Source organism: Aplidium turbinatum, chromosome 4 (assembly GCF_918807975.1).
Source record: "Aplidium turbinatum chromosome 4, kaAplTurb1.1, whole genome shotgun sequence".
Taxonomy (NCBI): Eukaryota; Metazoa; Chordata; class Ascidiacea; order Aplousobranchia; family Polyclinidae; genus Aplidium; species Aplidium turbinatum.
The window spans coordinates 12,006,127-12,078,215 of record NC_137475.1 but is presented as its reverse complement, the minus strand read 5'-3'; the positions used below and the strand labels follow the sequence as shown (position 1 = coordinate 12,078,215).

Genomic DNA, 72,089 nt, shown 5'->3' with positions numbered 1-72,089 from the left:
GTATAAGGCGTGCTTTTAGAAAAAATGGCGCTCCAAAGCCTAGCGGATCAAATTTTTGTCCAAGCTGACTGAGCATACTTCGGCGCGTGTGTTTAGCTAAGGGCTTTAAGGAACATGCGATACGCATCTCGTCAGACTCGGTTTGCCACACACAACCCAATGTCTTCGCTGATGGCAAAGTCATATTTTCAGTCTGAAAGTCAATGTCACGAATCAAAGGTGAAAGCATCTCATTATCCAAATTTGACAAGACAATCATAGCCTCCTTGTTAGCACTCCACTTACCAAGTTTAAACCCACGACTATCAAACAAAGCAATTGATTCATGAGTGATTTGCTGAGCTTCCTCTAAGCTATCAGCCGAAAATATAAAATCATCCATGTACATATTATTTGCAATATTGCAGAGAGTCAATTCACCAGCACTGCTGGGATTCTGCTCGATCATTTTCTTTATAGCCAAGCAAGCGATATATGGGCTACTCTTTATTCCCCAAGGGTGTACACAAAAACGAAATGGTACCATCCTACCATTTTCAAGGTCATCATCTTCAAACCACAATATACGAAACAAATCCCTTTGCGACTCAGGTAACTTTATTTGAAAGAAGCATTTAGTCACATCGGCCATGAGACCAAATCCACCAAGCCGAAATCTAGCCAAGACATCTACCAGAGGGTTTAACAAGTCAGGACCCGAAAACATTACATCATTAACACAAGTTCCTCGAAATTCAGACTTGCCATCGTAAACAATGCGCTTTTTTAATTGTGACGTAACAAAGTATAGTAAATACCATTCAAATCCCTTGACATTTCCTGCTTCACCAGTACGCTCAATATAGCCATTTGATTTAAGATCTTTCATGGTGTCAGTAAGGAAATCATGAAGTTCAGGTTGTTTTAAAGCCTTCTTCCTTAAAGCAGCAACTCTATCTGACGCCAACACAAAATTGTTAGGTAGATCAATATCTTCCTTCAACGGAACAGGTATCTCAAATCGACCATCTTTCAACTCAATATTCGGTTCAACAAGTTCTCTAGCCAACTTATCATTGCGAGACAATTCACAGAATTCATTTTGCAACGTCAAATCCTGAATGACTTTATTCAGGTCTGCTATTTCCATATCACGAGACTCAATTTTACGCTGAAAGCCAGAGATGACATCCGACTCTGAAGACGTCTGCACTCTGCACACTTTAGCAACGCTTTCATCTAAGAGTGACTTACCACCACAAGCCAACCAACCGAGAGGAGTGAGCAAAGCATGTGGTTCACTACGATTTTCACCAACACGCTCTTTTTTTGCACACATCAAATAAGCGTTGTCGTTGCCAATCAGTACATCTACAGTACTACAATCATTCAAATGAAACATATTCACGTCATGAAAATGACGGAAATCATTTAAATCTTGTTTATGCGGTAAAGTTTTAACATCGTCAGCCCAAGCTGGGTTAACCACCGAAGTTATATCACAAAACAGTTCATCTGTCTCTAACGACTGGATGTTGAGTTTGACAAGGTCAGCACAAGTAGCTTTCTGACCAGCCAGGGTATCCATTTTAAACGACGCTTTATCGTACGGTTTAAGATCAAGTTCACACACCAAATCACTCGAAACAAATGTCAACTGCGAACCAGGATCATGCTGACAATACACCAACTTCGATTTGCCAGTCATTGGATTCAAAACACGAGCAGCAGTAACGCGGTTAAAGGCTGCTTTAACATTTCCAATCTTAACATTACGCACAGGAACTCTGGCACGAGCATCATCTTTCCCAACAGAATCCAGAGAATCACGTGACGTCACATAAAAATCATGCAGAAGAAAATAGTGTTTCCTATCGTTGTTAGGCCCACACTTACGACAATTATTTGCATGAACGCAATCCCTAACCATATGTTGGCACAAACAATTCAAGCATTTGCCAGCTTTCACAATGACATCTCTCCGATCTTTAGGTGTCAAGCGCAAAAATTCTTTACAATTAGACAAAAAATGATATTCAACTTGACCACGTGACGAACAACAAATGCATGCCGGTAGGTTTTTACGTCTGGCTTCACCACCGCGCGGTGCGCCAACAACAGCCGAGTACTGCGAACTCCCTGACATCACATCATCATGGGGTTTTACGGACGTCTGCCTAACCGGACATGAAGGCAATTTTCCTTTGCCAAACTTTTTAAATTGCTGCGACTCACCAGAATCGCCCATTAGCATAATGCTAAAATCAGTCGACTTACGCGTTTCCTCCCGTACTACAAATTCAAACAAACTCTGAAAAGTAGGCTCATCAGTGCCACCATACTGATCACCTAAAAAGTCAAGATAACGCTGCTTAGCGTCAAACGGGAGTCGCTTAGCCAAATCCAAAACAAAACGTCCTTCCAATTTATCACGCTGACCATAAGCTTGCGCGTAAAGCAAACACTGCGACAATTCATCTTTAAACTCTTTCAGATCACTGGAAGAGGTCGAAGTCAATTTGCTACCATAGCGATACTTTCTAATTTCTGGTTCTGCGAAAAGACCTCCACGAACCCCAAAACGCTGGGACAAGCGAGCTAACGACATTTCTATCCTGTCTTCCTCTGACAAGCCAGGGGTGTCAGAAACCAACTTAGCAATCGTTTGCGCAGCTGTTCTAACACAAGCTGCTTGTAACAAAGTCAAACAAGTCCCCTTAAAGGGCGAAGCTGCCATTAAGGCCGTAACACGATTTTTAAAGAAGATAAATGGCATATTATTACCATCGTAACCAATCAAGGCCGCCTTATCGAAGAACGTCCTACTATTTTGGTATTCAAAAAAGCAATCCTGCTGTTGAGAACTCGATTTAGCGGGAGAAGACAAGCTATATCCCTTAAGGGGCTGAGTGGGCTCAGTCACGTGCACAGCCCGATCACGATCCTCACACACGTTAAAATCAGGAGACGCGATACGCCTCTCACAACCACCCAAATTACGTGTAGCTGGGCGATCAAAACCTAGCGGCGCAGAAAACTGTGAAGGGGGCAAAGCATTACTACTAATGGTGGCCCCGTGACCTGTACGCTCTGGGGGAGGAGTTCGGTTGTAATTCGCAGACCTTGGCTCTACAGCATTCGGAAGACCCTTAGCCGCGGCCCCGAGACCTCCTGAAACAGCTGGAAAACGTGTGGATTGCCCTGGTCCACTCACAGGTTGAACGGGCGTTTGGAAAAGGTTATGTAAATTAAACTGCGATTGATGTTCATTTCTGGAATGCCTAGAAGAGCCCTTCTTAGAGCTACGCCGAGAGCCCACCTCTGATCGATATTCAGCTAAAACTACCTCTTTACGTTGTTCAGCCCTCAACTGAGCGTCTTTGAGTGCGAACTCAGCAGCTCTCGCTTCGGCTCTCGCGGCGGCCTCAGCTGCTCTCGCTTCGGCCTCAGCTCTCGCGGCAGCCTCAGCTCGAATGGCCTCAGCAGCTCTCGCTTTGGCCTCAGCTCTCGCGGCAGCCTCAGCTCGAATGGCCTCAGCTCTCGCGGCAGCCTCAGCAGCTCTCGCTTTGGCCTCAGCTTGTATCTGGAGCTCCTCTCGTCTTAGCTGCAGGTTAATTTGTGCCACTATCCGAGACGAAGTCCTAGACATCCTAGTGCTTACATTTGAGGCGCTATCCTCAAGATGTATGTCAGCATCCAACATATCTGAGAACTCACTTTCTTTTTGTTCAAAGTTATTTTTTAACGAGTTAAATTCGGGATCTACCCTATCACGAAGTTCTGCCAAGATTGCAGAGTTAAAGATTTTAGTCAAAAGAGCATGGAAATGCCGTAATTCCTCTTCTAAAGTAGATAACTTAGATCTAAAAATTAACAGTTCCTGCTTATCACTCAAAGAACCTAGGGCTACAGAAAGTTTCCCAATTTGAGTCAAAATATCCCGTCTAAGATGCCGGGCCTCTCGAACTGACTTAGCCTCATCGTTACTGGGTCCCTCCCCAGAATGGCCTGCCCGACCGCAAAGAACAACGGCGGTCGAGTCCTTGTCGCCACCGAGTGTAGACATATTAAATGTTGGGGCTAAATTAACAATTAAAAAATTTAAGTTACACAAACACACAAAATTATTAGGCTACAGTAGTTATAAAAAACTTAACTGCAAAGATCGTAAAAATACAAAAAAGAATTTAAATGCACGATACCGTAGCTGTACGGGTATGAAGTCCTAAAGTCCACAAACTTGCTTGGATTCTTCCACTTGAATCTACAAGCACAGATGGATTGTCTTTTAATCTTCTTTCTTGCCAATGAATGTCAAAGTTATTTTTCTTCTGTACCAAACTGAGAAGAATTGTCTTTACTTTTCTTTGCTTCTGTAAGAGTGTAGACTACCAACCAACAAATCTTCTTTTATTATTTCTTGTACTTCTAAGTAGTTCTTCTGCACTAGCTGACAACAAACACGTCGTTTATTTTTATGCCTTCAAGTGCTTCTTGGCCTACCAGCTAACAAATCGTTTTTTATTTTTCTTGCTTTAATTTCTTCTTGACCTACCAACTGACAAGAACTCGTCTTTTATTTTTTTTGCTTTGATTTCTTCTTGACCTACCAACTGACAAGAACTCGTCTTTTATTTTTTATGGTCACAGCGGTAAACCATAATCTCTTCGTGGGAAAATTGTAACATAAAGTTCCCGGATCCGTTTGTCTGCAGGTAGTGACCGAAAAAGAAACACTCCTCGAAACGTCTATTCTTAAAGTGTATTCCTGTAAAATTAGCCCGCGGCTATCGAAATCGAGATGCAACGCCTTGCACCTCTAAAAACTGTCACTACGATACAGATTACTTGGATAAAAGACGGAGAATTTGTCCAGCTAGCAAGCACCAAATAAACCAGTTAAATGTGCGACCGACTTCCAACAAACAACTTCGAGAATGAATCAGAAAAATTTGTGATAACTCAAAGGCACGAGAGCAGTTCGTGTGACGCAATATTTCATATTTAAACAGGTTTCAACAGGTTTGACACAGGTCTTACGAACGATGGCGCAATTTTGGCTCATGTTTTAGGAATTTCCATAACGTAATATTCAGTAGACTTGAACGGTTTTTATATGACGTTTGACCAGGCGAACAACCGTCTGGAACAGTGGCTTAATGTTAGTAGTTGCCACTAACTACTTTGTACAGTACGAGTTCTAAAAAAATGTCTCTATCTAGTAAGTAAACTTCAATTTTAAAGTGATCTTGATCTTATTGTTCTTCAAGATCAAGATCACACAAAAAAGTGATCTTAGATCAAGATCAAGATCACCAAAAAAAAGTGATCTTCAAGATCAAGATCACTCCCATCTCTGGGTCCAGGAGGTATTTACATCGTCATCTGAAACATTAGTCTTGAATCCATCTCGACTGCTCATGACCATCTGGAACGAATCCTCATAGATGAAGATGTGATGCAGCAACCGAAGCATGGGAAACGGAGAAGTCCTCTAATGCAATGTTCAAGTCAATTATGAACTATGTTCATCGTGTGGAAACGATCTTATTCTATGTCGAGACATCCCGGATTGCAGATCTCAATCTCCATTTGCAAGCTGGTGAGGAACTGAATAAGCCCTAGATCGGACAAAGTACATGCACCTTTGGCCATGGTATATTGCAGATATGCATGACCTGAAGATCAACCAACCAGAGACTTGGTGTGAACTTCAAGAAGGCAATGTGTCTGTTACCAAGGGTGAGATCCCATTTGTGTCCATTGGAGCAGATCGTGCATGCGAGCAGTTCAACAAGATGATGAAAGTCCACTCTGGACTAATTGGCATTTCTAACAAAACGAATGCCCAGCAACGGTTTCTCCTGGCTACACCAAAGATTTCGCGACTCTCAGAAAAGTTCAAACTGCAGTTTGGATACACTTCTTCCAAAAAAAAAGTCACCCTGAAGTACAAGCCAAAAAAAAGTCACCCTGACCAGCCATTGTCAGGAAAGAGCATGAAGCTGTTGACAAGATAAAAGCTACCATATGTCCATACTACTGAGTCACGGAAATCCATTCACAGGTGAAGGTAATGAGTTGTATAACTTCATCACACACGCATGTGTTCCACAAAAAATGTCAAACAGATCTTGACCGTCGATGACCAGGGACAACAGCTCTACAAAGATTATGTTGCAGAACGCATTAATGGTCGTCGTCGTCGTCGTCGTCTGAGCTTCTGGGGCCGAGGGTCTATCATTTTACCACTCCAGATTCACGATGTTCCCGGACTACACTGGAAGGCTGCTAGAGAGCAGCCAGTCTTTAGTTTCATCATCCATGACGCGCAGACCTTCCACTCCGTTAGGTGGCTTGAAGATGGTACAGTCATTGATGATGTGGTCTGCGGTCTGTTCCTCGGCACCACATTCACAGGAGGAGGAAGAAGCCATTCCCCATTGGTGCATGGTTGAGCGGAAAAGCCCGACGCCCGTACGGAGACGGTTGAGGCGCACCCATGCCTGTCTCTGTAGTGTCAGGCCGATGGGGCGTGTGTCGGCGTCGGGGATGAATGAATGGAGTCTGGTGGTGCTTGACCTCCATTCAGAATGCCATTTATGGTCCGCCCATGCATTAATGGTGATGTCAGCTTATGGGCACCAGTTAAGAAGCAGAACAACTCCATGTACATGTCAAGAAACAAGAAGCAAACAGTCAAGGTTCATGACCAGTCGGTCGATCTGAAAAAAAAAACAAAAAATCTCTACGGGCTCTTCATGGTCCTATCCAGATCAAGCCGGGACATTGACCAGAAGAACGCTATCGGTAACTATGAGTTCACCCTCACGCCGAGAGCACTATTCGCTCCAGATGGATCAGTTCTACCATGCATTGATAAATCAAAGCTCATCCATTGCCTTAGCATCTGGTTGAAACTGATGGAACAAAGCATGATGCGCATGAACCAGCATCGGGTGGACAGAGAGTTGACACTGCTAATACAGAACTGTTACCATCGACATCGCACATGAGTTACAAAATTGCCATTGTCAATAGCATGGTGGTCGTCCAGAAGATGACAAAGAATACGGGGCCATCACAACAGTCAAAGATCAACACTTCAATGACAAGCTCATGACGTTGACAGTAGAGTTTGACGAGATTATTTTGGTGTTCGAGAGGTACAACTCTGACTCTTTGAAACAATAAAACTATAGCAAGACGACGAAAAGACAAAGATCCCGTCTACTACCAAATCATGGATAACACCAGAATCAAGCACATACCACTGAGTAGGTTCCTGTCCCATAACCAAGCGAAAGCAGATTTGACACAGTGTCTTGCTGAAGAAGTAATCGGATACAACAACCATTCTCCAAAGCTGGTGATAACTTCAGCGTCAGGCCACACCAGAAGCAATCGGAACATCACGTTTGAAGTGAACAATCACAAAGAAAGAAGCTGACACCTTGATGATCTGCTTCACAGCATCAGCATTACAGCAGAGTCCTGGTGCGCAGTTAGTCTTCTTCAGTCTGGACACAGATGTTCTTGTCCTTGCTGTTGCAAACTACGACCAACTATGCAAACACTCGTCTATTTTCATGCTATCAGGTACACTGGTGATCGCACCAATACGGAGAGCTTTAGGACAAGAGAAGACGAAAGCATTAGGCTACCCGTATTCCATACTTTCAGTGGAGCTGATAACGTTGCCAGATTTTTAGGATTGGATAAAATCAAGTGGTTCCAACAGTAGGGGAAGGGAAGGTAATTTGATAGACTTTTAACATTTTTGTCTGTTATTTAAACAGAAAATTACGTGACACAAACTATTGATTTTAAGCTGAAATAAAAGTCTGATCCCTTACACACTTTTTAAAAACATTTTCACTTTTCTATTTTTGTTACTTTTTTTTAATTGACATTTTAAAAACGTCACTCAAATGTATCAATTTACCTTCCACGGAAGGTAAATTGATACACCCGAAAGGTAATTTGATACAGTAAAACTTATACAGAAATCCCCTTTGACAGCAAAGCAATAAATGAAAATTTAATATGTGGTTGGCTTGCTTGGGTGCAAGGATAACTGTTGAAGCTTATGTGTGTGGAGAAGCTTCTGCAGCGGGATGGACATAGAAAGGATAATTGGCTGGAGTTCTTATTCAAGGGGGGTGCTTTGCGCTTTTCTCATTTTTTGTCAGCAGATATAGCGTGTAGGCCTACGAAATCCTATGTAATAGTTGTTTCCCAAAGTAGCAGGTCTTGTTAATAAAGAATAACTTATTTAAATCAACTAGATCAATGACAAAATTTATTACAGTCACAAAAAACAATTTAATATACTGTATCAATTTACCTTCTCCACATGTATCAATTTACCTTTTTCAAAAAAAGTTATGAAATTCTGATTTTTGTATGCTTGGATGCACATTGCAGAAAAAAACGTGACATGCCCTTGAAGCCTTATCAATGAATTGTCAAATGAGTTTGATTTCATCTTTCAGGAACTTTTCTTTAATTTTCAAGACGAAAATAATCATGAGTTAAAAATTTTACGAAAATACTCAAAAAACACACTTTTACAATTTTATGCCATAAAAGCACGAGTTAGCTGCATGGTGCAATTTTTGTAGGCATTATTTTCACAGATCTTCCACCTAATGACAATATTTTTGACTAATATTTTTTGTGCATTTCTGTAAGGGAGTGTATCAAATTACCTTCCGTATCAAATTACCTTCCCTTCCCCTACTTGAAGGCAGGAATGGAAACAATCAGTGCACTAATACAGTTACCTGAGGACAGCACACTATCTCAGAATGTGAAAGAAATGCTGGTCAACTTTGTCTGCACGATGTACTGCCCGAAGGGTGTCCACATAAACAACATTCCAGAACTGAGATGGCGCCTGTTTTGCAAGAACTTGACGGAGAATCAAAGCTTGCCTCCAACAATTGATGCATTAGAGGAGCACGTTGAACGCGTGCGAGTTTAGAGTTGTGTCTGGTGCCAAGCCACTGCCATGTGGCAACAACTCCTTGATCCCCTTCGGCATGGTTACCATCAGCATGAAAGTGGGATTTCACCTATCACCACTAGGATTCTACCTGCACCACAAGCCATTATTCAGCTGGACCGATGCCAATGCAAAACCAACTGCTCAACCCAGATTATGTTCGTGTCGAAGAAACAACTTGACCTGCACCGACTTGTGCCTGTGTGGGACAGACTGAGAAAATGACGTTGGCTGTAATGCTGGAAATAAGACTCAGGACAGCTGTTAGAAAATTGAATTGTTTTTTGTTTGTCCAAAATATGACAGTGGCGTGCAGGCTTGCTTCTAATGAATTCCTTGGTCAGCATAACTTAGCACTAACAGGTTGAATAAAGTTTATATCTCAACAAGTAAGTAGTAATGTAACAAAATGTAATTTCGGCGGCCATTTTGAAAACCAATACGGTGGATAATTGCAAAGTTGTTAACGCTAGGTATGCTTCTAATGGATTTCTTAACCCTTAAAACATAGAATTAGCGTGTGTGCTAAAGTTTGTAAGTTTATTAGGAGCCGAGATTATATCAAAATATATATTTTGCTGCAGCCATTTTGAAAACTCAAAATGGCGGCCATGCGGACATCTTTGCAAATGTAATCAACGTTTTTCGGATTCCTCTTGATCTAAGCTTTCCGAAAATGTATAGGTTTGCTAATCTCCAAAAATTTTGAACGAAACTCTTTTTTTTTGACATAATGAACCTGACTATATGTACCGTACATCTATAATGGTAACACTTTTTCCTTGCATTTGCATATTGAGCTGGTTCAAATTTGAAAAAATGTCTGTCAAGTAAGCCAATGCACCAATAAATTTGTTGTCGCCAAAGTGCTTACTCAACGGGGATTTGCGTTCTCGAAGAAAAATCTCGATTTCACCATGTAGTTCGAAAACTCGAGACAAAATAAGACCCCTATAGAGAGCCACTGAACTTCGATGTGATAAAGAAGAACAGAGTGTACTGATCCCATCTGATCACAAACCACTTTGACAAGGACGATGCCCTGATAAAATTCAGACATTCAACCACATGCTTCAATGCTGCGCTTTCAAATATTCTGGAAGGATTTTACTTGCCAGTGCATGTTGATGAAGGGCACAGTGAGTAGAAATGATGTTCGTGCGCGTTTTTTTTTTTTTTACCAGAGTTGTAAAGCCAGATTTAGCACAGAGCATAGAAGGGGCACCGTCGTGCAAAGTGAATCCACAGGATTCCAGGATATATTATTTTGTTGAAAGAAACTATCCATTTTTTCCTTAACATTAACCGCTTTGGTAGTCGTCTCTAAACTTTCGAGTGCAAAACTACCAGCTTTTTAATAACTAAAAAAATTAAGTTTGCTTTTATATACGATTCAATAAATTTACCCCCTCGGTAGGTGAAATTTACCCCCAGGGGTAGATTTACCCCCGGTTAAGAACCCTTGGTTTAAGTGCTCCCTGGCCCTTGTCAACAAACTTCTGGTTGACATACGGTACCAATGTATGTGTTGTTTCCTGATGAGGGCACACGTAGGCTACGTGTCGAAAACGTTTGAGTTTATTTTAATTATGTTACCGGTATATTTTTGTGTGTAATAAAGTATGTTAAACCCGCTAAGGTTAACATACTATGTTTTATTTCTCTATGGTTCAACAAAGCTAACAAACCGCCCCGATAGCTCAATTGGTTAGCGCGTCACTTCTGGAACGAAGAAACTTCAAGATCAAGCGGCGCTGGTTCGACTCTCGGGGTGTGCGCTTGAGCAACGCACGTTAAGGACTGCTCTCCATTCAGCGGCATCTAATGGATGGAATAGTTCCCCGGCAACAAGACTTCAACAATCGGAAACTTCACTCTGTCAATCTCGGTGACCGGGCCTGCGTCAGTGATTCAAAGCCTCTACAAGTATGCGAAACTGCCAGGATTAAGCTCTGCAAGAAGCTTTCCCAGTCCGAGGATAAAAATTCAATCAATCAATCAATCAACTCTCTGCCAAAGCTTTATCACTATAAAGCAATTTAACAACTTTCTAAATGTTTTGGCCAATTGGGCCCAAAAATAGAAACTTTTCGCTTTTTGGTACCAAAGGCAATCATAAAAACTCAATTTATAAATAATATAAAGTATTTGTAATGCAGCAATGCTAAGGGGGGTCTGGGAGGCAAAGCCCCCCAGAAGTTGGATTGACTTTGACTGCTGCGCCTCTGGGCCCACCTACTTTTAAAATGGTTTCTGAATCCCTGCCACACTGCGAATCCATCATTCAGGACGTCGATCACCTGGTCAAGGATCGCCCAGTCACCAAAATAAGTGTCGGATATAGAGCAGTAAGCTATGTGTAGATGGACGCTCTTGGCTTATGCCGATGGAACACTATACTGGAGGCACCTTTTTTATTGCGCAAAGCTCACTGCTTGCAGTTTGAGCACTTTGGCAAGGTTGGCGGTAGTACCATTTTTGGAGCTTAGGTTCTACAAATGGGAAAACGTCACAAAGAATGTGCATGAAGTTGAATGTGCCAAAGGCACCTCGTATGAGATGTGCAAACTATACGACTCTACAATCTTTTCTACACAAAATAATGAACAACCTTAGCAATTTTTCTGCAAGTGTAGTCGAGTGATTTTTGTTGATTTTCATATTGAAAGAAGTTTTTTTTTTCATATTGATACGTTGTTAAAATCTAAACTTAAAAGGAATTCAATTTCACGTTGAGGAAAGTAGACCAAGTTCAGCTTAAAACATATGATGCAACGCATGATACAAATTCGTTGCTTTTATTTTTAGTGAAAAGAACTTTTTTGGGGGCCCATTTTAGGTATTGTTTCCCGACCAGTCCTGATTTCGCTCGGAGGCCCTGGTTACAATACTGGAAAAGTTTCAGTAAATGTTGGTGGAATCAATATTTCAATGATTATCGACTCGGATCGGAAGCTACATGTAATGTAATTGATCGTACACTGTGGGAAGATTTAAAAAAAACAGCGCATTAAGTGCAACAGCCATCTTTCTGACAAAACAATCTACGCTTATGGAAGTAACCAGAGATGGGCGTGATCTTGATCTTGAATATCACTTTTTTTTGGTGATCTTGATCTAAGATCACTTTTTTTTGTGTGATCTTGATCTTCAAGAAGAATACGATAAAGATCACTTTAAGATTGAAGTTTAGTTACTAGATAGAGGCATTTTTTTAGAACTCGTACTGTACAAAGTAGTTAGTGGCAACTACTAACATGAAGCCACTGTTAATATGATATGTGTCCAACAAAAGGCGATTTAAAGTCACCATCTAATCTGGTCAGCGTTGCCATTTCAAAATTGAAAAAGTTTTCTGTGTTGGTCATAATAAAGAAGTCAACTTCCGTGTACTACTTTATGTTGACGTATAATAAAAAAATGATTTAACTTTGTTCACAATTTCCATGTGTGAATTTTAAAGAAATGTTTGCTTTCTTTGACCCAATTTTAGATGGTTCAAAAGTCTAGAATGGCGATGTTAAAAATCTGGACTCTAGCCGACTTTGGTCATGTAAAGTGGTTTATTGCAGCAAATCAACCAGACCAAGACTTGTTTAGGGTCTGAGTATGGAGCGGTTTGTCTGACCGCAAACCTCTGAACATGACCTACTAGAACACGGCCAAATATGTTGCTATTTGAGGAAATTTCTAAGAGTCTGAATTGTTACAATCATAGCTTTGACATAGGCTACCTGTCATCTTCCCATTTCCAGAAGTAAGTAAAATAAGCAATATTTGCACCTACACAATAATAATGTAATATGTAAGACTTTTCAACTGCACCCTGAAGGTAGTATCGTTTGCTGCAATTGCATATTCCATTTAAAATGTCAAGGATTTTTTGTGGATTCTATGTGGTGAGCTGTTCATTTGATGTGCCAATTTAAATTTTAGTTTGTTTTGTTTTTCGCCTAGTTTGCAAGTAAAATATGTCTTTTGGCGAAAGATCCTGTTATACAAAAAACCCAACGACTGTATGATGAGACTACCTCCAGGATGCAGTTGGAAAGTCTTACATTTCTTACATTATTGTTGCATAAATTGTGCTTAACATACATATCTAATCTCAGGCAAAACAAGCCAAAAACATGTCCAGATGCAAATATTGCTTATTTTACATACTTCTGTAAGTGGGAAAATGACAGGTTTGTCATGGCCACGATTGTAACAATTAAGACTCTTAGAAATTTTCCCAAATAGCAACATATTTAGCCGTGTTCTAGTAGGCCGTGGGCTCTAATACAAAAAGCCCAAGAAAAACGAAACACTAGAAAAGAAAAGCTAAAACTACCACGTCCCCCACCCTCCATACAATGTGACTTTTGCCCACGTCTTTTCCATCATAGACTGGGCCTCCAAAGCCACATACGACATCACCATCCAAAACCAAATTCAATTTGAAGACAAAACCAATGCTCGGATACGAGCTGGAGCCGACGAGTAGGCCGTGCTCTGAACTTTTTTGATAGCAGAGAACAGTATCAAGATTGCCAAATGGGTAAATGGTGCAATAAACATTGACATAATACAGTAAAAGTTAAAACTACTTAGTGGCCTAACACGAATAAAAACTCTCCCACATGAACCAGACAAAAATTTGGTAAAAAATGATGCAGTTCAAAGTTTATTTTTATTTATTTATTATAAATAAAAATTATAAAACTAATTGCAAATTTTGCGACTGTTTCACTACCGGTAGGCTACTACTGTAATTACCCTCGACCTTGGTTGTGACGTTGCGATTCTACGCAAACTACGCCAACAATTGATAGGCCTAATAGCAACAGTCAATAACTTATTACAATTCTTAGGCCAGCGATCGAGTAGTTAAAAGTAAAAGTTAGCAATAGGCTACCAACTATATACCTTTACCCAGCAGGTTGCTTATAGTAATTATTTTTGTCAACATCATTGATCAAAAACTTCATTTTTTTTCAAATACCGTACACAAAAAGTGATCTCGAAAGTGATCTTGATCTTCAAGATCACGATCTTGATCTTGATCTTCAAAATCACATAGTTTGGTGATCTTAATCTTGATCTTCAAGATCACCTATTCTTGGTGACCTTGATCTTTAAGATCTGGAAGTGACGCACCTTTAAAAATAGCAGGAATTTTCACTGCAGACGTTGAAACAACAAAACAAGCACTGAAAAATGTCGAGTTTGTAGTGATCGAAAGACAAGACCAACAACTGCTAGGATTGAAAACAGCCACAGAGTTACAAATAATTAAATTTGATTGTGAACTAAATGCTGTAACTAAAAGTCCTTCGTTTTTGAATAAATATCAGTCAATTCAGTCATGTTTCGATGGTGTGGGAAAACTAAAAAAAGTTTAACTAACAAAACCTGTTGATAAAAATGTAAAGTCTGTGTGTCAACCTGTAAGACGAATTCCATTTAATCTTCGTGACAAGTTGACAGAAAAATTGAAGCAGTTAGAAGACCTCGACATTATCGAAAAAGTTGAAGAACCGTCAACTTGGGTTTCACCTGCAATAATTGTGCCCAAGCAAAATGGAGACATTCGTTTGTGTGTCGATATGCGCCAAGCTAACAAAGCTGTCATAAGAGAACGTTACCCGATGCCTACCATTGAAGAAGTGCTACATGACATGAACCAAAGCAAGGTATTCACTAAACTAGATGTCAAATGAGCTTATCACCAAATTGAATTAGCCTACAACCTATAGTTCTAGAAATATTACTACATTTGTGACGCATGAAGGACTGTATCGATACAAGAGATTGATGTTTGGAGTTAGTTGTGAGAGAGAGAGAGAGAGAGAGAGATGTTTGTTTATTTGCCTTTCTAATACGAGTCGAGAAAAAGAAACACAATTACATACAAATCAAAATATAGCAATAGAAAGGTCTGGCAGCACCGAACAACCTTGCGGTTAACCAGTCAAGGTGCTGCCTGACATCAGGCATCATCTCCGGAGGATTACCAACGAGTAATGCAACAAACGCTACAAGACTGTGCAGGAGTCAAGAATATCCTTGATGACATTATCGTGTACGGGTCGACTCAAAGAAGAGCATGACCGAAGACTCGAGAAGGTACTTGAAAGAATTCGAGATAGTGGGTTTACGTTGAACAAAAAAAAGTGCGAATTCAACAAAGACAAACTTGTATTTATGGGACATGTGCTATCGTCTAAAAGAATTGACCCGGAAGAGGCAAAAGTTGAAGCTGATAAGCAAGCAAGAGCATCAAAAAACGCTGCTGAAGTAAGAAGTTTTTTAGGACTGGTGAATTATAATGCTAGATTTATACCTGATTTAGCCACGGTGTCGGAACCGTTTCGTATGTTAACTCGTAAAAGTGTTGATTTTCATTGGGGTAAAGCTCAACAGCAATCTTTTGAAAAGCTAAAATCTTTAATGTGCAATTGTGTAACTTTGGGTTATTTTGACAAACATGCTAAAACTTAAGTAATTGCTGATGCTAGTCCTTATGGTTTAGCTGGAGTGCTGGTGCAAAACCAAAATGAGAAAAAATATGTCATTAGTTATGCTAGCCGTACTTTAACCGAAATCTTTTGAAAAGCTAAAATCTTTATTGTGCAATTGTGTAACTTTGGGTTATTTTGACAAACATGCTAAAACTCAAGTAATTGCTGATGTTAGTTCTTACGGTTTAGCTGGAGTGCTGGTGCAAAACCAAAATGAGAAAAAATATGTCATTAGTTATGCTAGCCGTACTTTAACCGAAATCGAACGTAAATATTCGCAAACTGAAAAAGAAGCTTTAGCTATTGTGTGGCCATGCGAAAGATTTCACGTTTACTTGTATGGGAGCAGTTTTGATTTATTGACCGATCATAAACCGTTAAAATTCATTTTCACTCCCCGCTCCAAGCCGAATGCTAGAATGGTATGCTGCGCAAACACGTGGTTGACACGCATGAGTATGTGAAATTTGTAGCATAAGAAGCGACGCCTATTGCCATGAGCACACGTGACACTGACAGCGAGCGTGCAACAAACGCTGATTTTGAGTTGCGCAATGTCATGGATTGCATTCTTTCGAACGATTGGTGTGAACTTGAATGTAAATCTTATCTAACAGTTCGAAATGAATTAGCTGTCATTGGCCGTCTTCTATTACCAGGTACACGTGTTGTGATTCCAAAAACATTGAGACAACACGTTCTGACGTTAGGCTAGCTCACGAGGGCCATCCTGGTATCATTGTCATGAAGAGGCGTCTTCGTATTAAAGTATGGTGGCCTGGCATAGACAAAGATGCCGATCGTTTTTGTAAAAATTGTTTTGGGTGTCAACTTGTTTCAAAACCTGTATCTCTTGACTCTTGAACCCATAAAACGTACCGAGTTGCTGGAAGGACCCTGGCAAGATCTTGCTATTGATTTAATGGGACATCTGCCTTCTGGTTACTATGTTTTTGTTGTGATCGATTATTTTAGTCGCTACTTTGAAAATGATGTTATGAAAACAGTTACTAGTGAAAAAGTGATTGGAAGTTTAAAGAAAATATTTGCAACGCATAGCTTAGCCTACCTTGTTCAATAACTTCTGATAATGGTCCGCAATTTACTAGCAACGAATTTCATTCATTTTTGAGCGAATGTGGAATATTGCATCGTAGAGTAGCCTAACTCCATTGTGGCCTCAAGCCGACGGAGAAGTTGAAATTCAAAATCGCTCATTGCTTTAAACGCATTAAAATTGCACAAGTTGAAGGAAAAAAATGGAAAAATGAATTGTATTCGTATTTACTTATGTATCGTTTTACGCCACACTCAACGACTGGAGTTAGTCCAGCGGCTGAACTAACAGCCGAAATTCGGCTGGACTCCTGCCGAATTGTTGTTCAAACGAAAATTGCGTAGCCTACTAAGTTACCATGCATTGATTGTTCTTATGACCATGATTTTCAATCTGTTCATGACAGAAATTCAAAAATAAAGGAAAAGGGAAAGTTATATGCTGATCTTAGACGTGGTGCAGTTCACGCTGATATTAAACCAGGTGATACTGTACTATTGAAGCAAAATGGCTGTGACAAACTCTCCACTACCTTTCGTAAAGAACCGTTTATTGTCACAGAGAAGCATGGAAGTTGTGGGATTGTTGAAATGACCGAACCACTGGTGTGTCTTCGAGACATAATGTCTTGACTGAGGCTTTCTCTGATTCAACTGATGTAATACCTGAACAAAATGTTTCGCCTGATAACCTTACTGGCCGGATTAAGGGTTTATGGGGCCCTGGGCTGAGATGAAAGTGGGGGCCCTTATCAAGTGACATTTTTCGCTAAAAAGGTTATCGATCAATGACGCTAAAGGCATTTCTCAGCAGCTGGGGCTCCGCCTCCTAACCCCAAGTTGTGTGTATTGTGTAGTTGGTAGCCTACTGTGCTTTTGCTGCAATTGGGATCGAAAAAAGCGATTAAACAGAAACATTATTTTTAGAACAACAAAATGACATAATTCGTTTAATGCTAACTTTATTAGAGCATAAACAGATGAAACCAAGCAACCACACGGCATTTAACATGATATATTAAACTGAACATAAACTATCTACAAACGTTTTCGGCCATACACATGTTAGCCCTTTTCAAGTAACGAAAAAATAACTGATTTTACATCTACATTGAAATGAATAACTGATCTACACAATGAATTGAAAACGAAATGCATAAGAATGAAACGGCAAAGCAGAGGAGAAAGGCACATCACATCGCGGTTAATTCTGCGAGGCAAACACGCGTCATATGATGAATTAAGAAAAGAAGTGCTCCCTCAGATTCTAAGTGCTCCCTCAGATTTAACTAATTTAACAATTCTAAGATTTAATTAATTTGAACAGAAGAAGTGCCATTAAAGACCATATATTCGATTGCCGATCATGTTTAAACAACAAACCATCCTTGAAATCTTTTAGAGTTTTGCATAAATGTTTCATCGAATTTGACACTAAAATCCACGAGGTTTTGCTAATAAAATCATGCATTCCTAGCCTCAATACGCAGTTGTTTGCCGCAGGTACTTCTTATTTGCTTAAAGTGCCCCTGACAGGTTGGACCCAAGTATAGTAACTTTTCTACGCATTTTCTAGCGCAGAATTATGCTTAGCGAAGTTTTTAATCTTAACCTCGAAGCTCGACTGGTTAGGGCAAAATTTATCCAAAACGACAGTTCCGCAGCGCCACCACAGGCGAAACTCCATATTTCACTGCTCTGGGACGACTTTGGTGGTGTTACGTCATCGTGGGTGGGCGTCGTTAGCGACGAATAAAACAAATGCTTTTTAGATGTAATTGGTGGATCACAGTTTGGTCAGACTTGGTACAAGCGGTTGCTTTTTTCGAAAATTTATGTTTTTTGTAGTTTAATAAAACTGTACTGGATATGTTCCTACAAAACCTAAAATATACTTGAAGTGAAAAATGAAGAAATCGTACGAATCATCATTCATATTTAATTCATCATCATTCATCACTATTCATAAATAAATAAAAGTTCTCTCTCTCTCTCTCATAATGTGCCTTCAGTTGGCCATTGAAATCCGGTGTAACGCCATCTGGACTTGAAAATTGTTTCGGATTCGCCAAACAATGCATGACGGCAGCACAATCCGATTGTTGCTTCCGAAAGCACCACCTTGTAGTATCCACTCCAATACATGCCTGTAACTGTAAGCGACTAATTGCCGATACTGCCTGCAAGGAAATAAAATCACTTCGTTTAGTGTGCATTCTTTAGCGTTGAGGGTATTTTTAGCCTAATGTAGCATCCTTACTCTTTTGATAGGTCTTCGTTTTCTCCTTTCGGCTTATTGCTTTTTCTCCAGTTCTTCCTGCTCCTCATAAAAAAAGTCCTCAGAACTGCAGGATGTAAGTGTGCCTCAAAATTGGTCAAATTGGTAACACAGCTAGATGCGTCTTTCTTCAAAAGTTCTTTCGTCTGTGGCACTTCATGGCAACATACACATTCATTGGGCTGGGACATAGACTCGTACTTGTGGCGAACGCACCACCTACAGTTCCCAGCACGCCACTCATTGCTGAGAAGATCCAAATCGGGTTGGTGGTGTTAACAAAATTATCTCCATTGAAGTGAAGAGAACATATACGACTAGTTTTGTATGGTCCATCCCACTTTCGAACACTTGAAGACAGTGGCGTAGCCAGAAAAAATTTTTGGGGGGGGCCAAATATTTGATGAATTGAAGAGAACGACAAAATGTTTGATTTAAGACATCGCCACCTGATGTGCAGTGGCGCATCCTGGTGGGTTAAGCAAGGGAAGCAATAAAGCTGGTGGGGGTTAGAGCGTGCCGAAGGCACGCGTATTCTAGGGGGGTCCGGGGGCATGCTCCCCCGGAAAATGTTTGCAAAATTACACTTAAATAATGGATTATAACGCTTTCTGGAAACACTTTCAGGGTAATATTTGTATGAAACTTATTAGCAGATAAACAGCTATTAACTTATTAAAGGTAGCTCTTATCTACACACAAACGGGTAAAAACTGCGGCTAAAATTAGAGAACACAAAAAACTCAGCTACACAAAAACCCTACAGAGTAAGCGATTCTGAAATTGCTTCCACAGATTAGTTAAAATAAGCGTAAATCGCGTAAACTTTGCGCGATTTACGATTTGCAAAATTTATTGGTGTCTTTCTGTGTGTCTAAAACAAGTCCTGGGGGGTGTTAATAGCCAGATGTCTTGGAAAACAATATAAATTTATACAAATTATATTATATTTTCAACAAAGGGTTCAACTTCGGAATCCAAACTTTGAAAATTGGGGGGGGCCATGGCCCCGTTCGCCCCCCCCTGGCTACGCCTATGCTTGAAGAAAACTTTGACTATTTTCTTCTCAGCACCTTGTTTTGTTTGAAAGCATGAAAAGATAGCACACGTCTTTGTCACTGACTCTGTCACATAAACAGCAATTTCCAGGCATTACCTCAACCATAAATTAAGGGTACTGTCTGTGAGATACTGCTGTTACACTGCAAATGGCTATAGCCAGATTAGGACAAATAAAAAAATATCCAAATTGTAGCCCTCCAAGAGTTTAGAAAAACTGCAATTTCAATTGAATTGAGATGCTGTTTGATAAAAATAAACTCAATCTATTTGATCTAAACCTGATAGTAATAATAAGTTGACTTTTTCATTTCGGTAATTCTCATTTTGGACATGCTTTAGACCAATAGAGCCCCACACATTGACGTTTTGGAGCAGTCGTACCATACCTTACCAACTCACCACAGAGAAAGAATGTATCCTTCCCACCCATGGTGACGTCACAGCGAAGTTGCCGTTTTTATTTTCGCAATTGAATGAGTGCCAGATTTGCCAAAAGTGAACGAAAGTTTGCAAGCGTGTAACTTAGTAGCATGTTGATATTTTTTACGATTTGTTGGTCAGGGAAGTTTGTTAGTGTCATCTCTTTAGTATCTTAGGTAAATTTAGCAAATTTATTTTTCTGTCAGAGGCACTTTAACGTCTTTTCTTAGTTCATCATATGACGCGTGTTTGCCTCGCGGAGTTAACCGCCATGTGATGTGCCTTTCTCCTCTGCTTTGCCGTTTCATTCTTATGCATTTCGTTTTCAATTTAGTGTGAAGATCAGTTATTTATTTCAATGTAGATGTAAAATCAGTTATTTTTTCGTTACTTAAAAAAGGCTAACATGTGTATGGCCGAAAACGTTCGTAGATAGTTTATGTTCAGTTTAATATATTATGTTAAATGCCGTGTGGTCGCTTGGTTTCATCTGTTTATGGTTAAAGAAAATCACCTCTTTACCAAAATTGTACTTTATTAGATGGGCGCAAACTCTCGCCGCTATTCTCTAGGTAGGCTAAGCCGCTGTTCTCTAGGTGTCTTTTTAAAAGCAAAATAAATCATTTTAGAGCAGATCAACAAACGTATCCGTTTGTGAGATAGGCTATAAGTTAACTGTTCCACTGTTCAAATTGAACTCGATCCTTTTTCCTCAATTTTTAGTGGCAACACTTTCAATACAAACTGCTTATAGGCGATTATTGATATACTGTACAGATAGGCTACAGTATTTTTTGCAATACTGTAGGCTACTGTTCAAAACAAACAATTTTGCCCCAAGAAAATTGTGAGGAAAAACCTGGTTAATTTTCAACAGTATTTCTTCGGAAAAGATTCGTTTTCTGGTTGAAAAGCAAATTTAGCAATGACAATAAACTTTTAGTACTTGGTGTGAATGGTGTCGAATACTTATAAACACAAAAATGTTGAGATACAGAGCGATCAAAGTAAGCTTAACCGTTTCACAAAAAAATTAGACGTTTGTTTTGGCCGCAACTTTATGTATGAACTGTGAATTGTTTGTCAGCTTCACACGATAAAAACAGAATCATATTCATGATAGGAGTAGCCTATAAGCCATAAATCAAAAATGAAACTGCAAACTGGTAGGCGGTACCGGTAGTCATTTTGTTTGCTGCCCTAGAAAATTGTTCATATCAACTCAAAATGGACGCTTTCTTGCTTTTCTCGTGGCAAAATCGCTGATCAAATCTGCAAAATTCAATGAATCCAAAATATCGTGTTCAATGCTTAGAAGCGAAAGATACGAAACTCGCTCATGCCGCGAAGAATTTCGAACTTCGTTTTTGATTTGCTTTAATTTTGAAAAAGATCTTTCTCCACTGCAGTTGGGGACCATCATACACAAATACATTCGCAGAGCAACGAAGGCATTGGGAAAGGTTTCAACGCATCTGTTTTCCCTTAGAAGTAAGAACATGTTGAGCTCAACACTGTCTTCCACTTTGTGTTTATCAGGGTTTTCTGAGGCTTCTTTTCCACCATCAGCAGTTTTCACTTTGAAAAATTCTGCAAAATGAACTGTTTCAGTCGGAAAATTGGCTTCGAAATCCATGGGATATTCCTTGATAGAGCTTGATGAATATCGTTAGGGCTAAGATCCGTCAGTTTTGAAATGAAACCAAACTTACTTTCGACGTCACGGTATGCTTTCAAACGCTTATCCAGTTCTGCAGATAGCTTGTTAATTATGGCAATTAAGATAGGCTACACTTCAACTCTAAATTTATCTCGTGGGGAAAAAATCGCTGGTTCTGTAGAGGGTTCATCAAAATGCCTATAACGTTGGGTTTGAATTCGTTTTGAAGAACCTGCGTAGGTGTTGGATCCACATTTCTTCTTACCTTTTTCTTCATACGTTTCAAAGTTGGATCTTTCGCTTTTGACAAAGCTCATGAGACTTTGTAACAACTGTAGGCCTACTGCATTATTCAAACACAATCCACTTTTTTGAAGGACAGGTTTATTTTTTGAAACTTTTCCAAAATTGCACTCCACATTTCAAGCAAAATTTCAACTTTTTTACAAATCCTTCTCCTTTGACTTTGCTCTCTCGAGATTGAGCATCATCAGAGGCCAATTCTTCAAGCGCTAAAATGGTCTCACTGTATCCTTTGTTTAATGCACTGACTGCATCATATCTACTGTAGCTGACCATCTGATAAAGCCTACCCAGATGCCTAGCCTACCCAACCGACGCGGCGGCGAAAGGAAAAAACAGCCGTGTTTCCATTATTGAATTTTTTTTCAAAAAAAAATCCGTACCATTTCCAGATATGAAAGTAGCAAATAAATACGTTTTTTATTAAAAAAAATCGAACAACTGGGGCGGGCAGGGGTTCCGCAGCACATATTGGCGAGCCGCCCTTGCTGGTTTGAAATACGAATTAAAGCAGCAATCTCCAGCTGTGCAACTAAAAAAATTAATGAATTTCTTCTTTGAGGTGGGGGCACCCAAAAGTGGAGGCCCTGGGCTTCAGCCCAGTCCACCCCCCTTAATCCGGCACTGAACTGACGCTGTTATTCTAACCAGGCCGCACCGCAACATCAAACCACCGCAACGGTTTAAACACTAGCACGTTACGGTTTCCAATACAGATTATGTAAATACACAGACACTGCATCTCTTTCCTTTTCAGAATCAAACACTATTTCGAAATGTAGTCAACAGATCAAGAATAAAACATAATAGTTCTGGTTAAACACAACAGTAAATTACGTAACAAAGTTTTTAAACCAGTGGTTCTTAACCGGGGAGGGCGTGAAGCATCTCTCAGGGGGGGGGGGGGAGCGCGAGCTCTACATCAATTTCAATTTTTTTTAAATTATTTTAATGTCCTAGAACCTACGCTGTTCGTCATATTTTGTATTTTATCTTATTTTATATTGTATTCAATAATTCTTGCTTTATTAGTTCGACCAGAACTTTACAAAACTATTTTGCGCTGAACTCCTTCAGATTTATCAAATTTCTCCAAGTACAGAAACAGGCTGAGAGTTGAAGGAGACTTACGTTGTTCACTCTCTGGAGTTAAACCTCACATTAAAAATCTAGTCGCTATGAAGCATAGTTAAGTAGCCTATCTAACTGATGTGTAGCCTATAATAAACAGACAAAAATGCAATTTTTTGGTATGATAGCCTACTTATTTAAAACCTAGGGGGGCGCGAGGCACATGACCATTATTGAAGGGGGGCTTGATAGAAAAAAGGTTAGAAACCACTGTATTAGACTATGCCTAGGACTATATGGGAAGTCAGTTCAAGTTATGGATATAAATTTAGTCAGGCTTGGGCATGTCAGATTAGGCTATAAACTTGATGTGGGCAATACAAAGAGAAACCATGCATACCTACTGCATTTACAGTAGCTTAACAACAATTCGCTTCAGAATTATTGAATCGAGATCAACATGTCTTCTTCGGTAGGTGTAGGCTAATTAATTATATAATTAAACGAAATTCAAGGTTTCATTGATTTTAGGCAACTGCGTCATGCTGCTTTAGGTAGGCTATAGTTTCAGTAGCGGCGCCACGGGGGGGACTGGGGTGGACATGTCCACCCCACTTCTATTTATGGTCAATTTTGTAATTTGTCGAGATCCGATGAGAAAGCTTGGGGGGTGTATGCAGGGGGTTAGGGGGGCCAAGTGACCACGTCATAAATTAATTTCAACTTCTTACTTATGAATTACTGTTGCAGCATTGACATACGAAGAAATAAAGAATCTTCATGGTTATCGCTCTATTGTATTGATTGATTGTAGTCTAATTTTACCATTTTGAGGTGATGGCTTTTATCACAGCTGAGACACAAGCTTTGTAAGACCTAATAGGCAAAGGTTTTGATGGGGCCACCAACATGTCAGGCAAGGATGAAGGTGCACAGCAACACCTAATTGCAGCGGGTGCCAAACCGTCGGTATATTTTCATTGTTTTGCACACCGACTAAATCTTGCGCTTGAGCACAGTGTTGAAAACGTAGCGACAGTCAAAACAATTGGTAACATCTACAACTTTATGGACTGTTCTCCCAAGATACATTTTTTTGTATAAAGAGCATTTTAAAAAGGATGGAATCACGTCTGGAAAAATTGCATTGCACTCGTTATCTGATAGGCTACTAGATGGTCTCATTGGTCTGCACGTTCAGATGATCTGGATGTTGTTATTAATTGATTGATTAATTGAATCTTTATCCTCGGACTGGGAAAGCTTCTAGCAGAGCTTAATCCTGGCAGTTTCGCATACTTGTAGAGGCTTTGAATCACTGACGCAGGCCCGGTCACCGAGATTGACAGAGTGAAGTTTCCGATTGTTGAAGTTGTAATGTAATGTTGTAATGTAGCCTATATCCAGCACTGCTGTCAATGTTCCAACAAATGTCAAACGAAGGTAATGGTGTATCTACTGGATGTTTGTTCCGCATCAAGCAAACTGAATTTGTTACTGCTAGTCTAATTCTTCATAAATGCTTTTCGTTAAGTAAACAGGCTTCAGATTATTTAAAAAGTAAAGAAATGGATCTCACCACTGGGGTTGCTGCTATCAACGACTTGACAAGAGCATTTAACTCACTGCGTTCAGAGGAAGATTTTACCAAATTGGTTTTCAACACATCGCTGTTTGCGGATAGAAATCAAATTACCAGTGAAACCACTACGCCGGCTAAGCGATGCCGCTACCCACCAAGCCATTTCCGAGATGGTCAGATATTATTGATAGGTTGCAACAGTCTTCCGTGGAGTGAATCTGAATCCATTACAGAATAGTTAAGACGAGATTTTTCTTTATCCTTTGACAGAATGCTGAATGAACTTAAAAAGCGTTAGGCTATTCGGATCAAACATGTGAATTAATGTCAAATGCAGCTGCATTTTATTACACGCACATGTCTCCATCAAATTTGCCTAAAGTTGAATATTTAGTTAAATTCTATAATTTCCATGAAAATCAGGTTGGGCAGCAATAGGACCTTCTTTTTTGGGGTCACCTAATTGTCACAAGTGGAAACTAGAAATTGAAAAGCACCAAAGTGGACCGTGTGGTTGTGTCTGCCTTCACTTTTGAAATTGTGTGGACAAAACGATCTTAAATCATTTGTACAGCGATTTGTTTCAAATTATTGCTACTGTTGCTACTTTACCCATGACTGTGGCATCTTGTGAACGTATCCACAGCAAAATAAGACAATAAACTATTATCTGCGACCTGCCATCATTACAAAGACTTGAACATCTGGTGCAGATCAGCAGTAAGCGAGACATTGCCGACAACACTGGTCCTCAAAATGGTGAAAGCTTTTCAACTGACCTGCGAGCGCAAAATAAAACTTTAGTGCAGTGATTCTTAACCAGTAATGTACGCGCATACAAAAAATATTGACGCCGTCAGCGTTAACGCAAACGTTTGAAAAATCATGCGCTGTATGCGTCAACGTAACTTGTAAAAAAAGTTGGCGGCGTCAGCGCATACATTAGCGTAAACTAATTTTGTTTGCTAGGTGCCAAACATTCACACGGTATAAACCACTCGAAACAAACAAGTTTTATTTTGAATTTCCACGAAGAAACACAAGCATCTGAAAGTGTTCATCAGACATTTTGCTGTGTTTTGGTTCCAATATGTCTTTGCCCATTGAAAACGTTCTTTCAACTGCAGCGCTGGAAGGTATTGGCGTGTTGTAGCGAAAAAAAGACATTAAAAAGTAGCCTATGCGTTGACGCTATGCGCTAAAAAACCGCGAAAACTTTACGGCGTAGCCTCAAGCGCAAACTATCCAAAAAAATGTGGCCGCAAGCGTTAGCGTAAACAAAAAGTCTACGCCGCATACTTGCGGCGTATACGTAGGCTACATCTCTGTTCTTAACCTATGGCAATGGGTATTATTAGGTACCGGTAATAGCCAGGTTTTTTAAAATTCTGTTTAAGGGGCCACCCAATAAATTTTTATGAGGCCGCTTATCATTGCAGCAGCTCCATGACATAAAATAACGACAAGCTTGCTAACATAAAGATCGTAGTTGGCAATTCTATGGACCGCAGAGGAAATGTATGGGAGCGTTTGGCCCCATTCTATTCTTTTGTTCATATTACCTCAAAATATTTTGTCCACCCCACTCATTATTGGCTGGCGCCGCCCCTGTATAGTTTCATAAAAAAGATTGCCCAAAAGTTGTCTACCAGTTCTAAAACAATTTCAGGTTTTTTAAGTTTCCAAATCAATATGACACAGTGATAGATCGAGTGGTAGATAAACAAAAATGATAACATCGATAGCCTACTTTTTGACGGAATGGCCACTGAAATAAATATGGCCACTGAAAATGATAACTGAAATACTTGACCCGTTGTGCTGTGTAATTTTCAGTTATCATTTTGTGTGAGCGAGACAGTTCCTCAAATGTTTAGATTTGACCATATTTTTGCTGTGATACTATATAATTCTTTAACATTTCTTTTAAAAATGTATTTTTCTTATAGGCTTGAAAAGGGCTATATGACTAGCCGAAAACGTTCGCTTTTTGTTTTTTGTTTTTATAATGTTAAATGTAGTGTTGTTGCTGAGTTATGTCTGTTTATCGTTTAGATTTGGGCAACAAAAAAATATGAAATTATCTGATCATAATCTATTTATAAAACTTCCCAAATTGGCATGATGCAGTTGCCTCGGCATCAAAATTTACAAAGTCTTTAATTTTTTTCATAATATCCATAAATGCATCATCTTGATTTGGGCGACTACAAAATATGAATTTATATAAATCTGGTGAATACTTTTATAAAACGATTCGGGTGGAGAGGTTACAGTACTTTTTCAGTCATAAACAGACATAGCTAACAACACCACAACATTTAAAAAAAATGTTATACCTGATGTAATGTTGTGGTGTTGCTTAGCTTTGTTTGGTTACTTTTATAAAACTACCCAAATTAAAATGATACATTTGCGTCCCAAAATAAAAATAAAATATTTAGTTTGTTTATGCACTGTCATGTTAATTTCACCAACATTTAAAATGCTACTGCTGAAATATTTCATCTCAAACCAATCATAATATATTCATTTATTTCAAAGCTTTCCAAACTCAAAACCTGCCATGCAAGCTGGCAAAATATTTGCTTTATTGCATGATCTTGTGTGAAACATGGCAGCTTCACATTTTTCATTAATGTCTTGATTCTTGACTTCTGTTCTGTGGCGACAGATCCAGTTGTTTGCATTAACTTGACCTGCTTTTTCTGGTTGCAAAAAAATGTTGGCAAGCTGCATGCATAGAAAGTGTTTCTTGCAGTGGCGTAGCCAAGGAGGGGTTTTGGGGGTTACAACCCCCCCCTTTGGCACGCGTGTGACGTCACGATATTGAGAATGATGCTTTCAGTCTAAAAAAAATTGCCTAATTTTAAACAAAATTGCATTAAAAAAGCAAGTTTTGCCAATACCAAACATCTCAGCCAGGAATTAGCAACAGGAAAACATAGAGACTTAGCTTTATTTCCGAAAAATGCCGAAGAAAACATGATCTTATTCTTTTGCTATGCCACCAGACACCACCATTTTACAGGAATATTCGTAACCACATTTTTGTTAAAATGCTCTCAGAATGCACCAAATTCAAAGTAATTTTTCAAAATTTTCTGGGGGAGGCCCCCCAGACCCCCCGCCGCTGGGTTGTCAAAACCCCCCCTTTCAAAATTCCTGGCTACGCTACTGGACTTTCTTGTGATGATGTAGAAAGCATATTTTTATAGTTTTTAGTTCAAGCATTCAACAGTTACTGCTGCACGATAAGCTAGCATGCATTGGTTATGTGTACCGTACTATAGTTTACTGCAGATGTATTGTATAGCCCTTGGTTTTGATGTCAGCAGTTAGCAAGCGCCTGCAATACTGCAGAAATTTGACTATGAGAGCAACATACCTAAAACATTATATCTGGATGTGCATGCCTATCTTAATTTTGATAGGCCTATTACCTCATTGGCATAGATAGTATACAATGGAGAATTAATTACAGTAGCCTGCATACACAATGAGGTATTTTAACACAGATAAGTTATTTTTAAGATAAGCAATGGATTGTAGAAAAAGATCTTACAGATGTAAAGTAGAAAGTACAGAGTGCAAAAAAAGGTTTTACTCTGATTACAAAAATAACACCTGAAAAGGATACACAGTGAGGATAGTAACATTAAATTTATAAAAGTCAATGAAGATCCAAATACTTTTTATACAGAATATTTAAGTGGGATCGTTTTTTTATTTGTTGGGTGAAAAACAATATTTGTTACTCCTACCTAGTGCAGAAGTGCAGAAGCATCGATGTTAGTTTTTCACTGTTATCATGCACCGCATACATTATATTTGGACAATTTCTATAAAAGCGTGCAGATTTGGGCAAATTTACATTCTGCCCCCCCCCCCCAAAAAAAAAAATGGTTTGGACTCGTACGGCTATGGCTGAAGCTGAATCGAAACTTATCATTTTGTTAAACTACACTACCACATGCAATTATAATTTTCAAAATCGATGATAATACAATTTACATTCATAGGAAAATATCAATGCACCTACCTGTACCTCATAAATTACAACGATTTTATAAATTTTGTAACTTGGGGAGATGTCGAAACATCATGGTAAGATTGATTTTCCCAAAACTTGAAATTTCTACCCAAATTTGCAACGTTTTTTTTTTCATCTGGGGAGCGACCGCCCCGTGCTACTTGTTAATAACAAGTATAAACCATAACAATATGAAACTTTAGCTAAACCTGCAGGGTCTTTTTAAATAGTTTCAGAAAATGAAAATTTGTTGGCTTTCTCTTTCAAAAAAAAAGAATGATAAAACTCATCGCGCGAAGGCTGCAATTGGAGCCAAAACCAACCATCAATTAATGATGAAGTAGCCTATTTTGCGACAACACAATAAAAATCGTTGATGCTGCTAATTACCTTGGTATTTTTATTGACAGGAATCTTTCTTTTCTTCCTCCTATTAATGCTCTCATCTTCAAAACTCCAAATATGTTAGTCTACCTGTAGCCTACTCTCAGGGGCGTTGACAGGGGGGTCTAGGTGGTACTTTTGGACCAGGGCCCGGAATAGTTAGGGGGCCCGGATTTAAAAGATTCCCCGCGACTTCAAACATTATCAAGATCTTGATATAATCAGATCAAGGAACTGCCATCAGAGGTTAAAACAGCCACTTCAGCAGTCAGATGGTAAAGTACCGGGCCCCCTTCCGGGTATAGAGATTTCCCTAATCACGATTTTTTTTTCAAAAACACGAAATATTTTTCTTCACCCACTCTTTAATTCTGAATATATATATTTTTTGGTGGTAATCACTTCTAGCTATTTGCATCGACTAGCCGTAGGAGATGGGGGAGCAGAGGGGGGGCGCCGCTCCCTCGCTGAAAAAAAATGTCGCAAATCTGGGCAAAATGTCCAGTTGTTTGGGCAAATCAATCTTACCACAATGTTTCGACGCCTCACCAGTTTAGAAACTTTACATAATTGTTGTAATTTATGAGATACATTAATATTTTCCAATGAATGTAAATGTATTATCACCGACTTTGAAAACTGTGGCATGTGGTATTGCAATCTGGGCAGAATGATAAGTTTCGATTTGACAACTGCAAAATAGAACTGTAAAAAACACAGTTGGGAAACAGAGGTAAGCTTATTACTGATATTCACTAACATGTAGGCTGCATTTCTTCATGGGTAAGATTTAATAGCCTACTGGGTACCGTACTGGTAACTTTATGAGGTTTTTTGTTTTTTCTCGATATTCTACTAATGTAGTTGATTATAAAAATCATTTGGGCAAAAATGTCTAGTTATTTGGACAAATCAATTCTTACCATAAGTTTTCAACATTCTACCAGTTTAGTAACTTTATAGTGTTGCATTTTGTATAAAAAACATTTTGCTTTGAATGTAAAACAGAGTATCGACAATTTTGAAAACTTTTATATTTGGTAAAGTTGGGCAGAATGTTAAGTTTCGATTCAGTATTTGCAGAACAAAATGCAAAATAATGCTTCGACAAGCTGAGATAAGCTTATTACAGATGTTCATTAGAATATCACACTAGCCTACATACTTCATTGGTAGAATTTTGAAACCCTGCTGGGTTCTGGTGGGCTTATGAAGTTTTTGTTTTTTCTCTATATCCCACTAATGTAGTTGTTTGTAAAAATATTTGGGCAAAAATATCCAATTATTGGATAAGTCAATTTTACTATGAGTTATGCTATGCTCGCAAAACTTGACTTAAATACTACAAAGTTAGCTTATCATTTTTAGATATGGTCAAACAAAATAAGCATTTGTTATAAACTTTAATAATCAACAGTTGTGAGGCCACATATACACCACTTTTGTGAGCATTGATCCCGGCCACTAACTATAGTTATGTACAAAGTGAAAAAGTATATTAAATGAAAACAACTTGTGAATTTTCCTGTATTTAATTTCATGTTTTTGTGAGCTATGGTTTAACTGATTTCTATATTGAATTTTTTTGTATAAACTGCTGTTTGTCTGCCAGTCCCAGGGTTAATATGCTCAGCTATTTACTATATATGACACAGTATTAGAGCAACAACAATCAAATATAAAGACACATGTTATGTTGTTTTGTCATCCAATTCATGCAGTTAATATATCAGGCAATGTAAACAGTGCTATTTTTATGTCATGTTTTGGTAATGTGGTCTGTATTTTGTGGCAACGATTGAGTTTGAAGTTATTATCTGGGAAGTCATTTTTCTTCAGTGCTTGTGATTTGAGTAGGCCTAGCTGCTTCATTGTGAAGTAAGATTATCTTTGTAATGATCTTATGAAAATAATAATTTATTTGCATCAGACAAAGCTGTCCATATCCAAAACAAAACAACGAAATAATACACAAACTGCAAATGCACAAATAACGAACAACAACAACGAAATAACAACGAAGTAATACACAAACTGCAAATGCACAAAATCTCACTAATAGGCTATCTACTGTTACAAGTTTACAGACGGTATAATGGTACGGTAGTGTTACAAGTTAGAAGAACTGAAAGTATTCAGAACGATAAAACATTGACATTGACTATGATTTCATTGTAATACAATATCAATATTTTTGGTATCAAAAGTAGTTTTGTTCAAAGGTGGAAGTTTAATGCACATAGCATGGTAAACTGTCAAATTCTTTTCAGGCTGTAGGATTTGAAGCAGTATGGACTAACTAACGTTACTGGTTTGATAAGTAAACGTATTGTCATTTTAGTTTTTTTTTTTCAGTGCAAATTTACAAATATTGAGTCTTTGGACTATCTTTGAATTGAAAAGATTGAGCTACTTTTGGTCTGGCCTTTTATTGAAGTTGGGCTGGAAATTTTCATATAATCTGGTGACATGAATATTCAGCAATTATTGTTATCCAGTTATTGGTGAAAACTCAGTTCAAATTTTTTTGAATCCAGTCAGGCTTAATATACTGTATATTTTTTTGTGATACACAAGAATGTTTTAATTTGATGGTTTATTCAATTGGGACACAGACAGGTCTATGAACATAGATTAAAGTAAGTTCAGCCTTGTTTTGCTGTTGTACGAGCTTTTTTGGCTTGTTTTTCGTACACGGCCAAGTTGATGACTCTCAGAGATTGTGGGTAATTTTGTATTTTTGAAAATATATACGCAAATACAAAATTTGGGCAAATTTTGAAAAATTTGGCAAATTATGTTCGCCCACCAAAATGTTTTACTCTCCTACGGCTACTCTACTTTACAAAGAATTAATTTCAGCCGAAAACTCCAACAATTTTTAACATACTGATGAACATCGTGATTGAGAGCAAGGATTTTGCGGTTTTGGAGAAATCCCTAATGCTTAATAACACAGTTGGGGAAATTCGTGGAAAGAACAAATCTTTGAAAATATACAAATGATATTCCTCTTAATTTTCTACTTGGAAAGACATTTGTCATGCTCATTTTAACAGCACATCAATAAAATTTTGTACACAACCTTTATATTCATAACATTGTCGATGAAGGGGGCCCGAAGATAAATGGGTACCGGGCCCGAGAAATCCTGTCAACGGCCCTGCCTACTCTCTAAATCGAAACATTGTTTATCAACCAAAGCTATGCTTCAGCGGTAGGCTACTATTTTCTCGTGCATCCTTAAATAATATACGGACTGAAAATTTAGCGGTCGTCATACAAAAAACATATTGGAAAGGTTGGTGTTTTGCAAAATAAGGCAGTCAAAGCTGTTGCGAAAAGAAAATGGGCTGACCATATCACACCCTTTTATAAACAACTCAATATCCTAAATTTAAAAGATCTGTACAACTTTGAAATTGCTAAATGTATGCACCAGTTTAGTTTTAATTTATTACCCGGTACTTTCCAAAAATACTTTAAAAATAAAATGCAACAAAATGCATAATTTGACTACTCGAGACTCGACCAACCTACTGTAGATTATTATTATTATTGTGGATAGGCCTAAAGAACCACTAATCTGCAACGCTCTATAATATACTATAAATACTCTGGCACAAAAATTTGGAATAACATATCAGTTGAAATTCGCAAATCCTCCCTCACAACTTTTAAAAGAATGTACAAAAAGAAAATTATTGACACATATTAATAATATTGGCAAATGCAAAATCATCAATCAGACAAATAGGCCTAATAAAGGCTACGTACGCCTATCTAAGTTTTTAATTTCTTATCATGTTGGACACAGTGGCGTAGCAGCCACTTGGCGGTTCTGGCTCTGCGCCAAGGGCGGCAGGCTGCAAGGGGGCGGAAAAATGAGGCTGCACAGTGCAACAACAACTGCAACTTTATCTTACCATTGGTGTTTCAATTGCGAGCTGTGAGCGGAGTTTCTCATAGCTCAAAATGATAAAGTCGTATTTACGTTCTACCATGAATGATGTGATCGGCTATCAGCTCTATCGATTTTTTCTATAGAAAGAGACTACGTTTAAAAGCTTGATTTTGAAGATATTATTGCTGATTTTGCTTCGGCGAAAGCTCAAAAAGTTCAATTTTGCGGCGGCTATTGATCTTTTATTTGCCTAGTACATTTGTGTCCATTTTTCGTCTTTTAGTTTTGGCCGCTGAGACAGTGAGGCTTCTTTCTCAAGCAATATAGAACTTCTGAGACGCGGCACATTATTTGTAATTATTTTTATTGAAAAGATTGCTTGAGCATGAAACTTTTTCAAAATTTGCTGCAGTCTACTTAGGGCGGCATTTCCAACAAAAGCCAGGGGCGGCAGCATATGCTCCTACGCCACTGCTTGGACAGCTTCACTATTGTTTATTTGCTTTTATTTATTTGTCTCAATTAGCCAGTTACAAATTATCATTGACGAGTTTGAAGGTGGCTGGTTGACTTGAAGACCTTGAATGGTTGTTTCGCAGCTTCCCGTTGCTGTGATGCTATTATTATTTGCTTTTTTTTAATTGTGATATTTTCAACAGTTTTACTGTAGGCTAGCCTACATTGTGTTTTGATTCATCGTCTTTTTTTGCAGCAACCACTGAACATTTATCTGTTTATCTTTACATCAAATGTGATTGAAATTGTAGAGTAACTGTTAAGATGCTAGAAATGGACTATGGGAGACCTCAACCATTATAAGTCATAATGCAGACAAAAGGTGCGCGATTTCTAACAAAAAATTTTTACGATTCTGCAATGTTAGAAATATTCTCTCCAGTTGTTATGTGCCATCATTTTAGAAAAGGTGAATGCACCTGTTTCAAGCCAGGGATCGAACACTTTAGCATCATCAATGTCGACGTTTTTAACTACCTGTAGCCTACCAGATGCTTCACAAAGGTCTCATCAGTCATCATTAGGCCTAGCCTATACAAAACAAACGTTTGGAAATCAAATACAAGCCGATCTTAAAATTGAGTAATTGAGTAAATATCTGTGTGTTTGGCAAAAGAAAACAAAATTTGATGATGTAAATTTACAATAAATAGGCCTACAGTATTTTGGAAAAGTATTCCAGAATGTTAAATTATAATTGCAATGCGACTCGAATTCAGACTAATCGTCTTTGAAATGCAAATAAAATGCATCAAAATCGAGCACAGAAACGAATTAGTGTCGGCCTATAGGTAGGCTCTATAGGCTACTAATTGAGTTTATGTTTACCCAGCAGCGCAATTTGTTAAACAACCCGGTGAAAGTTGGGATATCTGTATGAATCTAAATAATACCTTGCAACACAAAAGAATCATTAAAACAACACAACCAAGAAACATTTCCTTCTGAAAACGTGATGGTGATTTGTGTGAATCAATAGTAGGCCTAAATCTTAACTTATAGTTACTGTTGATAGGGCTACACTTTAGTTTTGTCACCGAAAAATACATAAAAAAATAAAATCCTGTAGAAAATATAAGAAACTTCAAAAGGCAAAAAAGGACATTTGAACATTTTGAGGACATTTGATTGTCCTCGAAGGACCATTTATTTATTTTTTCACAAAGAAGACAAATCCTCCAAAAAGAGAGCATATGGTAGCTTTAGTAAAAAGTGGGCTACGTCATCAGCACTCCAGAGTGTGTTTTGTTTGTCATAAATTTGGTTGTTGCCATTGACATTTCAGAGCAAACGCTTTTCACTTTACGCTATTCGACAATGTTGTTTCGTGTTGCTGTAGTAACCGCGTTATACTGCTTCCCCGTTTGACGTGATAAACAGCGTTTGCATACGGAGCATGAGGATCTTGGTACTTTTGTACAAACATTTATAGCAAATCAAACAATCTAAATTTTATTAGCAGGCTTACGAACTATTTTTGAATAGAAAACGCACTAAGGCAACGTCACAGTTGCATATAACCTAAGCTACAGGAGGGAAGAATCAGTTCAGAAGCACTAGATTAAAAATTGCTTTATTCCAAGTAAACCATATGCTATGCTAAGAGAAAATCTAAAACAAATGTAAAAAGAAAGAATTTTGTTTTATTTCGTTTTTCATGAAAACGTAAGATATTAAGAATCAGTAGCAGTAACTGCAGTGTTTTCTATCAGTCCACAACACTAAGTACGCCTACAAGTTTCTGCAGATGGGTAGTTGTCTAGTTGACCAGCTTTGTGAGTGACTTACCAAATACACCAGAGCTTTTGTTACCGCTCGCTAGACGAAGCTTATGGCTTAGAATTTTTTAGAAAGTAGCCTAGACCTATTTAAGTAGTTATTGCAAAAAGAAATACTGCACAGCATAGGCCTACATTCTACATAGCATGTGGGCAGGGCCGGCGTAGGGCTATGTTCTACCCGATAGGCAAGGTTCAATTTCTGCGCCCCGTTGCTCATTCACCAAAATTTTGAATTCACAAGAAAACTACACAACTTTTAGTATCACATTGAATGTCATCAAATCCGCCTTGCAATTTTGGAAAAAGTCAAGAAGAACCAAGTGCATAGCGTTATTGTGCTTCTAGTAATCAAACAAAATATGAGGGCGAGGCCAGATTTGACCCCCTTGGAACAAACTATTAATTAATCCATGAAAATTTTAAGAAAACCTTTACACGTTTTTCACGCTAAACACAAATCTCACCAACACGGTATGGGATGGAATGGAATGGAAGGCGTTTTTTTCCATCTTCCATCCTGAGATTTTCTTCCATTCCATCTCCATTCAATCTTAGAAATCTTCCATTCCATCTTCCTTTCCATCTCAGAAATTTCTTCCATCTTCCATTCCATCTTCCATCTTCACATTTTGTGATCTCCGCGTTGAATATGCCACAAATAAACCTAAAAACCATAGGCTAAATTTAAGCTAAAAATTTAACAGCAGTATTTCCCTATGAATTAGGCCTATGTACCGATTGAATTATTGTTTGAACGAACCGTTCGAATTATTTCAGCAAGCAACGTAATATTTTGCATGTCTTGATAAAGTGTTAGAAGTTAATGATGGAATTGGGATGGAATGATGGAAGATTGTCTTCCATCCCATCATCAAGATCTTCCATTTCTTTCCATCCTTGACATTTTCCATCTTCCATCCCAAAATCTGTCTTCTATTCCATTCCATCTTCCATTCCATTCCATCCCATTCCCTGCTCACCAATTATGCAGAGCTCAAAATACAGTCAAAGTTCGAGATTTTTGCAAATTAAAAAGATTTTTTAAGGCTTGTCCATCTAAAGAAACTTGAAGAATTCATTGATTTGAAGAAAGTGAAGGCATTGCGACAACTATTTGCTTGTGTAATGAATGTGTGTGTGCCGCAGTGCCAGTAATACATGTATAGTTAGTAGTTTAGACTAGCCTACTTGTTGTTGCGTCATTACAAGGTTGTTTTTTTGCAAATTACGGATAACTCGAAGCCATTTGGTTGGTCCCTTCAACCTCGAGTTAACGAACTTGGACCTTATTCCAAACTGGTTATTTTTAGCAACTGTTTTATCGAAATATTTGGAAAGGTAAGTTAATGTCAGCACCACAATCCGTTCTGTTGCTTGACTACCGTATAAGTTTGCTAAATAGACGATATTTGACACAAATATTAAAAACCGTTATCGGGATTAATAAATATAAGCCTAGTTAAACTGAACCTTGCCAGTAAAACTCATTTTGTCACAAATATGACGGCTAACGGCGTTAGCACAGATGGTTAAACGAGCAATTTATTGATTTTTGCCAAACAAGAATAGGAAATATCCATTCTTTTTGTTTGGAATGTTAATTTGTTTCTCTATTGTATAGTAACACGTTTATTTTACCTCAAGAAAAAAGTGACGTAGTAGGCGTTGCACCAAAATCTCAAGATAAATGGATTTTTTTTATTTCCTACACAAAAAGATGGCTCCTTAAAAAATATAAGGTTAGCCAATAACAGAAGCTAGAAATCACTGACGTAGGTTTGCTACCAAAGGTAAACGGTATGACAGTTTTGCTTGCTGCGGCTCTTGATGTTGTCAGTGGAACAATTTTGAAACCAGATTTTACCGAAACGAGATTTCTAATTAAATTTTAGTTTTTAACTTTGCAAATTTCATTATAAAGTAAAAGGGCTCAAAAAAATATTTTCTGAGGAAACAAACCAAACTTTTTCACAAAGAAATTTAATTTTAAACAAAACAAAGTGAAATCAAAACAAGTTTGTGAGTCTAAAAAGTTTGTGAGTCTAAACAAAACAAGATGTTTTAAGTAAAACACTCGCAAACCTAAATTTGAACATTTTTGTTGCCTAAATTTGAACATGAAGTAGCCTACATTTCATTTCGAGATGACATTCAAGGACAAGTGCTTTCTTTTAAAATGACACAAACAACGAGAATTTGCGTCGAAATACGACAAAATCCTTAAAACCATTTTGTTTCAAGCAATTTTAAGACTGTAGCTTCTCCGGTCAAATAACCTTGAATTTTTTTCATTGACACGTGGTGAAAACGGAGTTTCAGCTATTCCTGGAGTACAAGCTTGGCTTCTCTCTTATAGCTATGGCCCTCTAGCACTTTTCTTGTTATTGCAAGTTGGCTTTACATCTCTGAATATTGGAGTTGAGAGAAGCAAGCTGCCATAGAACCACCACTTCAACATTTGTTACGAGTGTTGCAGTAAGCAATATTTATAATAAACCTATTGAATATTAATCAAAACAGGAAAACAGTAGGCTAATGTTTAAGAAATTTATAGACCTTAGTCGATTTCTTTTCCTCACTCCTTAGCCCTACATATTTTCAGGTAGCCTACAGGACGTAACTAATGGTAGAAAAGTAAACTGTATCAACTAAAAAATCTGGTCCTTTTTATGCATTGCTTCAAAATAAGTTTTTCCATCAAACATGTGGCCACAAAGTCAGTTGTAGCAGAGTAAGCAGAAAGCTTCGAATTTCATACTTTGATCATTTAAAATGGGTATGACGATGTGTGTCTGGTTTCCTTGCAAGGTGATGATGATAGTAAAAAATAAAATTTTATTTAATCTTTAAGACAAGGCGTAGCCTAACCAAGGACACTTTGGGACTCTTGACGTGAAATCTGGCGGAATTTGCGAGCTCAGTCAAGCTTAGCTGGGTGAACGCGACGATGACAAAAGCAGAAGTTAGGGATCTGAAAAAATTAAATCAATGCATCTTTCCTATAAAAATTGTATAAATCAGTGCTACAAGCTTGATCAATTTTTACTCAAGATTACGCAGTTCTTGAAATTTTAATTTCGAGTTATTTACTTCTTGTTGATTTTAACTTCGAGTTCAGCAAAATGTGAAGCTTTACAATCAGAACAGAATAATGGGATAATTTATTTCGCCTGTTGTCCAATTAGTAGGCTACAAGTACAATCACAACATAAAAATGTAACATCAAACACAATTAAGTTTCACGAAACTCAAAAAGCAATGAAAAACAATAACAGTCAAGTGAGTCATCCAGTAAGCTGCTTCCCTGTTTTGGAATGTTTTATCGACAGTATAATGTTATGTTTTCTATTCTAGTTCAGATGTGCTTATGATTTTACATTCGGTAAACAGTGTTTTCTTCGGACACCTAAAAAAATTAACTTTATTTAAAAAAGAACTGGCTAGGAGTTGATCAATGAAAAGGGTACAATCGTGCAGTGGGCAGTCATTTCCCCAACCTTGTAGTGCAAATGACCCACTCTTACAACAGCAGCTATACGCGCTACTTAGACTATCTGCGCAATATAGCTGAGTATGCACTAGCAGAGGCGAATGAGGTCACAATTTTATACTCTCTGAGACTAGTTAAATCGTCATAGGAGACTGATTAAACAAAGATAAAGCAACGTAAATTAAAAGTGATAGGTTTGATAACAAATTAAATAAACTTCCCATCTACTGTCAGCCATTGTTTGTTCTTTTCGACAAGCCCAAACACCAGTTCCAAGTTTTATTTAATGATTGAATCATTTATCTTGGCACAAACCGAAAGTAGCCTACTTCACTGTATTTGCTGTAGCCCAGGGGTGGGCAAACTTTTTGTACTGAGGGCCACATTTGAAAAAATGTTGCAGCCGGAGGGCCGCACACTCTCGTTACAAAGTAGGAAAATTTACTCGGTGTGTAAATAAACGCATATTCATATTAAACACAATTTTTGTATTTCACACTCAGTTACGTTTAAAGCTATGCAATCATCATCACAAAAGTTAATGAGACTTGTGCAACTGTTCACAGTTTTTCACAGTCTTCTGGTTTGGTTGTGTCTTTTTAAATTGTACTCCTTGAAAACAGCCACGGACTCACGGCACAACAAGCAAACTGCTTTATTCCCAATTTCGATAAAATAGTATTTAACAGTCCATTCCTTATTGAAAACACGACTTTCATCTTCAATCTTTCGCTTCTTAACAGCACTCATTATTTTAACAGAGTAAAAATATAAATCTTTTATTTTTTAACAAAAATCCTGTCGAAGTAGAAAACATTAAACAGTGCGTCTCAAATAACAATGAAAAGCTATTTGGAGGAAAGTAGAAGTACTGGTAGGCCTACGGTAGCCGCTACCGTATTTGTATTTTATGATCAAACAATTGCATCAAACAATGCGTGAGAGCATGTTGCAATACATGCGCGACTGACGTGTGTGTGTTTACGCACTGAAAGTGAAGAGAAAAACACACTCGGAAAGGGAATAATATTTTGTCATGTAACCTGTTTAATTAAAACAATAAGTGATGAGTAGTAGTTTCTGCAAGTGCCGGCGGGCCGCATAAAATGGTCTCGCGGGCCATGACAAAATATTAGTTCGCCCACCCCTGCGTAGCCTATCATAGTTTAATATTGGGGAATGTCTATTATTAGTGCTCTGCAAGAGAGCACACAATCTGCACTATGCTTCTCAAGTCTTCAGTTTGATCAGACCAAGATTCAAAGCATAGCTAAATGTTATCCAAATAGAAGTAGGCTAAATGCTCAATTCCCGTAGTCTACGTCACTAGACCAGTAGCCTGTGGTGAAACACATAAATTCTTAACTGCAAAGTGACAGTCAACCAAACAACCAATTTCATCAAAAAATTACATTTAGTGTTTGATCCACAATCTTGAGTAGCCCACTCATTGCTGGTGCAAAGTGGCTAAAACATAGAAAAGCCCTGCAGTCCTGCACAACATAAAGCCAACGGGCCGCGTGCGACGGGCAAGCATGCAAGATGGTTCTAAGATATTTTGTAAGACAGTCTGTAGGCGAGAAATTAAAAAAAATTGGCTTATTCATTCAGACTTTAATAAATACGAACTTGCGATTGATTGTGTATTGCATAATTTTATTTAGTTATTTTTTTTTTTTTTTTCTTACAGTATATCACCATCGAGAAACGCTTCACAGCCAAAAAGTTTTAAATACAAAACAACAGTGACATATGGTAGGCCAAACACGATTTTTCAACAGTCGAGTGCAAGGACGGTTGATTGTATTTTTTCTTATCTCGACGATCACATGTTTGTGGTTTCTTCCTCTGTTTGTTTACTTTTTGTAATGACGAAAGGATAAGACTTGCAAGATAGGCTACAGAACAACCTTATTTAAGAAACATAAATTACTTTTAATTTTTTTTTGCATCTCAGGCCTGATGGACAAGGCCTCTGAGAGAAATTTTTAATAGGGGTACGAAGAGTCATTTCTGGCCCCCCTCTCACTTCGGACCCTCTTTGTCTTGGGCAAAACGCGTGATGTTTGCTTAGGCATATTGCACGGTACACGGTCAATTGGTCGAAAGACAATTGGTCGACAGTCATTTGGTCGACAGACATTTGGTCGACAGGACGTTTGGTCGACAGACATTTGGTCGACAAGACATTTGGTCGACAGGACGTTTGGTCGACAGGACGTTTGGTCGACAGACATTTGGTCGACAGACATTTGGTCGACAGGACGTTTGGTCGACAGACAATTGGTCGACAGACATTTGGTCGACAAGATATTTCGTCGACAGGACATTTGGTCGACAGAACGATTCATTTTAGGGTTAGGGTTAACTAACCCTAACCTAACCCTAACCCTAACCCTAACCCTAACCCTAGCCCTAACTCTAACCTAACCCTAACCCTAACCCTAACCCTAACCCTACCCTAACCCTAACTGTAACCCAAATGTCCTGTCGACCAAATGTCTTGTCGACCAAATGTCTGTCGACCAAATGTCTGTCGACCAAATGTCTTGTCGACCAAATGTCTTGTCGACCAAATGTCTTGTCGACCAAATGTCCTGTCGACCAAATGTCTGTCGACCAATTGTCTGTCGACCAAACGTCCTGTCGACCAAATGTCTGTCGACCAAATGTCTGTCGACCAAATGTCTTTCGACCAATCGACCGGCCACCTATTGCACACCATACAACATTTTACTGCAGAATTGGACATCTGGCGCAATAATAGTAGGCTATCAGGCTGCAACAAAACTATTATTTAGTGTTGTGCATATCATGTGATCTGTCCCTCGCCAATTTGTGTATCCTGCATTGAATTCGTGTGTCAGTTGTTGATGGTGCAGTTGAGAGGTGTCGCTTGTGGGTCTGCTACTATTCGGCTAGTCCAATTCGGCTGGTTCGATTTGGCTAGTCCGATTCGTCTGCAGTCTTTTTCGGCTGGTTCGTTGGATTTACTTAAGGATTTTGTTGGATTACGGAAGGATTATTGTAGGATTGTAGCCTACAGCTTTAATATAAAATTTTCAAATTCATTTAGTTTTTTCTCTTAGATGTAGCCTATTCCTGATCACACTATGAGTTATCGAAAACGTTGGGTTTAGTAGTTTTTTCTTATTTTTGTGTGTTTAATAGAAAATGATAAATCTGTTAACGTTACTGAGTGTTATGCATAGGCTACGGTATCTGGTAGGCTACAACAAGTCAAGCTCTCTACCAAGGCTCAAACATAACATCTTGTTGAAGCATAATCAAATTAATCATCTGACCAATAAACTTTCTTCATTAATTTTGCATTCACCACATGCCTAGCAGAGGTGAACGAAGTCACTTTTTTTACTCCGACTGTGCTCCTGCTTTTGACAGTATTCACTCCGGCCCCTACTCCGAAATTCATTTTGACGTGAAATAAGCGTGAACGTTTTCAAATAGTTTTTAAAAAACAAAAAAGCCCAAAAATACCCAGGATTTTTTAAAAAAACCTTAGCGGGTCGGGCTTTTTAAAAAAATCCGGGGTTTTTCTCAACCCTGCTTTTGCTACACTATGCCCAAAGGACAAGAGAATAACCAACCTTTATGATTTAATTTAGGGTGCTTTTAACAAAACATTTTTGCACGTAAAGCATTAAATCTCCGCTTTGGGCCGCTTATTTGCGCGCAATTAATTCAATTACCTTTCCGGGCCCTTTTTCCACACTACGCCCCCCCCCCCAAAGACCGAAGAATTACAACTTTTATGCTTGAATATAGTCGTTTAGGATGGTTTTAACCAAACAATTTTGCGCGTAAATTATAAAATCACAATTTTGGGCACACAACAATCACAGTCCTGGGCCCTCAAGTGTACGCCGTACCCTCCGTAACCCCTTCTCATAGGCCTTGCTGATGGATAGTATGTGGGCTGTTGAGAGCGTAATTAGGGCCCGGTATCAATCAGATCTCCTGGCCCTCAAAACAAAGCAACTTCAAAAAACGAGATACCTATTAAGAGCCAAACAACTAAAGAATAAGACAACATATAAAAATACACATAAAATTATAGAGAACAGATGTAATTTATTTTCAAAAATTTGTAATTTCCAAATTTGATGCAATCACATCAGCAAAAGAAAACGAAGTGTTTTTTAAGTTCCTGAACTTTCCGTAAATTTTCCGGGCCCTTAAATCATGGTAGGCTTTGTCTGAAAGCACTACTTGGACGCCCTTGTCAACCCTTCTAGATGTTTTGACGCAATAAACAACAAAAATCAAAGAAAATGTTCGCTATCTGTAATTGTTGTCTTGCCGTTTCATATAGCAGAGTGGTGAGTTAGATTGATTCGACGTTCGAATGACTGTCGGTTCGACACCGCTCAAGGGCATGTGTCTTTGGCAATACTCTTTAAACTTATAAGGTATGCCGTCGATTATGAAGTGGCACCCCTTCAACTAGAGCCCTTGATTGCTCTCGTGTATGAACAGTACGCTGGTCTGGATAAAAATGCCCCAAATTTGCTTGTTTTGAAAGTACTATCAGCCTATATTAATAGTAAAGTTTTGTCAAAAGATGCTGTAAAATATGTGAAATTTAGATCAAATTTTTTTTTTGGGGGGGGGGGGCATTTGTCCCCTTTGTCCCCCTTGACTAAGCCTTGAACGTAAGCCTAAACCAGCTGTGAATTTAAATTAACGCAAACCTTTCTTTTCAGTTGTTGTGTAGAATATTGGTAAGCTATATTTAGATTTTAATAACACAAATCGTCAAACAGTGTCCGAAAGAAAAAAATATTAGAATCAAATCATTTGCAAAAATGAAGATTATCTTTGTAGCTGTTCTTGGTTGGTTGCTCATAATATTCTCACCTGGTAAGTTGAACTAATATATAGCAGGTTTTTAATTTCAAAATACAATGAGGTTTATGCCGCAGCATTTCGAAGCTTTTTCCCCTATTCTTTCACCTGGTCTGGACAAGGTCTGGACTGTCCAACAGGTCTGGACAACCTAGAGTCGTTAACTATTTGTCCACGACAGCGTATAGGGCTATGTTGTTTTAATGAAGTTGGTTCATGGCGAACATTTGACTAGCCCAGGGATGTCCAACCTGCGGCCCGCGGGCCGCACTGCGGCCCACCTGAGATTTTTGTGCGGCCCGCTAATCATTTTCACTCCAAGTAGTATTTTGAACTTTGAATCTTAGCCTAATTAAAATGTTTCAGTCAGTTTTTAGGGGCGTAGTAATAGTATAGTATGGGAGCAACAGGATTATAAGTCCGATTATATCTAAAGTCCGGTGGCTCAGTAGAGCAGCCACCTTAAAAAGATTTCAATTATTGTTACCCGAAATAAAACAGTTCATGGAGAAAAAGAAACAAAATGCTAAGTTATATGAATCACTGGTTTGCTTGCAGAATTGAAGATTTACTTGAAGAATTTACAGTCAGATTTTTTGACTTCAAAAAGATTGAAATTGAATTAAAATTATTCAGTAACCCAGTTTCACTTCAGTGTGATAAAGCGCCATCCGAATTCTAACTTGAACTGATTGAACTGCTAAGTCGAGAAAGCTTGAAAACTTTCCACAGAGAACACACTCTTCCTTTATTTTATAAAAAATTACATTCATGTAGTCCAGAAAATTATTGTGCATGTAGAGCAGCAGCAAGCAGCACATATCGTTGCGAGCAGTTATTTTCATCCATAAAAAAAACTGGAGAAAGAAATAGACTGACCAACAAACACTTAGCAAACATCCTAAAAATCAAGACAACATCCTTTAATGCAAATGTTGATAACACCTCAACTGGAAAACAATGTCAAAAATATTGTAGAAATAAATTTTTGTTTCTTTCTATATGTGTGTTATTTGTTCCAATTTTCAAAGATGAAATTAATGGTTTTTAATATTGTTACTTTACTGTATGTACCCATTTTTCTTGAAATTTAATAGGTTCTGCGGCCCACTGAATTATTTCAAGAAACAATGCGGCCCACTATAATAAAAGGTTGAACATCCCTGGACTAGCCTATGGGTAGCCTATGAAGTAGCCTACTTATAGCTTATTGATTTACTTGAATTGGCTCTGCTTGGCATTGAGCACTCTTTTGTGGTATTAATATTATTTAACGTATAATGCTATACTGTATTGATAAATACAGGTGGTATGGCCTACTAGAGTCTAGTAACTAAACCTAAGTTATCATGTAGTTAACACTTCAGAGCACCCCTAAAAGTCGATTACAGCATTCCAGGTTGAGACACGCTGATTTAAGTAGTTGGTTCCGACACTAAGTGACGAAGTATTACTTTCTGACTGGTAATTGTTTTTTCAAACTTTACCGTAGAAATTTGTATAGTAGTTTTTGCGCAAACATTATGGCAACTTTGAACCAGTAACGTACCGGTACCGTACAGTTGACAATTTTCTGCAACAGCGTTATCTGCTGGTAAGCTACAGGGCCGTTGAGAGGATAATTTGGGCCCGGTACCAATGAGATTCTCGGGTCGTAAATCACTTTTAAGACACTTTTAAGAAAAATGCACTATATATCAAAGAACATATGGTAGTTTCTTCAAGTGTCTGTACTTCATGGAAAGATTAGGAGCCTCTAATTTCATCCTTGGCTAAGGTCCAAAAGAACTCCCTGAATCCTTCTGTCAACGGTACTGCTCTGAGATGTAGTGATTATTACTTGTATTGTTTGTTTTTGCTTTGTTTTTTGCATGTTTGGTAGTGAATATGAACCAATTGGTCTGATGCAAATAAACAATAATAACAGTCGAGTAAACGCGATCATCAAGATCAGGCTGTGTATATTTGTTGCTTCTAGTTAGTGTAGCTTATTGTTACAGCACCAGGAGTTTATTCGTTAATGCAATGCTTTCATTTTGATTTGGACTTATTTTACTGGACAGACTGTAACCTAAAAATTTTACACTGGAGAAAACTTACCATCAATCGGTAAATCTACCAAACAAAGCAAAACATAAGCTACTGCCTACTGCATGGAAAATGTACGGTAGGAGAAGCTCGGGTTAGTTGAGCCACTGGGCTAGTTGATCCACCCCTTTCAATTCTTAAATGTGGACAGGTAACCACATTTTATCATCACGTGATCTTAAAGTTTCTCATCGCGTGGTCTCCCGTCTGGTTTGAGTTGACGATTGATATTATATGTGGTGCTGAAGTTAAAAAGTTGAGTTTTGACCTTCGAAAGTAGATTTTGAAAATAGAGGTATGTCCAATAATATTTTTTACTTGGTTACTAAGACAGTTTCATTTAATTTGTTTGGTAGCTTACCAAACAAGCTACGTTCTGAATAAAAAACGGCATGGTGTGCCATGAAGTTTTGCTGTAGTTTTAACATTTTCATGGCGGTATAGTTAAGGTGTTAGTTGAGCCACTGCCTTCGGTGTTAGTTGAGCCAGTGTATTAAGGGCGTTATAATGCTTACGATACCTCCACACACCTTACATAGATTGCAGCCGTTAGATAAGTTTGTTTACGGTCCAATAAATCTCTTTGAACTACATAAAACTCAACAAAAGGTCATAAACGTGGTCAAGCTATAATGAAATGGTGTTATTTGGATGCCGTAGCAATACCTTCATTATTTTATCTGCACATTGAGTTACGAGCAACTCTTGGAACAATTGTTAACCTGTTTTCATACATCGATATTATTACTTTAAATATAAACTAAGGCTTGGAAAAGAAATGTGGTTAAATTTGTGTTTTCAAAAATAATAAATGATGGCTCAACTAACCCTTGCCGTGGTGTTAGTTGAGCCATTTGACTACTAGTTTTTAAGCACCTGTGGACCCGGTTGTCGTCGTTCGATAAGGCTTGTACTTCCTACAAATATTGTTTAATATACGCAGAAGGTAGACCACTGTGAATGAAGAAATAAAACCAACTCATATAAAAAAAAATTGCAAAAATGCAAAAAGTGGCTCAACTAACCCGACCTTCCCCCTAAATCTGATGCTAAAATAACTAGTAGTGAAACATTTTATCTGAGGAAAGTTGCTAAGAGGTGAGTGGAGGTAAAAAGGAAATTATGACTTGTTTTGACAAACAGTTGAACATGAAATTTTACAGCAATATGTTTCACTGCTATAATAACCGCTGTAGCATACAGATTTTTACGTTTTTTTTTTTAGATTTTTCGCATGGTCAAGATGGAAGTGGAATGATGATTGATTGTAACAACTGCACCGGATGCACAGGTGGTATGGACGGAAATGGTACGTGCATTTGTGAAGACGACTTAGCCTTCAATGGGGAATATTGTGAAAGAGAGGAGAAACGTAAGATACAAATGAGTTTAAAGAATGCTTTTTTTTATTTTCCAAACTGACTTGTATTTTAACAAATATATTTAGCCTAAAGCAAAATTCTGATAACATCTACGTCTACCTCTACAGCACCAAATGACGGTTTGAATGGAGGAGAAATCGCTGGTATTGTTGTTGGATCCTGTGCCGGAGTAGCAATTATTGGGGGTGGTGCATATTACGGTTACCAAAGTGCCAACAGCAAAAAAAATCGTGTAAAGGTGAGTCATGACTTGCTGAAGCTGGAGCGCGTGTATTTTCATTAGCTTACTGAGCCTACTTGCTTTTCAGTCTCACAAAATTAGAAAAGCAACCGTTTTCTCAAAAAAATGGATGTAAATTAGTCTATTGCCAGTTTGCAGTTCCAAAAAACATGTTAATATTTTCTTAATTTCCGTAAGTCACTAAGACTGTGGAGTTTCGCAATAAGTACCGAATTGTAGCCTACGTTGGAATCGACTGTCTCTAATATTGATCGAATGAATTGCTTACCTACATAACTTACACGAAAATTTGCACGAGACGATAGATAAAATATAAAGCAGCTCTCATAACAATATATGCAATCAGTAGAGCCAGGCTCAGGATAATTTTAGGGGCTTGTTACTTTTCCAAGGGGGGGTGAAAACTTAACGAAACCACTTCGTATTCGTTGGATATACGGTAATGCGTTTTCTATGAAAAGTGTATTTTGTGGATCTCATTGACTCCAGCTCAAATTATCCTCCCAATGAGCCATATGCAATGTTGTGGTTTGAGTTTCTCCTTGTAAATTTTTTTTTTAAATTTTTAGTTTGACTTGTTTTTTCCGATCATCACAGCAAAAAATAATAATTAAGCGATTGTGGGAAACTTTATCCTCGGATTAAGAAAGCTGCTTTGAACTTAATCCAGCAGTTTTGGATACTTTGGTATGTAAGTTTTAAGCCACTTACACTGGCCCGGTTACTATGATTGCCAAAACATTGATCGAGGAAAAGGTAGCGACATACCTGTTCCGTTTTGAATTAACACAGGCAACACTTGCAAACATAAAAATTCAAGTTGAAAACATAACATAGCATGCTACAACGCAGATGCAAACTATGTCACTTTTCTAAAACAAAAAAATTGCTGTACCGTAAGCGTGAAGTTTTTTCTGTTTAAAATCTTTAGTTTACCACTCAACTTAACAATTATTCCGACGCTACATTATAGCCTACAATACAATCACTTGTAAACAACACTGAAGCAAGACCATTTTTCTTCAGACTATTCAGCCAAAGAAAATTGAAAACCAAGACGGTGATGAAACTGCAAATGAACACTATAGGACATCAGCTGCTTAGCCGGAAGTAAATCAGGGAATTTGCAAATCCAATTATTGCTCATTGTAGGAAATAGTAGTCGTTCTCAATATCACTGCAATTTAACTTTACCATACTTGTTTTTTTCAACATTGCAGTAAAGCTGACAAACTTCAATGTTTTTCTAAGTAACTTCAAGGTTTTTGCAAAGTGACAGATTATATATAGCTTGTCATTTGCAAACGTAGGCTAGCCTATAGGTTGATTCTATTTAGGCTACAGAAAGGCTATTATCTTGAACATGTTTAAGTAAAAATTGAAATTTTTATAATAGCCTATGCTATCTGTAGTCTGTAGCCTATCCGAAACATCGTAGGCCTTACTCCATTAATCCCTTTTGCTTTATTTTAATCACTTGTGTGCAATCAATGTTAGGTTTTCATTAAAGTGGTCTACGGATGGCTTATCTGGTAGCCTATCGTAAACTTGATTTCTTTTCTTGCATAATTTCAGGCAGGCCTGTTTTTGGTTTACATTTTCGTACCGTCTTGTATTTGTGCGATTTTATACTGTAAAATGTAGATCATTGGCCCCCAACAATTTTTCACCATCTCAAACTCTTTTCAAAAGGTTCTCTGAGCAGTGTTTTTGCAATTTACGTTATACGCTCACATCTATGAATAGGCCTACCAGCATTTAAAAACAAAATTGTAGTAGCAACCAGGGCCGGATTTAGCTGATGGGGGCCCGGGGCACTTTTAGATCGGGGGGCCCCGTGCGAAAAACCTCCTCTACGTCTACAGTAGCATTAATACAGCACTGCGCAGAATTTCGCAGAAACTTCAAAGACTGAAAGAAACAAAATAACATTTTTTTCACGTAGGGGGGCCCTCAAAAGTCGGGGGCCTGGAGCACCTGCAGCCTCTGCCCCCCCCCCTCTAAATCCGGGCCTGGTAGCAACAGTAAGCTACAAGCAAAACAAAACATTTTTTATACTATTGCTGGTAGCCAACACTGCAAAAAATGCTAATCACTTAAAAACAAATAAATTCAATTGGTATAATTATAACAGCCCTCACATCTCTCCGCGACCCTTCATATTTTTCTTCGAGAACATCAAGTTAACTGAAGGTCTAAAAGACATTGACATATTTTAAGTTGAGTAGATAAAAGAGCTGCCTGTCATATCATACTTTTCAAACATTTGATAAACAATGATTTTTAAAACACAAAGTCTTTATTGGTGGATGTGATATGCATGTACGGTAGATTTGTTTAGGCATGAACTGGCCCTTGAAAAATGCATATTTGTAGTTGTGCTGTACTTAACAACAAAGCAATTGAAAATTTCAGTTTTGGTTAGTGGTGTCGTAGGCTACGTGAGACACTAGATCTTAATATTAAGGTAGGCCTACCGGGTGACACAAAAAACGTTCATCAATAAAAATCGAATAACTTCTAAAATTGCATCTAGATAAACACAAAAATTCAGCTATATTAGGTGATGTCTATGTGGCAAACATCTTCAAAGTTTTAAGTTTGTAGGCTACCACAAAAACTCTTTGTTTAACTGGCGCTCAAAAATGTGCCTTAAATAAGCTCCCCGGTGCTGCAAGCACATTTGGATCCGGCGGGCAAAGTTCTTGATCACCCTCCCACATTCTTCTCTTGGGATCACTCTTATTGCTGCCTTCAGATCCGAGATAGTCTGGGGGTTGTTGCCATACACCCTGTCTTAAGGGATCCCCACACATAAAAATCTGGGGCGTTCAAGTCCGGTGAATGACCCGACCACTGCGGGTCACACCTGCGCCTGATCAGTCGGTCATGGAAAAACTGCTGTAGTCATGCCAATGATTCGTTTGAGGTGTGAAGGTTGGCACCACCCTGCTGGAACCACTGGAGGTCCCTGACGACCCCTCTTCGTCGACTAAGTGCTGTCTAGAATTTGCCAAGCACCTGAACATATCGCTCGGTGTTGATTATCACAAGACCGCTCATAGTCGTCTTCGAACCAGAATGGCCTAATGATGCCATGTTTGGAAAAGGCGACCCATGCAGTGAACTTGACAATGTAGCCTAATAGCCTTTGCAAACAGTACTCAGGTGGTGTTCTCCCCCAGAAGATATTGTTCTTAGAGTTCACATGACCTGACAGTAGAAGAATGTGCGTCATCCGAAGACCAGACATTGTCAAGGAAATCTGGCACAGCGTCAATCTTATCGCAAAAGCACTGGCACATGATCACTCGTTTCCTCATGTCGGCAGGTGTATATTTTTGTTCAACCTGTATCTTGTAAGGATAGAGGTCGAGATGTGCAATTAAGTTTTCCACACAGACTCCTGGTTCATTTCAAGCTCTTAACTTTGTCGACGCACAGACTTGCGTGGGCTGCGAACAACTGAGTCTCTGATTGCATCAACGTTCTGTGGTGTCGTGATTTCAGTCGTCCAGATCAGGGATTCCCAAACTTTTTTGCCCGCGACCCCTTTTAATCTCCTAAAATTTTTCGAGACCACCTACGATTAAAATGATGAACAGTGCGAAATATCCATTTGTGATATTTATTGAAAAGCTTACATCAAACGAAAACCAAAAACAGTTTACCGGCACTCAGTTCGGTATTTCTGACTATCACAACGAAGCCTATGGGTAGCCTACTGGAAACAAAACAAAAAAGCAAACACATTTATTCAGTGTGATAGGTGTGACTACCTTCTGCTACAAAGCAAGTCCACCCGTGGCTCATTGTTAGTTAAAGCTGGCCTCAAGACGGTTTCAATATTGTTTAGGTTGCAACGGTAGGCGAAGTGAGAATATTTCAGATAAATCATTTTGAAATTTTGGTTTCCAGATGTTCAAGTTTTTGATGAACGCATCCATTTTAGATTTCAATGCAAAATATTGATGTTTTCTCCAAGGAGGGACAAATGAAATTCGTTTAGTTTTTCAAGCAAATATGACATTTGACATAATTTCAAAAGCTAGATGTTATTGAGAAAATGATGGACCAAACTAAATTATATTCTGATGGAAAAATCACGATTTTAGTTTTCAACGTTAATTGGCTAGCCATTTTAAAGCTTTGACTTTTGAAAGCCACCTCACTTTACGATGCAATAAAAGAGCTTTTAACTTGGATTCCATTTCACCTCATAAATTTTCAAAAATAGGGTCAGCCTATTGAGTGTGCGACTCTTAATAAAGTTAGTAACTGTCACAGCATCTCGCATAGAAGTGTTAATATGCAGTAGGCTACCTTGTGCAAATAGGTATACTTTCTGCGACCTCTGAAGTTCGTTACTCGACCCCTTGGGGGATCGCGACCCCCAGTTTGGGAAGCCCTGGTCCAGAGGATGATTGTCTTTTAGTATCTTTACGATTGAGGTTATTAACATTCCCATGAGCTCGAAACTTGTTGACCCATCTGTAGAAGTGTAGATCATTGTGTGGGCAGGAAATTCACGACATCCAAACCGTTCTTTGAATTGCAATTAAGCCGCGTGGATAGAACTCAGCTGAAAATATGTCTCAAATATAAATATATTTTGTTCAGTAGTTCATTTCATCTTGAAGTTGAAATTTTCTAAACTTTTAGAACATTAATTCTTCTTGGTAAATCTGAAAAATAAAAAGAATTGATGAATTATTTCAATAGTTATTTAATTTTGGGTGATGAACGCTTTTTTGTGTCACCACACCACCCAAACTGAACGTTTCTATTATATCCTTTTATTTTCCACTACATACAGTACACTACAATATTAACTACAATTAAGCGAAGCCTATGTTACATACGAAAATGGTTACAATTAATCCGCTGTGTTATTGTTGAAGTATCGTAAACATGCTTGAACTTTTAATGAGTGAAACTTGTTTGCATTGCGTAAGACCTGATTTTAAGATGGCATTTTCATTATGTTGGTGAAAATACTTACAAAGAGTTATAAAAGTTTTAATGACCTTGATAACGGTTGCTTCAAACGCTTTAAGTTAAAGCAACCACTACAATTAAGGTAACTGCAGCACTGCAGATTGTGTGTGCTTTATTTTTGTGATGGGATGTTTTAATAAGGCAGTTTGAACATTTTAACAGTTGTATGTGATGCTTTGAAACAGTTTAGCGAAATTGCACTGGCAACATTTGCTCTTCTGTTTTTTAAGTGTAAACATGCGACTGACTATGAAAACTGCATAAACAAAGAGAGCTTGCTGTGTGCAACTAATTTAATCGAGCATGTGTCATGTCATTTTTCATGTCATTAAATGAAACTTATGTTGTTTTTATACAAAAATACGTTTTTAAGTTTGTTTTTTTTTAATTGAGGGCTGGTTACCTCATATTTGTAAAAGCAGAAAAGATATTTTTATGTTATAATTTTTTCAAAGCTAGCTAACAGATGAATTTACTTGTGCATTTTCAATTGATGCTCTCAATAAAATGTGTAGAACTATAGTCTTTAGACTAATACAGTACCGGCACTCAAATTTGTGTTCTGCTACGCTACTATTTTATACGTAGCCGATTGCAGGATCACTTGAAGTGACCTGGGAGTGTTCTTCTATAACGGCACACATGGAGGGTGCGCAATCTTTCTTAGCTTGATAAATGACCTCATTTAAGTAGCGAGATTATTAATAGACCTCGGGTCATAGTTAACTTAACAATCGTCAGACACAAGGTAACCATTTGAGGCTGATATGAGTGTTCTGAAAAAAATATTTAGAATGCTTTTTTGTAAAGAAATTTGTTTCGACCAAAAAGCATAGGCCTACGCTTCGGACAAACCTAGTTCCTGGTATTGAATACAGTTAACCCGGCCTAATCGGACCATATTGTGAACTGGTCCGATTAAGCGGAGATAATAAATTTCACTGGTTTTTGCCTGTTCCTAACCAGGGCTGTGGAGTCGGAAGGATTTTGGCGTGGTCGGAGTCGTTAAAAAAGGCCGACTCCGACTCCCGCTTGATAAAAAACGAGACGCAGGCCCGGTCACCGAGATTGATAGAATGAAGTTTCCGATTGTTGAAGTGTTGTTCCCGGAAAATTATTCCATCCATTAGTTGCCGCTAAATGGAGAGCAGTCCTTAACGTGCGTTGCTGAAGCGCACACCCCGAGAGTCGAACCAGCGTCGCTTGATTTTGAAGATTCTTCGTTCCAGAAGTCACGCGCTAACCAACTGAGCAAAAGTTATAAACTGAGGAGTCGAAGTCGTATCCACAGCCCTGGAACGTCTTTGTTTTTTTGCCATTTCCCCGTCTAGTGCAGTCTGAACTAAAGGTTTCTCTGTGTTGTTTAATCCACACAACAGAAGTAAAATAAACTAAACTTAGGCCTACACCATCAATAACAGAGCAAAACGCTGAAAGAACATGTAGTCATTAAATAATGTCTTCGGGGTCGACTGTTTTTTGACGTTATCTGCCGTTTTTCGGATCGTCTCGACACAAACATTCAAATGCTTGTGAAGGTAGGCTATTGGTGGAATCTTAAATTTGTTCCGTAAAATACCTTTGGAGTATTGCAAAGCAAAAAATTTCAAATCAAATTTCACAACATAAGCCTAAATGTCATTTCTAATTAAAAACTTCCTTTTTTTACTTTAATTTGTGTCACCTTTAAAGTTTTACACAATCTAAGGCTACTTTTGAGCTTGTTTCAATTTGTAAATGGATTGGGCTACCTTTTAAATCAGTGGTTCTTAACTGGGAGGCCATGAAAGTTTCCGAGTTGGCTGCATGACTGGTAAATTACGGTTTGCTTTATTTGTGTATTACAGTGATTCTCAAACTGTACGTCGCAACCAAGGGTGAGTTTAACTGAGAGAAGGCCCGGGGCATTTTTAGATCGGGGAGCCCCCTACGTAGGCTATAGCTCATAGCATAACTTTGTCAATGTCATCAATCGTCATAACTTAAGTGCGTCGCGAGCTTAGCGAATTCTTCTAAGTGTGTCGTTTCGAAACTTATAAAATATTTGATTCCATTAGAAGACGAGAGATAGTGCCAAAATTTCAGATACCAATTTTTTAGGGGTCCGCAACAGCTTAGACGGCACCAAAAGGAGTCCACCAAGACAAAAAGGTTGAGAACCATTGTTGTAAATGTTTCAACTCTTGTGAGCTGGCTGGGCATGGACGTTGAGAGGATAATTTGAGCTCGTCACTAATGAGATATTCGAGACCCAAAACAAGACACTTCTAAACAAAAAGCACTATATCAAAAAAAAAACGATCAAAACAATCCTCGAGGTTAGAGCTAGGGAATACATTTAGATGACGTGGGTTCGATTCCCACCCCTGTCATAACTCTTTTTTCTGTAGTTACCAAACAACATTCAAAGCACTGATCAACTTTTTGGCTGAGTGCTAAAAGGGTCACAATTGGACGGTAGCAACTTAAACAATGTTCTGATTGCTTAAAGGCTTACTGAATGAAAATTTCAAACGGGAATTAAGCATTAAAATGCGTAAACTGAACAAGTGAACATTCAAGAATACATTTCAAGAAAAATTACCGAAAAAAATTGTTTTCAATGGCGCTGGCAAGGCCCAAAGTCCAATGTTTCATTTATTTTCAAAATAACCAAAAGTGCAAACAACACTGCTCGAGAAAACGTCACAAAAGACAACAATAACAAAAGCCACGTTAACACATCTGATGTTTTGAGCAAACTGTCTGATGGTTTGATGTTGAAATCTGATGTTTTGATGTACATACATACAATCATACATAGCCTACAGTCAAATCGCCGCAGTAACAATTATTGCGAGATCAGCTGATTGCTAGTCTCTAGTGACGCAGATTGTACAGTCGCACGCTTCGCTGCTCAAGCCCAATCTAGTTTTGAAAGCTTTGACAAAAGCACGCGCGCAATGGTAGTCAGACCGCAATGGGGGGAAATTTTATTGAAAATCGTTTTATGGTAGCATGTTAAACAGAAAGAACGTGGAAAATCGCCAAGTCAGGTTTTTTTCTTTAGTATCCCTTTAATGCCTTACAAAAGTCGTTACGTTAAAGTATATAGCTACCATAGGCTTTTTAAAGTTGTAAAATAAATAAAAGTTATTAAAATAAATAAAAGTTTTCCTTTGATTACGTTTTTTTAAACAGAAATATTTCAATTTTTTCGTACTGAACCAGTGCAGCTGTTGGCGGACGATTGTTCAAGGAAGGGAAATCGACAATATGTATCAGTTGGTTAGCGCGTCACTTCGTGAACGAAGAAGCTACAAGATCAAGCGGCGCTGGTTCGACTCTCGGGGTGTGCGCTTGAGCAACGCATTCTAAGACCGCCCTCCATTCAGCGGCAACTAAGGGATGAAATAATTCCCCGGCAATGACATTTCAACAATCGGAAACTTCACCCTGTCAATCTCGGTAACCGGCCTGTGTCAAAAGCCACTAGCCTACAAGTAGGCTATGCGAAACTATTAGGAATAACCTATCAAGGCTTAGTCAGTCCGAGGATAAAGATTCAAAACCAAACCCGTACATTCAAATAAGTTAGGCTACCTCGCTCTTGAATGATTCTATTTCTGTGAACACTTGTTCAAAGAGTAGCTAGGAGTGATTAGGCCTACCACCAAAAAATATATAGCCTATATATTCAGAATTAGAGTGGGTGAAAAAAAACATGTCGTGTTTTTGAAAAAAAAATCGTGGTTAGGGAAATCACTATACCCAGAAGGGGGCCCGGTATTTTACCATTTGACGGCTGAAGTGGCTGTTTTAACCTCTGATGGCAATTCCTTTAGATCTGACTACAGTGTTGGGCGCGATAACTCATTTTTCAGTTAAGCGATAACGATAATCGATAAACGAAAAATGCCTAAAGCGATAACGATAAACGATAAATCAAAAAAAGTTAAGCGATAACGATAAACGATAAATTATCGCCGATAATTTTTTTTTCTTGATTAGCGCTGCCCAATCCCATGCAGCACGAACTGTTTTCATCAACATGACGAAAAATCGAACATAATATACTGTAAAGGGACAAAACTTTTGTAAGTTATGCATGAATAGAATCGCAACAGCGGCAGTAGGTTTCGAATCTTCAACCTCTTGATCCAGAATCAAACCACTGAGGTAACCGCCGTGCTTTTAATTATACCTTCAGATACCAGTTGGATGCTTTTATCAATTGAGTTACCACTGCCGCTTACGTGCAGTAGGCAAAATAATTAAATCAAATGAAAATACCATAAAAAATTCCAAACTTTGTATTTTGCTTTCTGCAGGGCTGTTTACAGCAAAGTCAGCAATAATTGAAAAAATTCCAAAAAACGCCAAATGCTTGAAAATTTATCAGTAATCTTAAGCGTTATTGGTAGTAAAAATGTGCATACACTGTGAAATCCATCAAGCTTGTGAAATTTGATAACGGATTTGCCTAGCGTCTTATATATAGGACGGCTTTTTTCTCAAAAAGTACAAACACAATTAGGAAAAAAATAATTGTGATAATGTTTTTTTAGGTCATAATTATGCAATATTTAAATTTTCCGAAATTTTTTTAAGTAGCCTACTTTCACTTTTGGCACAAATGGGTTAACGTTTTATGTTAAATGGCACTTACGCATTTGGTTATTGTTTTTGGATTAAAGTTATATCGCCAAACTAGAAAAAAATCGATCTTACAGTCTATAACCGTTCTTGTGTTGTTATTGTGTGTGAATTTTGTCTTTTAAACTGAGTTTGTGACGTAACCGCACGTCTCAAGGCAAGTTCTTGCAATTTTAGTTAATCTACTCATCTAAAGATTTATGCACTTAAAACAGTAAGTTTCATGTTTTGACGAGAGAGATTTTATTTTTTTACGACAATTACTAAAAACTAACACTTCCAACGAAAAAAGAAAACACAAGACTAAAATAGTTGATCGTGAGGTGGCGCGATAGACCATGTTTCCGATGTAAAAGCGGCCTCGTATTGCGACACTTTCACAAACCACTTGCCAATTTCTGTCGCTTCGCTTCAAAGGAATCTGTACCGCCTGTGCGCTTACATTTTAATTATAAAATTCACTCGCGATTGCCGATTGCAGCAAAACAACAAGAGACTTGTTGCATGCATTTCATTGCATTGCAATTTGCAACTCTAAAAATTATCGTGTTGTCAGGGCCGTCGCTGCAGGGGGGCGTGCCCCCTCCCCTGACAACGACCTGTGCATACACACTTCAGGCACTGAAGAAGAACTGGTTTTAATTTTAGTTTCATTAACTAGGTGGCTAGTAAAAATATTACTTTTCATGGTCTTTCCACTTGTGCGTTGATCCGAAATAAAATTTATCGGCGATTAATTATCGGCGATAATCAAATATTGCCTTTGGCGATAACGATAACTGAAAAAATAATTGAGCGATAACGATAAGCGATAAAAATTTATCGCCGATAATGCCCATCACTGTCTGACTATATTAAGATCTTGATAGTGTTTGAAGTCGCGAGGAATCTTTTAAATCCTGACCCCTTAAATATTCCGGGCCCTGGTGCAAAAACACTACCTAGACCCCCCTGTAGCTGAAATAGGCTACACCCACTAACTATAATTTTGATACCAATTTGTTTTCTAAACAACATTATTAACAAGGCAGTAGGCTAATAACAAGCTAAAAGTTCGACCCTTCCCCCGTCAATGTTTTGCATGAAACAACAAAGATTTAAGCAGACCTATGGCAATGCTTGGCCAGTAGGCTTACCTTATTTAGGCTGTTTTGGCCTGTCTAACACTAACCTTTCGTATAAAGCACTTCATATGTTGGTGATAAACGCAACGCCAAATCTTCCACTTTTGACAAAAGTAACAATTTGTTGTTATCAATTTCACAAACCTGACGTGACAGGATAAATCTGAGGTCAGGTTCGGATTCAGCACCCCAAAATTACTCTAAATCAGACTTCAAAGTTCATGGCGCAAAAAAAATTCTTTTTTGTAGACAATTATGAGACGATCTTTCTGGATCGGACTTCTTACTCTTCTGTAGTAAATCATTCTTCATGACATCACGTTAGCAAAAACACTGGAGAGGTGGTTAATATATTCTGCTTCAAAGGTTTCATATAGGCTACTGCTTCTGTTTTGCATTGTTTAAATACCGTACAGTAGAGTGTAGATGGTAGGGCATATTAGAGAACAGTTTTATGACTAAAAAACGGGCACACACGCTGACAACATTGACTTACGCTGCGACGAACAGTTAGGGCAGCTGAGAAGATAATTTGGGCCCAGTAGCAATGAAATCCTCGGGCCTCAAATCAAAACAACTTTGAGAAAAATGCACCATATCCAACGACGCGGTGGTTTCTTTAAGTCTGCTGGTCCCTAAAATCATCCAGGCCCGGGACCAAAAGTACCCCCTGTCAACGAGACTGCAAACAGAAGGCTACCTCGACATGAAACGAAATGGATAAAGACGTTGATTAACTGAACTAGGCTTTGTTGTAATTTTGCGTCTTCAAATCACGTCACCTCGGATGATTGTGATGTGGGTCTAGTTCTGACAAACCTAACACATCGGATTCAAACAAAAACAGCTTATTTATTGAAGAAATATACAGCAAAGTCAGTTGTACTAGTCCAGTTTTAATCCGGTTACCGAGGGTGGCCGGATTCACCTCTAAGTGCCGTAATCGCCTTCACATCCTGCCTCTACAAGAGTCTACACACAAAATAAAAATGACAAACGCCTTATAGACCTACGCAAGCGAATGCATTGTGTTGCATTACTGAAATCGCGCATGCCTGCAGAAGAAATCATATTGAACCAAACCAAAAGATAAAAACATTATCAAACAATACTTTCCGTGGCTGTAGCAGCTCTACGTTTTTACTCAAAGACACTACTCTTGTTATTGTAGCGGAATAGACGCTACATTTTATTCAATCGCAATTCAGCTTCCCGCTACTTTTACATTCAAAATAGAAAAATTAACACCAATAGAAGTGATACTTGTGACATACTGATGTGATTAAAAATAAGAGTTTCGCAACAATTTCCAACTTCCTGCGTTTCAAAAAGTGTGTATTTCCTTTGACAGCCCTGTCATAAAGCCTCTGTTAAGCTTTGGATGTTCTTCGAGGCAAATCCAAAGCATATGGTAAGATTTAGTTCCAACGATAGCAATTCGCGCTCAAAAGTAGGGAAGCTGTGAAGCTTAAAATTGCAAGTCCTCCGGAGGATGAGGAAATGATTCCAAGAAAAGCATTGATAAAATCAAGTGTACTTTGGGATTCCATCTTCAAGATAACGTAGCTGTAGTTTCTTTGGTATTTCATCAAACGATGTCCAGCAAACACCTGTGAAACCAGGAAGGATTCAGATGTTACCGAAAACTGGAAGTTTGTCGACGCAGAAATCTGAACGACAACGGTCGTTACGATCATAAGAATAATCTTTTTGATGCTTTTTTGCAGTCCCATCAGACGTTGGTACGTGTGGAGAAATCTTTTGTGGAAGCATTTATTTAAAAAGAGCAAGCGCTTGGGTTTCCCAATAAAACTCTTTTCATCAAGTATAATTACACTCATTTTAAAACACAAACAATGTGATCATTTGGATGGTGTAAATTTGAAATTGGAAAAAAGCATTGATTCGTAAAAGAATTCGTTACACATTTAGTAGAGGTTTTGACATGTTAAAAACACAATGAGAAATGGTATTGTACAAACTTGGGTTTTCCGACCACGATGCTCATTAGAATGCATTAACTTTCAACACCATTACCATACAAGAATTGTTGCAATAGTTTGTTTTGTAGTATCCTGGCTTGCGCCGGGGTGGTGAAAGATTTAGATGAGTGGACGAGAAGTCAAGAAAGCCAATCTACGTGTCCACCTTCAGGCGTGCCTTTAAGTGTCCTAACAAAGACACAGCCGCATGCTCTTGAGTGGTGTCGAACCAGCACCCTTTCGAGTGCCTTACCGGTGCTCCCACTCTGCTATGCAGCCGACAAAATGATATCAGTCGATACAAAAAGTTGTAAAGCCATCAAGTAATATTACCTTCACAGTAAAGAGCAAGCGACCTATTAGGTAAGCTGCTGCCTTATAAAAATAAGAAGATCATGCTTTGTACACAACTGCAAAACATTTACACATAAAATAGAGTGAATGACAAAAAAATTAATAAATCTATAAATTTTGACAGCCGTACACACGATTAAACCTTGTCCACATTCGTTTGTTGTATGTATTAATACATTTTAGTTTCTTATTATCGATCACATTTCAAGTAGCAGTTTGAATTCATGACTGGAAGCTTATAATACCAAACACACATTATTGTTTTTAGCAATGTCGATAGTCTACAAAAATCCAGCAGAAACACACTGTTCAAAAAATTGGCATAATTCATGTAGGCTATAAACAAACAGCATCGAGTGTTGGTCACAACGTCCTTTTTCATGTGCATTAATAAGAGCAATGTAACGTAATATTGTATTGCGTCAATCAGCATTACCAAAAGCTGGTTTGTGTGTATTGATTGCTGACATGGATTAATTGGATTATACTGTACAATAAGTTGTTGAGAATCAAGTGGTTTACTACATTCTTTTACTAGATCTACTGTACAACCCTGAAACAGTGTCCTGCATGTGTAATGAAGAAGATCACCTTCACCATAAACTGCTCTTAACATGATGCATCTAAATCGACTGAAGCTTTTTATAAATGTTTGTACGCAATTAACTTTTCGTCATGAAAAATACCGAATGATTACCGTTTTTAAGAAAATAACAAAAGAAAAATAAAGGCTAACCGTACAGGTCTAGGTGTTTTTTCGGTCATTGACCAAATTTTTAGCAAAATGTCTTAAAAAGTTGATGCGAATTTGGTTATAAAGGTCGGAAAAAATATATACACACGAAAATCGATTTTAGTGACTGCAATGAAAACAATTTAATGTTTAGCAATCGGAAATACAAGACGCAGACTTAGTGTAAACGTTGATCCAATGTCTTATTAAATGTGATAAATGCAAATACAAAAGTTGAACAGAAAGGAAATATTTTTATCACAAAAACTGATCAAAGTTTTTCAAGTTATTACGGACAAATAACCGAAAAGTCTCAGCAAAAGAAAAAAAAACAAAAACACAACCCATACAGGTCTGCATTTTCCCCAAACTTTTAAACGTTGGCAAAGTAGACATTGAAAAAGTTTTTTAAATTCTCATCAATTTGAATGAATTAATTCTATAAGCCAAACAGAATGTTTGCGATAATTTTTTTGCGGCATCAAGAAGTTAATGTTAAAACTTCTACATGACTTTAAACCCAGTATTGCTCTTCAGCTCATAATGAACGTGGACTAGATTTAGAAAATAAAAATTCGGTTAACAAATTTATAAAACAATGTAAATGCGTTGAATGTGCAGAAAAAAGGCAATTTTAAACAAAATAAATGAAAATGTGGTACCCAGTCAGCTTTAATATGACAAAAACGTTTATAACAGTTCTCTAAAGCACGGTACTTTCACATAATATATGTAAAACTGTTCGGTTGAAGCTTTACTGTACATAAACACAAAACACGATATTGTCACAAAAACACAGGTCAAAAAGTTTATGCGAAACCACTGTGTAATTCTTATTTGTTTCAGATATCAAACCAATGAAAACTTTCAGTTTTATTGCGACAGTTTGGCATTTCTTTCTCTCGAAGATGTAACAGCAGGCATGCATCATTTGAAGGATTCAGAGGCAACAGTCAACAGGTACAAAGCATTTGACATATTTGTATGCAACATATGCCAACAGTTCGCATAGAGTAAGACAGGCCAAAGACCATAGGTGCTGCCATAAGAATATCACCAAATCACTTCTATCAAAAAGTGATGTGAATAATTCTAAAGGCCAGAAAACAACATGTGCAAAAATAAATCTACTCAAGATTAAATCTACTGTATGTTAAAGCAATACATATCAGAGAATGACAGAAGTCTAAGAATTGTTTGAAAATGAATCCATAGTTCAACATGGATTAATCTTAACGAAAAAAGTGCACCAATACAATGATTTAGAGTAGCTATTTCTTAAATTGATGCAAAATAAAAATGACGTAAATTTAAAGTTAAATGTAAAGAAATTGCTTGATTTTTGTTGCATAAAACTATTATGAACTGAATATTAGAGCATTATACTGTATTGTACATAAACACTGAATGAGCGAGCATGCTCCTGCGAGCAACGGCAAACGTATTGAGTACTGTATTGACTATGTAATAGCTTGATGCAATGATTTGCCGCAACTCAAATTATTGTTCTGCCAATTTGGTTGGAATTGAAAAAGGCAATTTGAATTGGAAAAGTTAAGACTTGATTTAGAAAAACAAAAATTGGACACTGGTGAGCGATCTATTTCTATTAATAATAATGTTCGAGGTGTTACTGTGGCGCAAGTTATACGACCAGATTTGCCATCGTTTGTCGAGGAAAAGGATGACTTAGATAGTTATTTGTTAAAGTTTGAACGATATGCTACAATAGCCAAATTAGAGAAGTCGACGTGGGCTGTTCAGTTAAGCATGTTGTTACCGGGACAAGCCCTTGATGTATATTGAAGACTTTCCCAAGAAGATGCAATGGACTACGACAGATTGAAGTTAGCTGTGTTGTAGCGCTACAATTTTACCGAGTATACCGCCAAAGATTCCGTGAGGCAAAGCCTGAACATGATAGCCCAGGTCAGTTTATTGAACCTATTGCTAAAAACCTATTGCTAAAATAGTTTGAACTCTCGGGGGCTGAACAATCGCTAGATGGATTGGCAAACCTTATAGTTAAGGAGCAATGTACGGAGTCATGTTCGAAAGATCTTTCTGTTTATTCAATGGAGAGAAGTCCAAAAACTCTAGAAGATATAGCCAGTATGGCGGAACAGTATTTAGTTGCTCATGATGAGAAGTTGTCGATCGAAGAGAACTTGTTATGCAATAATGACGAGGAGCAAACAAATGGTTTTAAGGAGGAGTTGTTCCAAGAGAAATACGCTGTTTTATTTGTAATGGCTTAGGTTATAAGAGTGTTAACTGTCGAAGTAAGCCAAATAGAAATCATTAAGATTCAAGGAAGGGGTGCAATCATTGCAGTAGGCAATGACACGAAGCAAAGGAATGCAAAGACAAGTCGTTTTCCCTATCCAATGAGTCTGGGAAGTTTATCAAGGCGGTTGAGCGAAAATCATTCATGAACCACCGCTTGAGGAGGAGAGACCGGATGAAATGATCAGTTGAAGAAAACGGAAAAGAAGACAATAAAAGGTACTTGTGAAAAAATAATACCTGAAGATTACCTGCCAGTAGTGACTGGGACAGTTGAAAACAAAAAGGTAAAAGTTTTATGTCATACATGAGTATAATGGTGAGGAGAGATTTGGTAAAAGAAAGTCAGTTAACTGGAAAAACCGGCCATGTGATGTCGATAAATAACACTTTAATTCAAGGATCGTTAGCAAGGATATGTATATCGAAACTCCATATCGTAGCAGGAATGTGAAAGCGTTATGTTTACAAAACCCTTTAGTTGATCTTATAATCGGAAATGTTACTGAGAGAGATGTTACTTGATAATCTTGTGGCAAGAACGGTCACTTTGCTCGAGAATGTTCTGCAGATAATTTGCATCAGCGATAATCTCACGATCGCGGATACTACGAGCGCGAAATGAACCGAGGAAAGGATGCAGGCGACGACCATCTGGAGCTTGCTATCGATGCGGTAGACGCGGACACTTCGCCAGGGAATGCATTGCTGACGGCGGACATTCGGAAAACAGGCGTTACAGTGACAGCAAGCCATGTAAAAAAAGTACACATATGAAGATTATTGAAAAGATGCTAAAGTCATAGAAAAGATCAGGCAATAAGGCACTTCCTCTATGGGCGATCACAAATCTAAAACTTCAACGAATCATTAAATGACATAAAACTCTAAAGTTTTTGCTCGAACTCAATCTTTATACCATCGACGACTAGCTATCTCCCACACATGATTACAAGTAGCAGCATTACAGGTAGCAGATGATGGTGATGTACAAACTCGCAAAATTTATGATCTTGCGGGAATTGACATTAAATCATTCAATGTTGGACCATTAGCCATTGTTAAAGCTGATAATTTCACCTCCACTTTGACTAAATGTTTATTATAATTTATTAATAGTTGTACTGATGAGTTCTCTACAGTATGAACGAAAACCGGTTCTACAACAAATAAATTGCAAAATGAAATTGTAATGCTGTGTGGGAGATAGCTAGTCGTCGATTGACTTTAAGCAAAAACTTTAGAGTTTTATGTCACATATGAAGACTGAAGATGACATAAATCTAGAAGTGGTTTGATGATAAACGTAAAACACAAACAATGTTGATTTGATAATTAAGTGTAAAAAGGTTTTTGGTTTTTGCATAAAATTTAGTTTCTGCAGCATAAAACTGTCATGAAATAGACATTCTATGGAAAACTGCAAAACCTTGCTGCTTTGACAATGCGAGACTTTTGTTTCAATTAACTTGGTACAGGAAATGTTATGCAGCAACTCCTATCATGGATTCATGGCTATAAATGCGCTGTCATTATTAAGGACTCATTTCTGTATACCGTATTTGAAAAAACAAAACAAAAAATTGACGCAAATCTTAGCACAAATGGATTTTAGAAAACATCTGCCAGCAAGTACAATGATAAAAACACAATAGCTCACCGAGAGCTGGTTATCAATCCAAGCAGCGGCAAGGAAGTACCACCAGGAAAAAAAGAACAAAATCATTGAGTTCAAACAAAAATAGACCGGTGCTTAAGACTTCCAATAAAGTTCTTGCCATGACAACAACCCAGCCATCAAATAAAAATCATGTATAAAAATGAACCAACGCTAGATTGAAATCTATAAAAGTAGCACATTCAACAGAATGATTGAGGTCTGGAAGTGGTTTATATCAATCCACACGTGGTCATAGATCAATCATACCAAAAAAAGTGTAACAACCATTCATGGAGGAAATTATTGATTTAATGCAAAGTATAAACAACCTTAAGTCAAAAAAATATGCGACAGAATAAACCTGCTCAAAATTAGAAACTACATAAAAGTAGTTTTCACGAATATTTTAACTCATTACAACTTAATAGAAGTTTGGGAGTGGTAAGAAGATGAGTCCATAGGTGGCCGTGGATCAATTATACTGAAAGAAGTGCAACATTCATTCATGGAGGAAATTCTCGATATAATGCAAAACATAATCAATGAAAGTGGCAAAGATTAGGTTTCAGCTGCAAAAAAATACTATGAAACTGATATTTATGCATCAGAGATTGCTAAATACTGGAAGAATCATTTTGAATCCCTATTGAATTCTGTAAAGAACGATAGCTGGAAAGCATAATGTAGATGAGAAATTGTTTGACACCAATCAATCAGAGAAACCACAAAATTTCTTCTGCACACCAGATATGGTAGAGATCGCTTGCAGTAAATTATCCTACAATCGAGCAGCTGGCATGGACGGTATCTTAGTTGAACATATTATATACGCCAGGGCTTCCCAAACTGGGGGTCGCGTAACGAACTTCAGGGGTCGCAGAGATTGCGCCAATTTTACTCAAAGTAGGCCTACTGCATATTAACACTTCTGTGCCGGTTCTTAACTGTAACCAAACACGTTGAGAGTAACGCACCCAGTAGGGTCTACGCGTATTTTCGCAAATTGGTGTGGTAAAACGGAATCGGAATTCAAAACCCTTTTGCAATGTTAAGTAAGATGGCTTTCAAAAGTTGAAGCTAAAAAGGTTATTCGTGGTGAAAATTGAAGTCGTGATTTTTCCAACAAAAAAAAATTCAGACTTTGACCACCATTTTCGCAATGACATCTAGTTCTTGAAGTTAAGCTATTGATCAGATTTTCTTAAAAAACTGAACAAACTTAATTTGTCCCTTCATAGAGAAAAAATTTATGTTTTTACATTTGTTTTAGGGTAGACTGGGGTAAAAAGCCCACCCAGGGCAAAAAGCCTACCTTAAATTTCTCCTTACAGAGTTGTGTAAATAAATAAATACATGGAACATGGATGAGACTGGCATATCGAATGTTTATAAGCCAACCAAAATAATTGCGACAAAAAGATCAAGAGGAGTGGGGATAATAAAAAGTGGAGAAAGAGGAAAAACTGTCACAGTCATTTGTGCAACTAATGCAGCTGGCTCTTACATACACCCATATTCATATTTCCGCGAAAACGCATGACAGATTCTTTTATGAATAACAAACCTCCTGGAGCAATTGGACATTGCACTAAGAGTGGATAGACTGTCGAAGATATAGCTTCATGACATGGTTGAATCACTTTTGTGCAATTGCTAAACCATCAAAAGAAGACACATTGTTATTCTGGATGGACATCATAGCCACAAAACGCTTAAAGCTGTGAAGTTTTTATAAGAAAATGGCATTGATATCGTTATCCCACCACCACACTGTACACACAAAACGTAGCCATTACACAGTCTCAAGAAAAGCAGTTAAGTGAAGGTTCCAGGAAAAACAGTACAGTGATGGGTCTCTGATAAACCAACAAAGTGATGAGTCCTCCGAAAAGCAGCAAATTGATGAGTCTCAAGAAAAGTAGCCAAGTGATGGGTCCTTGACAAAGCAGCCAAGTGAAGGGTTCCAGGAAAAGCAGCAAAGTGAAGTCAAAGAATCCTTGGGAAGACAGCAAAATGAAGGGTTCTTGGAAAGCCAACATGGTAGGCCTACTGATTCAACCTTTCATCATAATATGCGTCAACTTCATCAACTGATCTATTGGAGAAGACATTGTAAGAGCAAAACGTGTTCTTTTTATAAGCTGTGCACACCCACGCATGCCACATCGAGTGCTCAGCCCAAACGAAAACGTAGCCTAGCCTACATCAGAGCAAGCACAATTAATCACATCTTCTCCTTACAAAACAGGAAAAGAAACTTGCTACTAGCAAACTTTCAAGAAACCAAAAGAAGACTGTGTCCAATGTCCATGAATAAGGCAGCTAAAAGAAAGCAAAAGAGAATTAAGAAAACGTTGTTGCTGATGATTTAGATCAGGGGTGGGGAACCTGCGGCCCGCGGGCCGAATGTGGCTCGCGTGACTGTTCCATGTGGCCCGCGTCAAAATTTCTTTACCCAAAATATATTGAAACAACAGCTCAAAAAAGAGTAGGCTCTGCATTCTCGCTTATCGGTATATTGCGAATGGCCGTCGATGAAGAAATGAAACGAAACGAAGTCGATCAGTTCATGAATAATCAGGGAAACCATGTCGTTGAACTCACTGATAGCTAATGGTTGTGTGACCTAGCGTTTATGGTTGACATTAGCAAGCACCTCTCCGAGCTCAACGTCAAGTTGCAGGGACCGAATCAGCTTTTGAACTCCTTGTTTGCAAAAGTGAAATCATTTGAAGCTAAACTACATCTGTGGAAAGTACAACTTGAAAACAATAAGATGTTCCTAATAATGATGTTCCTAATAACTTCCAAGATGAAATAGTAGATCTCCAGAATGACGGTACGTTGAAAGCGATGTACCAAAACATCCCACTGCTCAACTTTTATCAACGCTACATAAATGCTGATGATTTTCCAGTCATGCGTAAACATGCTTTAAAATATGTGTCTCTGTTTGGAAGCACCTACCATTGCGAACAGTTTTTTTTTTTCTAAATTGAATCTAACAAAAAGTCGGCTTCGCTCCAGACTGACTGATTAAAGCGTGAAGATGCAGTTAAGAGTTGCAACATCTTCCGTGTCAACAGACATCACACGACTCACCAAAAATAAATACTTTCAGCCATCCCACTAGCTGTGAAAGTGAAATAAATCATTATCTACTTCGCTGCATTTTTTATCTGTAAATAAAATTTCGAAATTTTTACTGGCCCGCTTGTGTTATTTCTCATTTTATGTAGCCCGCAATACTAAAAAGGTTCCCCACCCCTGATTTAGATCATGAGAGATGGCCTTGCTTAGTATATGGGGAGCCGTTTTCTAACAGTAGGCCAGGAGAAAAGTGGATGCAATGCAGCATGTGTATTGTGTAAGCATTGGGCACATGAAAAATTCACCCCTGGTGAACGTGTTTATGTCTGCCAAAACTGCAGCTCAGATGATGAATTCTAGTTCAACAATATTTTTTAAATCTATTGTAGGCTACATAGCATATTATGTAAACATACAGTGCTGATGTTTGTTAGATTAAGTATCTTTTCAGTACAAATAACTTTCTGCAAAATGCCTAGATATGTCGAATTCTGAATGCATTTAAATCACAAAAATATCAGCATAGAAATAAAATATTTTCTTGTTTTTTTTTTAGCCCGGAAATAATGAAACATGAGCTCTAAAGTTTGCAAATGTTAGGTTTTGGTAGGGAGCATAATGTGAACATTGTTACTGTATATTAAATTTACTTAAACTGGCAACGTCACAACAAACTATTTTTCTGTTTAAGATCATTTCTGGCGCACAATAGGCTTTTTGCCCCAGCGCAGGGGCAAAACGCCCCTCTTAATATTTTTTAATTTTGTCATATTTTGTGCTTCGTGCAAAAATTTCATCTTTGCTTATATGGACAATTGATTTAGTTGCATTGTGCCTTTGTGTTAACGTAGTGGATGATTCAGTAAATAATGAAGGTGAAGATTGGTGCGACATTGAAATCTAAAATTAAAGCGTTCATCAACACATTAATCGTCTGGAAACAAGAAGTTGAAAATGATTCATTTAAAATGTTCTCATTTACTGAAAGGTTTTTGGTTAACAAAATGATGTGAAAACGAATGTTATTAAGCCTTTGGTTATTAAACGTTTGCCAAATTTGTTGACAGTTTCAGAAGTATTTTTTTCCCGAATTAAACAATACCAAATTATATTGAATCCAAAACCTATTTGCAACACAAAAACAAAGTAGCTAACCTACCGAGCACCAGGGCTGCGATTTTTGCCTTTTTCGGTGACGAGGTCACTCGACACGCGCCATCACTATTCGACAAACGCCGTGCCTTACGAAAAAAAAAACGAAAAAAAAAAAGGAATATAAAAAGGAAATAAAAAAAAACTGAGAGAGGACTAAACGTAGTCAGGTCGAGGAACAATCGGGGGGGGGGGGGAGGCATCACGTGATGCAATCATAAGAGTGCTGACTTACGTAAACTTTCTTGCACCAGGTACTTCAAAGCAAGGTCTAAAAGTGACGCTTCACACGAGAAACTCCCAAGGCGTCAGCGCCGCCATTTTGAACACTGCGGGAGAATGCTTTGATCGAAGTTCCAACGCCTGGCATCAAACATTTCGCCACACACGTTTTGTGCTATTCGACACAACGGGCTTCTTTCATAGATAAAATAACCGAAGTAGGCTACTTTAATTGTCAACGTGTTTGCAAGTTTGTATTTATGTCTGACTTATGCACTTGTTGTTCCAAGCTTGCAGAAATGTTTTGCAGTGTGAATAAGGAATAGTAGACAGATAAACACGGTTGCAACTTGACTTCCATCCACTAAAAGGGTTTCTGTGACTACGTAATGGGCGATTTTGCATTTGCATTCACAAAAGCACACAACCCAGCTGGCAAAACCCGTCGTTTTTACATTGATTCAACGTCTGCAGACGTTGAATCAAAAAAACGAGAAGCGAAAAATATACTAGAGTAGTCTATCACGAGTCACGACCGCACTGTTTGATTTGTAATGATGTAATAATACCAAAAGTAGCGATACGCACGCTGTTACGTTAAATCACGTTAAATAACTCAGAGGGAAAAGTAAGTTAATTTTGGGTTGATTCAACGTTCGAGTCAGCACAAATCTATTTAATTTTCCTGGCGGGTTACATTGCGTACCCAGACAGCAAAAATCATCATTTTTACATTGATTCAACGTCTACAGACGTGAAGTCAATGCAAAAATAACGAATTTTGCTGCCTGCGTAACAATGCCCAAGAAGAAATTTACGTTTGTTTTACATTAATTCGACATCTAGCGACTTTGAATTATCATAAAATAACGTTAATTGTTCAACCAGGTACCGGTAACAAATTAATATCTCACTGCGAGATCATTGCCTCGATTTACGTTTACACTCACATAATTTCGGCACAATTGAGACACTGCGAGCAAACACAACACGAGTCTGTTTGATAAAGAACTAGTTGTCACAATCGGAATCATAAGACGCTGTATGGAAGGATGAAGCTGTCGCATCGTCACTGGAATACTTGAAGACGCAAAACTGCCCGTTCTTGAACGCGCAATGCCATATGATCAGAAGCATTATTTTTCTTTTCTGCCGAAGAACCGTTTATCTAATTTCGTATTACTATTTTAACTTGACCCCGTAGCTTTTCTAATTCCGATTTGTTTCCGTCATAAAATTCTTTACAAATTTTGCAAAATACCACACTAACTTTTCCTTCTGTTTGATAATCTATAGCAGGTAAATTCCACTTTTTAACTGTATCTTCTTTCACGATGATTTATATTCGCAACGACACCGGTAAACAATAAGCATTCGATGAAAAAATAACATTTGCGTAACAATTAAGCCAGTATTCATAAGGTGGCAAACTTTTTACAGTTCACAATTGAGCATTGTCAGCGCATAAAATAGCTTGCGTCGTGTGACACGCGATGAAGAAGCGCATAAAATTTCGTTTGATTAAACAATAAAGCATAGGCATAGGGCAATTGTCGCAGCAATCCAACGTGTGTTGATTTGGCGACGGCAATGTTTTTGCCGTCGTAGATGGAATCACTCAACCAGCGTTAAAAACTTAAAGTAAGTGACTCTGATACCACACAACTTGTGCGGTAACTCGCGGCCAAACGCTTATAATCTGACTCTTGTGGCGTCATATTACTATTCGACAAACAAGCGTAGAATTTTTGGTCGTTCGACAAAAAAGAAAAAATCGCAGCCCTGCCGAGCACTTCTCTAAGAAAGAAATTACTGATCTATCTTTGGACAAAGTTTAAATTTTGTGAAAATTTATCAATTTTATGCAAAAAACCTTCACACATTTTGGCTTAACGTTTGAACGCAATACGTATACACCATGACCTGATTTAGCAGTAGGCCTAACCGCACTACTGTCGTTTATTTTGACGTATTTGTCTTGAAAATTTTCAGCAAACTGAGGCAAATACTGGGTACTCGTTGAGAGGATTGTTTCACCAACGACGCAATTACAAAGATCAGTTAAAGTCTCCCTCAACCCAGCAAACATTGATGTAGAATAGTGGGAACAACTTGCTAGTGATAAGTCAATCTGGAAGAAGAGAACATGGGAGAGTATGGAATTAAAAAAAAAAGCAGGATACAAAAGGTTCAGAATAAAATATTAGAAAAAACTAATGCAACCACGTTCCCAACTCTCCATACAAT

At 38.1% G+C, this 72,089-nt stretch overlaps 1 protein-coding gene across 1 annotated transcript; it reads left to right on the top strand.

Annotated features, from left to right (window-relative positions):
• The first annotated feature begins 43,769 nt into the window (after nucleotides 1-43,769).
• Nucleotides 43,770-53,126, top strand: LOC145769532 (uncharacterized). The gene is made up of 4 exons (XM_082581182.1): nucleotides 43,770-43,910; nucleotides 47,209-47,355; nucleotides 47,473-47,603; nucleotides 48,633-53,126. The coding sequence occupies exons 1-4, from the start codon at nucleotides 43,856-43,858 to the stop codon at nucleotides 48,708-48,710; spliced, it is 411 nt and encodes a 136-aa protein (XP_082437308.1). The 5' UTR covers nucleotides 43,770-43,855; the 3' UTR covers nucleotides 48,711-53,126.
• Nucleotides 53,127-72,089: the final 18,963 nt, after the last annotated feature.

Coding starts and splice junctions, on each gene's coding strand:
- LOC145769532 (XM_082581182.1), top strand. CDS start 43,856: ATGAAGATTATCTTTGTAGCTGTTCTTGGTTGGTTGCTCATAATATTC. Junction 47,356..47,472: donor TTGTGAAAGAGAGGAGAAAC/GTAAGATACAAA, acceptor CTACCTCTACAG/CACCAAATGACGGTTTGAAT. Junction 47,604..48,632: donor GCAAAAAAAATCGTGTAAAG/GTGAGTCATGAC, acceptor ATTTTTCTTCAG/ACTATTCAGCCAAAGAAAAT.